Source organism: Ochotona curzoniae, unplaced genomic scaffold (genome assembly GCF_017591425.1).
Source record: "Ochotona curzoniae isolate NIBS_2020 unplaced genomic scaffold, NIBS_Ocur_1.0 contig_4064, whole genome shotgun sequence".
NCBI classification, from domain to species: Eukaryota; Metazoa; Chordata; class Mammalia; order Lagomorpha; family Ochotonidae; genus Ochotona; species Ochotona curzoniae.
Genome location: NW_024466107.1, coordinates 8316674 through 8387623, shown reverse-complemented (window position 1 = coordinate 8387623; position 70950 = coordinate 8316674). Strand labels below are relative to the sequence as shown.

Sequence of the window (70950 nt, the reverse complement as noted above, 5' to 3'; positions counted from 1 at the left end):
TCTGTAAACCTTGTCCTTGGCAGAACTTGTGGAGGAGACAACAAGAGCTGGAGGGAGGAAGAGAGGCAAGGGGGTAACCTCACTGCCACTCCCCCCACCGCCCCACACCCCGGCTCCCACTGATCCTCCAATGGGGAGCTCAGGTGGATGCCAAGGCAAAGCGCATCCAAGAAGTCTTTCATCATGATCCACTCAAGCCAGGCTGCCTGTAGCGGGGAGCTACAACAGCATCTACAGCTCCAAATAGAGATAGCAAAAAAAAGAAAAGAAAGAAAAAAGAAAAAAGAAAACAACTGCCGCTTCCATAATTTGCCCTGGTGTATTTACAACGGTCTAGGTAAACAGCCTGAGATTAGAAAGTAATGCCTAATTGATTGGCTGGCTCAGGCATCAGGTTTGTGTTGCCTGGTATCTGTGGTAACTGAACAGGCATTTTCTGCCAGCAAATAATTGGGTGAACGATTAACATCCACTGGGACATTATTTCTACTCCATTCGCTCTAGTTGGTTTAACATATTGAAAATGTCATTGAATGGGCGTTTTGTCTCCTGCCTCTCTATGCCCCGGGATAACCTCTGTGGTCACAAACAAAGAGATGGCACAAGCCCTGCAGGTGACAGCACACAGCAGCCCAGCTCAAACAGGAAAACAACAGGGCTTGGGAGCAGGTGGGTGGATCTCTTTTTCTGTACAATCTGTTTGGCTCTTTCAACCTTCCCTGCTCCTCCAGCTGGGTTGACAAGGGTCAAGGTGAAGGCTGCTCTGCAGAGGGTCAGCACCAACACAGCTCCCACCCACTACACCACTTCCCAGATGCCCACAGGAGTTGCAACTCCATGTAGTGGTCCCATGTGGGTAGCGGGAATCAAGGGCATGACCCATCACTGTTGGCTCCCAGGTACACATTAGCAGGAAGCTGGAATTGGTAGCGGAATCAGGATTCAAACCGGACATAGAGGCTATGGAGTGTCAGTTTAACCTACCACACCTGGTTGCATGAATAGATGTCTTCTGCATACATTCCACTTATTTTCAAAGGCCTTTCTGAAATGTTTAGTCAAAGTCATTTTTTTCTTAACTATCTTGTGCACAAAACAGTAGGCTATGATTGTCTTGAATATTCATTACGACTAAAGTTTTTTTTTTGCTCTAGAAGGCTAGGCAGATGTCTACCACACGCTTCTACAAGTGATGGCACTTCTTCGCTGAAGGATGCTGATGAGGGGACGGGAGGGGAGTTTGCAGGCTTTGGATCTTGCATTTGGTCTCTGCGGTGCCACTGCTGCAGCATTCAAGGGCCCTCCCAGTGCGTGCCTGTGTCCTGGTGAAACCCTGCTGGGAGCGGCAACCTGGAGCTCCTGCACTTTCCAGATGCCCAGCTTCTCCAGGCAGCTCCAGGGCAGTACAACAGAATTAAAGCAAGGGCTGCAATTTACTAATCTCTGCTCTGGATCCTAATCACTCTCCTGCAGGCAGACTTTCTGGTTCCCCATCCACCCCTCCCTCGGATCTCTGAAACCTGCCTATGATGCCAGTATTTTTCCATTCAGCAAAGCGTGAAATAAGGGGACAGAATTATGTTGGTCATCCTGATGCTCACAGGAAGTCCCTTTTCAGTATCTGGGCTGCAGTTCAAAGTGCTAGACTTATAGGACCAACCCAAATAATTTTCATTTTAGCTTCAGGTTTCTTTCCTGGAAGGTAACACAAGCTACTTCATAGGGTGTGAGGATTGACTGGGATGGTAAATACTCAGACACCCAGGAACCACTGTTGTTGCTGGGGTTAAAAGAACTTGGAAGCAGACAAGCTTCTCTGGTCCAGATGCCATTTCCAGGAGATCACAAAGCCTCCGTGCCCATGGAAGCCATGGTCACCCTTCTGCTGGATGGAGATACAGAGCCCTGACCTCATAAGCCTCTTAGATTAAAGAACTTGCTGGGCTGTGCCACTTCCTGCAACCCTGGCGTCCCGTAGGAGCACTGGTTTGAATCCCAGCTGTTCCATTTCTGATCCAGCTTACTGCTAACGTGTCCGAGAAAGCAGCGGTCCATTGGTCTGTACGCAGGCACCTGCCGTTCACGTAGGAGATGTGGTTGGAGTTCCAGGCTCTTGGCTTTGGCCTGGTCAACTCCCAATGGCTGCGGCCACTTAGGGAGTGGATCAGGCAATCAACGTCTAGCTCGCCTTTCCTCGAAGCCTGCCTTTCAAATAAAACAATAAATCTTTTTAAATTTTTCTTTTTAAATTCTTAGTTCTTGATAGATGTAATGGGATTTGTAGATATATTCCTTTTTCTTATTTTTTAGATTTATTTATTTTGATTGGAATGTCAGAATTACAGAGAGGAGAAACTAAAGACCTTCTGTCCTCCCCAAGTGGCCACAGCAACTGCAGCTGAGCCAATCCGAACCCAGGAGCCAGGAGCTTCTTCTAGGTTTCCCATACGAGTTCAGGGTTCCAAGGTTTTGGGCCATCCTTTACTGTTTTCCCAGGCCACAAGCAGGGACTGGATGGAAAACGGGGCAGATGGGACATCAGTTGGTGCCCATATGGAATCCCAGCGGATGTAAGACTGAGCCACTAGGTTATCACGCCGGACCTTATAGATATACTTCTTTTGCTTTTTTTTTTTTTAATTTACTTATTTTTATTGCAAAGTCAGATATACAGAGAGGAAAAGAGACAAAGAGGAAGATGATTCACTCCCCAAGTGGTCACAATGGCCTGGAGCTGAGCCGATCCAAAGCCAGGAGCCAGGAACTTCTTCCTCCAGATCTCCCACGCAGGTGCAGGGTCCCAAGGCTTTGGGCTGTCCGTGACTGCTTTCCCAGGCCACAAGCAGGGAGCTGGATGGGAAGTGGAGCTGCTGGGATTAGAACCGGCACCCATATGGGATCCCAGTGCGTTCAAGGAGAGGACATTAGCTGCTAGGCCACAGCGCTGGGCCCATTCTCCCTCTGTTCTTCTTCCTCACCCCCACCCCAACTTATCTGCTCCCTGCAGGTGCCAGCTGCTTCGGGCTACTTTCATTTCCTCCCTTTTAGGGGTTGATACTGCTCTATACCGAAAGGAAGAGAACAAAATCAAGAAACCACAAGCCGAACTTCCACCTTGAATTTCCCAGCACCGTAAGGGTTAACGATTTGCCTTTTCCAAGTCACTTTGCCCTGATGACAAGTGTGTACTCTAGAAAAAAAAATGACCAATTCACGTGGCAGGGAGTGGACGTGGACATCTGTCCTGATCTGGAACTGCTTTGGGATTTTCTTCTCAGGCCAGCCAACTCCCTTCTGCACTCCCAGCCCAAGTCTTGAGTGTGGAAAGGATTGAGACGCCAAGGGGTCAGATTTTACAGGGAGCTTGTATTTTATAGTCCAGCTGCCGGGCCAGAGGTCTCTATGAAGAAGAATTTGTCCTCTTTCCCTTCTGAACATCTTCACAGAAATTAAACAAAACAGTCTTAAAATAGAGATAGGCCGTAGTTACCCCCAACTCTCTTAATAGCCCCATCAAATTCTTGATTTGTTTTTTACTTTATTCAATCCACTCTGGACTCAGCCTCATTCCCATGGAGCCTGTCACTTGCCTGAGTTGGGACCGTTTGTAGGGACAGAGTACTTGGGGAAAAATCCCCACACACAGATGTTTCTTCTGTTTTTCTAGAGTTAAAACTGGAGCAAATTTGCTTCCAAGGTAGGTCGTGTTTGTAACTGAAGATCGTTTTTGCTTCTCATCGTCCCATTGGCTGAAGTACTGTTCGATTCAGTGGTTTACCAACCCATCCTTTTGCAGATGGTCCCTTAACTCGATACTCAAAAGCAAAGGGGAGATTGTCGACAACAGAACAGGCACAAGACTGCTTGGCTGCGATGGCTAAATTTGCTTCTTATTACCCTCTATCTAATGTGTTGTGACATACCCAACTGAGAGGGTTCACGGAGGGTCTGTCTCCAGCGTACTGCCAAGAGCTTTTCTGCACAATCGAAACATGGAGGGTCCTCCACACAGATGCGTCCAGGAGGTGGAAAGGTGAGAGTTCCCGGTTTGCCCAGCACTGAGGAATTTCCTAGAACATGGGATTCTCAGGGTTTCAACCGAGTAACTCCTGAGCAAAACAGGAAGAGCAGGGCTTCCGAGCATCAGTGATCCCACCCACTCCCAGCACAAGAATCTCGAACCGAAGGTGTGACTGTCTAAACAACGCTCAGTAACCCGTCGGGGTGGAAAGTGGTCAAGCCACTGCCGGCTCTCGGGGCGGGGGAGAGCAAATCACTTGAGTCAACAGTGCAGGAAACCTCTATGTGACCCTCCTGCCCACTTCTGGGAACCACTGAGGCACAGGGAAGAAGCGACTGACACGCGTGGGGTTGCTGTCTCCAGCAGGTGTAAGGGCATTTTACCACCGACACAGGAATAAGAGAACCTCAAAGCATCCTAATTGTTACCATCGTGTCGCTAGGATCTCTGGGGCGGGCACCGTGGTACACTGAGATAAGGAGGTTCCCAGATCCCATACCAGAGTGCTGCGCCAAGTCCCAGTTACTCAGCTTTGGTAATTCATCACGAGGCAGCAGACAGTGGTCCAAACACTTGAGTTTGACGTGGGTGCAGTCCCTGGCTCCTGCAGCCTGGCACAACCCTGGCTACTGAAGGAGATTGGGGAGTGAACCAGCAGTTGGAAGATCTCTCTCTCTTCTGTCACTTTGCCTTTCAAATAAATAAATCTTCAAAACGCACGCACATACTCAGGATCGCCTCCCTCCCCACCACATGGGACCTGAGATATCTTTCTGTATGGGGTGAGATTAACAGAAAAACATGAGATTTTATGAATGGAAGGCTTATACTAAGATTCCTAACATCTGCGCAGTGAGGTGAGGAAATGCATGTTCTCACCTTGTGTAGCAGGGCCACCAGCAGCCTTTTGGTCTGTCTCACAACTTCCTAATTTGGACCTGAGGAATGGAGCTAAGAGCCCTTCGGCCCTATTTGGCTCTGAATGCGGTAACCATTCTACATTCCGCATGGAATAAGGACGAGGCTGTTTTTACAGGAAAACTGTACTTGGGAGGGCTGGTTAGCTTGAGTCATTGCTGGGGAAACTCCAAAAAGTAGAAGGCTAACGGAGCTGAGATAAACAGAGATGCCTTGGACGCGGGCTGCAGGGAGACTGGCACAGCCTGGCCCACGTCCTGGGAGGGAAGGCACCACACGCCTCTTCAGGAGATGAATGACATCTCCTGACATCAACTCGGTTCCCTCGGAAGACCCCAGAGGACGCCTGGAGTCCAGGCCAGAATGGGCATTCTCTGCAGCCCCCCAAAGGACTTGAAAAAGAGCCCAGCTTTACACCATGAACAAAAATCACAGATTCCCCGGGAAGCGCAACTTAAATCTGAGCATTGAGACTTAGGAAGGAGATGGGTAAAGACAAAATGAAGGAAAGAGCATCCCAGGGAAGGACAACTAGGCCAGAGATGCCAGGATGGCCTGGGTGTCCCTCGCTGACCCAGTCGCAGCGCCAGCTTTGTCCTATGATATTGCCAAGGACAAGTTCTGAGCTCTTCAATCCAGCTCAAGAGACTATGGGGAATAACGGCCATGAAGAAGCTCGCCCTGCGAGGCAGGCAGCAGGTGACGGGCTCGGTATCTGGGTCCCTTGGGTTCATGTGGTAGGTCCAGGGCAGCTGTTTCAGTTCAGCCCATCTTTAGCTGCACAGGGTATTTTGGAGTGAACCAGTGGATGGAAGATTCTTTAGCTTGCTCTTACACTCTATCTCTATCCTTCTCTCCATAACTCTGGCTTTCAAACAAAGAGTACTTAAAAAAAAAAAAAAAGAATGAGTCTACAGTGTGGGAGATAGGACAGAACACTAGGTTAGAAGTTGAGGATTTTTGCCCATGGCTCTGGTGTTGACAAGAGATTCAGCAAACATCAAACGTCAGCACTTCATCCAGCACAGAGGCGGGTTGCAAAGCCAGCAGAGTGGGCCAGCAATAACAGAATCCCTCCAAGAAACGCCCCGGGAACACGCCACACGCACATGACATTCAGCCCCTCAAACATTGCAACACAGGCGGATGTCCCCTTCATGGTGACCCTGGGGAGCTGACTTCTGCTAAGGAACAGCAGATGAAGATGCTGACATGCCATGGGGAGCAATGCGGTGAGGAGGTGACCTGTGGGGATCAGCAGAACGCTTTGCTCATGTGGCATGCCAGACCCGAGGGGTAGAACAGAAGTCAGACAGTGCTGGCCCATGGCTTGGTGGAGAACAGGAAGACAAGCACACATCGGTGAGATCTGAGCGCCCAGGGAGCATCCCAGAAGAATCCAGAGCTTTCTGGACAGAGGCAGGGAGGCAGCCAATGGCTGGCTGCTGCTCCCCGAGTGTTTCCTGCACACCACGCACTGCCGAGCTTTCACACCCAAGGTCCCGTGGCATCTGCCAGTCACCCTGCAAACAGGAGCAGTCAGGGCCTGGCATGGCCGGTGCCTTCATATGGTGCAGGCCTCAAGCCTGGTCCAGCTCTGGCCCTCGCCCACTTAACCACAGCCACAGCACTCCTGTTGTCTTTCTGTTCTGGAACACTCCAGGCTGTTACCCCCAAAACCTTTGCAACCCTATTCGCTCTGCCTACTTCCTTTCCCTGGGGTGGGTCGGGGAGGCTGGCCCACTCTCACTGCGCACATGCAATCTCTGTGCCATCTTCGCCAAGGTCCCCTTCTGCCTCTGGCCTGTGTGTTTCGGCCATGGCATACATCCTGCTCCCCAGCGATATCGCTTCCTTGCCTGCTTCCCTGACAGGGATATCTACGCTGTGGGGCCGTGGACTGATTTGCCCACAATCCCAGGACCTAGTTCGGCCTCTGGGTGTTCCATAAATGTTTACTGCAGGAATATCCAATTCTATGGGTAATACATGACATGAATAAAATACATGAATCTGTGGATTCAAAATTTTGAAATACTCTGAGCACTGAAAGTGACACCATGATTGGAAAATTACACTTTATGTGCAAAATTACCAAAAGCATTATAAGAAACTGGAGGCAGGAGTTGGGCCTGTTGGTTCTGATATCCCTCATATGATAGAGTGCCCGGACTCAATTCCTGGCCGTAGCTCTGGAATCAAGTTTTCTGCCAGCACAGACCCTGGCAAACTGAAGATGATGCTTCAATCATTTGGGTTCCTGCCACTCGCCTGGAAGACCAAGCTTGAGCTTCTGTCTTCTGGCTTCCACCTTGGGTCCAGTCCTGGGGCGTGCAGGAATTTGAAGACTGGATGAGGGCCCAGTGGGATGGCTCAGTTGGCTAAAACCTCACCTTGCAAGTGCCAGGATCCCATATGGGCACTGGTTCCTGTCCTGGCAGCCCCACTTCCCATCCAGCTCCCTGCTTGTGGCCTGAAAAAGCAGTAGAGGATGGTCCTTGGGACCTTCCACCCATATGGGAGACCTGGAAATAGCTCCCGGCTCCGAGTTTCAGATTGGCTCACTTCCAACCATTGTGGCCATTTGGGGAGTGAACCAACAGATCTCTCTGTTTCTTCTCTCTATAACTCAGCCCTTCAAATAAAAGTTCAAAACTATCTTTAAAAATAGGTTTTTAAATGCACTGTTTCAATTCCATGAAAAATTATTTATTTCTATTTATTTAAAAAGCTGAGAGAGAGGTCCTGGCTTGGTTGCCTAGAGGATAAAGTCCTCGCCTTGCACACACTGGGATCTGATAGGGACATCATTTTGTTTCCCAGCTGCTCCATTTCCCATCAAGCTCCCGGCTTGTAGTCTGGGGAAGCAGTGGAGGACAGCCCAAAGTACTGGGTCTCTGCACCTGTGTGGGAGACCTAGAAGCTCCTGGTTCCTGGCTTAGGATCAACTCAGCTCTGGTTGTTGTGACCACTTGGGGAGTGAGTCAACAGATGGAAGATCTTTTTTTCTCTGTATATCTGACTTTGCAATAAAAAATAAACAAATCTTAAAAAAAAAAAAAAACTGAGAGACAGGTGGGGGAAGAGAGAAAAAGAAAGAATTTCCATTCACTGATTCATGCCCGAATCGCCTGCCATAGCTGGAGATGTGCCCGGCTGAAGCCAGGAGCCAGGACCTCACTTCAGGTCTCCCGTTTGGGTGGCAGAGACCCACGCATTTGAATCATCCCTGTGGCCTCCCAGGATCTGCATCAGCAGGGAGCTGGAACTGGGAGCAGGGCCAGGACTCCAACCCGGAGGCTCCCAAAAGCAGTCTGCATCGTGGCCCCGAACACCTGCCCCTGTTACAGCGCTAACTTCACCTTGTTCCGGAGCTTGGTGGGTACCTCAGTTATGTAAGCTTTGGTAAGTTCTGGTGTTTTAAAAGTTCCTTTGCTACTCTGAGTTGAATTTCTGACATTCACAACCCAAAAAGTCATCACACCCTCCCAAAGAATGTGTACTTTGCATATAAATAAAGGCATGGTTCAAAAAGTAAAATAAATCAAAATAGGAAACATGCTATTTTTGGAATTAAAAGGCGAGGAAATGTCATCACGTGGTTCCTTCTGAGGTAATTTATTTGACAAAGGAGCTCTGAAAAAAAAGAACAATGTATACAAAATGGAAAAAAGGCAGAGAGGTAGATGAGAACATTCTTACGCAAGAGAGGCAGTAGGCGGAACACAGAGCTAGAGTCGGGGCACAAGCTGAAGGCAGCCACGGGGCGAGATGGCGCTGCAGCCAAAGCACGCCACAGCTGGGCGCCAGACTCACCCTGCGGTGGGACCAGACGACAATCTGGCCCCAGGAACCGACTGTGGAAAAACTCAGTCCAGGTCTCCCATGGGGGTGGCAGGGACCCAAGTATGTGGGCCATCACCCTGCCTCCCAGGGTGCAGCCTATCAGGAAGTTGTAGCAGAACAGTTAGGACTTGAATCTATCCCTTCCCTATAAGGGATGCAGGTGCCTTAGGCAATGGCTTAATTGACTAATCCTCACATTGCAAGTGCCAGGATCCCTTATGGGCATCGGGTCATGGCCCAGCTGCTCCACTTCCCATCCAGCTCATTGCTTGTAGCCTGGAAAAGTAAAGGTGTCCAGGCTCTGGGACCCTGCATACACACAGGAGACCCAGAAGAAGCTTCTGGCTTTGGATCTACTCAGCTCCAGGCACTGCAGTCATTTGGGAAAGAAACCAGTGGATGGAAAAACTTTCTGTCTCTCTGTAGATCTGCCTTTCCAATAAAAATAAAATAAAATCTTAAAAAAAAAAAAAGCCATGTGTCTATTCCCAATACTATTTTGGTCATACTGAAAAGAGAAGGCTCTCCAGAAAGATGACACTGGGAAACAAAGATCAGTGTGGGGGCCCAGCGTCATGGCTCAGTAGCTGACTCCTCGCTTTGTATGTGCTGGGATCCCATATGGGCGCCAGTTTGTGTCCCGGCTACTCCACTTCCCATCCCACCCTCTAACACACCTTGAAAAGTAGGAGATGACCCTGTGCTGGGGCTCCTGTCACCCACACAGGAGAACCAGATGGGATTCAAGGCTCCCGGCTTTGGCCTGGCCCAACACCAACCACTTGGGCAATTTGGGGAGGGAGTGAACCAGTGGTTGAAAAGATTTTCCTCTCTACCTCTTTCTATTCTGCCTTTCAAATAAATGTTAACACACACACACACACTTGAGTTATTTCAGACAGGGAAAGGTTAGGAGGGAAGAAATGAACAGACACCCTAAAAATGCAGGCTTGCATATAAGACACTGAGTTATGCTGACAGCATTCTGTCCCTAACCACATGGCATTAAAGTGTGCTGCTAAAGAACCGATGTTTTAAATGCTAGGAATGCTAAAATACAATGTGCGGTTAGATTTTACGTTGACTTCAAAGGAAAGAATCACTATGATTTATTTCTTTTTTAAATTCCTGCCTTCCCAAGCCACAAGGAGGGAGCATGATGGGAAGCAGGGCTACCAGGATATGAACCGGCGTCCCTATGGGATCCCAGCGCCTGGGATTTTGTAATTTGGAAATGCCCTGCCTGTGAGTGGTACAGCCGCCCTCCCTGAACTAGACACTTGTCCATAGTCAAAGACAGGAAGGAGGCAAAAGCCCTGGAAGTGCCATCTTATCGGGAAACCTATTCCTCGCAGAGTCAGACCGGACAGACACCTGCTGTGGGTGATGCTCAGTTATCTGTGTGGACAGCTGCTGTCCAGAGGAGCTGTCACCTCCTCAATTCCTGCAAACAAAACGGGGTGCTCTAGCCAAGTTGCAAGTGGCATGGATTCCACAATACCCCCCGCTTTCTCTGGCTACATCTGGATTTGTGACATCTTTCTGAGGTTCTCAGCATTTTGTCTTCTGCAAAGAAAAGTGCATCGAGGAGGGCTGAAATTATGACAAAAAAAAAAAGTTAAAACTGTTGGTTCCAATGCTGGCATCCCGGCATCCCCTATGGGCGCCAGTTCAAGTCCCAGAGTCTCCACTTCCAATCAACTCCCTGCTAGTGCACCTGGGAAAGCAGTGGAGGATGATCCAAGTTCTTAGGGCCATGCCCTCCATGTAGGGAACACAGATGAAGCTCCTGGCTCCTGGCTTCAAACAAGCACAGTCCTGGCCATTGAGCCATGTAGGGGGTGAATCAACAGATGGAAGATCCCTCCTGTTCTCCCTCTCACTCTATAATTCTGGTTTTCAGCTAAATACATCTTAAAGTAAAAAAAAAAAAAAAAAAGGAAAAGAAGGACACAGCACAGTAGCCTAGTGGCTAAAGTTCTTGTCTTGCAACACACTGGGATCCCATATGGGTGCCTGATTTAATCCTGGCGGCCCCACTTACCATCCAGCTCCCTGCTTGTGGCCTGGGAAAGCAGTCAAGGACGGCCCAAAGCCTTGGGATCCTGCACCTGTGTGGGAGACCTGGAGGAAAGTTCCTGGCTTCTGGCTTCGGACTGGGGAGTGAATCATCAGACAGAAGGTCTTCCTCTCTGTCTCTCCTCCTCTCTGTGCATCTGCCTTTCCAATAAAACTAAATAAATCTTCAAAAACAAACACAAAAAACAAAGCAACAGGGGCAAGTGTTGTGGTGCAGTAGGCTGAGCCACTGCTTGAGCCAACTGCATTCCTTACCAGTGCTGGGCCCTGATTGCGCCAATGCCAGCTTCCTGCTACGGTGCCTGGGAAAGCAGTGGAAGACGACCCAAATACTCAAGCCCCTGCCACCATCTGGAAGTCCTGAGTTAAATTCTGGGCTCCTGGCTTCAAGTTGACCCAGCCCCTGGCTATTGCGGGCCTGTGGAGAGTAAACCAAGTAGATGGAGGAATCTCTAACTTTGTAACACAAATGACTGTCTTATTAAAAACGCCGTTGTCTGGGTACAAGAATACAGAAGCAACCAGGTGGCCTGTTAAATTTCAGAGGGATGCTAACAACAGCACAGAGCTCTTTGAACATGGACATCAACTTCCCTATCGCACTAGGGACCTTATGCCAGTGACGGAAGGTCAGGAGTGGGAAGAGGGTGCTCCAAGGACAGAAAAAGTGTGTAGCACAGGGTCAGCCAGCTCACCAGCCAGCACATCTGGGTTCCAGAGACCAAACCCGGCACTTTGCAGAGAAGCCTGGCCTGTTTAGCACCCAACAGGCCCTGCCCTGCGTCAAGGGCACCTACCAATCTCTAACTTGGCAGGCCCCCAACCACTAGAACAATAATGGTTTTTCTCCTGCTGTAATTACGCTGTCCACTTCATCAGCAGTCCATGTCACATATTTTTTTAAAGATGTATTTATTTTTACTGGAAAGGCAGGTATACAGAGAGGAGGAGAGACAGAGAGGAAGATCTTCCATCCACTGACTCACTTCCCAAGAGGCCACAATGGCCAGAGCTGAGCCGATCCAAAGCCAGGAGCCAGGAATTTCCTCCGGGTCTCCCACGTGGGTGCAGGGTCCCAAGGCCTTGGGCCGTCCTTGACTGCTTTCCCAGGCCACAAGCAGAGAGCTGGATGGGAAGTGTAGCTGCCAGGACAGGAACCAGTGCCCATATGGGATCCTGGCATGTCCAAGGTGAGGACATTAACCACTAGGCTACCGTTCTATGACCCCAACTCACACTTTAAATTGGATCCAAAGCACAACTGCCTTCCAAAGAAACCCTATCATGTTTTATATGTATGCATGCGTGTGTGTTTCTGTGTTTAAATATTATATATGATTAATAAAAACCAGGGAGACAAGGTTGGTGAAAGCAAAGGGAATCTCTCTTGGAATCTTAATCTTTATCTTACGTATTTTCAAAGGAAACTCTAGAGGCTGGCAGCATGGTGTTACAAGGTAAGCCTCCACTTGGGAGTTGTGGTCCTGACTGCTCCACTTCTGATTCAGTCCCCTGTCAATGTGCCTGGGAAAGAAGCAGAGATGCGTTAGGTCCTTGGGCCCTCGTGTTCACGTAAGGGATCCAGAGAAATCTCCTCGCTCCTGGCTTTGGACCAGTCCAGCTCTGGGCACTGTGGCGACTGGGGAAGCCAGAGGATGGAAAAAAATCTGTCTCTCCTCTCTGTGTTTTAATTCTGCCTTTCCAATAAAGAGAAATAAACCTAAAGCAAAAACAAAGGACTCTGTAGAATTATAAGCTTGAATTCAACGATTATATATAATCCTGTATTTAAAAAACCAAAACAAAACTCAATACAGGTTATCTGACATACGCACAGGTCAAATATTTCTCAGCTCCCAGAGTCAGTAATACAGCTGTGTCTTGTAGCAAAGCCTCATGCATTGCCTTTCACTCACCTAATATCTATCTAATGGCCGTAATGGCTGATTGGACCAGGAGCTTTATCCATGTCTCCCACAGAGGGGCAGGAGCCCCAGGACTTGGACTGTCTTCTGCCGCTTTCCCAGTAGCATTAGCAAGGGAGCTGGATGGAAAGTAGAGCAGCTGGGATTGGGATAAGCCATCCTATGGGATAACTGCCTCATGGCCAGTGGGTTAAACAGCTGTGCCTTAACACTGGCCTCATCTAGTATATATTTATTGAGCATTTACTGTAAGTTCCAAGCACTGAGGCTACAGTAGTTAGCAAGCCCAACTGGTGCAGATGAGGCCAAAAAACCAACCCATGCAAATATGACCATATCAGACTGTATAAAGTCCTTAAAGGGAATACAGGGTGGGTATCTGCTGACGAATGGCCCGGGGAAGGTAAGAACCACGGAGCCTGGCAGCTGGGAGCTGGCTGGTAAGAGGAGGCAGGTGTCGGATGGCAAAGGTGTATAGGTCGGCCAAGGAAGGGTCCTGGGCTACAAGTAAGATTGACAAATCTAAGGGAGAGACAAATGCCAGTGTCACTAAGAACAGTCAGATCTACTACAGCAAAGACTAGATAAGATGACACACGCTGGCTGGGCCCGGCAGCTCAAGTTGCCACTTGCGATGCCAGCATCCTGTACTGGATTCCGGGCCAGCTGCTTGGAAGGGGGCTGGTCCGTGTGCCACCCAACTGGCTTCAGGCTTGGGCCCCACCCAGCCCTGGTCAATGTGACCATTTGAGAAGTCAATCAATGCATGGAAGGTATCTGTCCACTCTTTTCTCTCACTCTGCTGCCCTTTCAATGAAACAAACAAGCTTAAGGGGAAAAATACATCCTATATGTTAAAGCCTGATAAACTGTAAAGCCGTGTCATGGAAAGGTGTTATTTGGCAGTGCTAGAATATTCACATTACCATATGAAGAGCATCATTCTGTATTTACAAAAGCCAAGAGTTTACATTGTGTAGTTCAACCTCCATCTGTATGCAGATGCTCAAGTGCCCTAGGTAACATCAAGTATATTTACAGGTAACCAACACCCTCTAACTCATCGCTAGATTCCCCTACACTATTTAATACCGCCTAAGGTCTATATAAATAGTTATGCTGGGTTGTTTCCAGAGGACTGATGAGAGCTCAAGTCTGGATGCTGTTCAGCACCAATGCGATTGTTTTAGATCCATTTCCATCTGCACTGGGTTGACCCGGTGAGTACAGACCCCAGTGAATACAACTTCTGCAGGGAACACGTCATCACACCTACCTGGAATCCTATTGAGCGTCACCCAGAAATGCTCATCGGGACTGAAGGTGTCTTTGGACCAGGCGAGCAGGTCCACAGCCCGCGGGTCATGCAGGACAAAGTGTGCAAACTCTCGGGAGAGAGCCACGTAAGCAGAGCCGAAGTAGATGGTGAGATTGTGCGGGGGAGGGGGCTTCAAAGCGGAGGTTCTCACCACGTAGGAGACCTCCTTGCCCAGGTGCTCCCGGTGGACGAATTTAGTCCGGCCGACGGCATGAGCTGGGGGCAGCACCCCCGGGGTGATATTCTTCCCTTTAAAGCCCTTCAGGTACTGAATGATTTCCCGGTTGGTCTTGAGGGGGAAATCTTGCCCGCACGTGTTGATGAGGTATTTCCAGGGCACCGTGGAGGCCACGAGGTCCTTGATGCAGTTCAGGTCGGCTTGCAGCCTAGAAATTCCCCCGTAGACCACCGGCTCCGTCTTGGAGGCCAGAAAGGCGTTGGGAAAGCAGCGCAGCAGCTGCTCCACGGCCCCCTTAAAGGCGGCGGACGCCTTCTCGTCCACGTGCACGCAGTAGACGTTCTGGGGCATGTAGATGGCTCGGAAGAGCCTGGTAAAGGTGTTGAAGTTGTGATGGATGACCATGGTGTACGCCAAAGGAAACTCGGCTTCTTCCTGCGATAAAGGCGCCGTGATGTAGTGGCTTTGCGTCAGGTAATCCTTGCAGGAAGCCTTTTCGTGGATGGCGAGTTTGTTCCTCCACAGGAAAGGTGTCTTCCCGTGGATGAAGGACGTGCAAACTTGAGCCAGCAACAAAGCCTCGGAGGCGTTGAGCCTCGGGGAGCTCTGCTCGTCCCCGAAGCTGAACGCATAGAACACGATGAAAATGACCACCGTGGAGACGGAGACCACGAAGAGATAACGCGTGGAGGGAGGCATGCCTCGAGACAGGGGCGGACGTCCGATGCCAGATCTCCAAGCCCTCTGCCACACTTACTTTTTCCTCCAGGTGCTTATTTCGGCACATACTCCGGTCCTTCCTATCCCGAGGAATGTAGCCGATTTCACACGGTGAATCCAGCGGCGGGCTCTGCCTCCCTCCTCATGCCCGTGTTAGAATCCGATCTGCCTCCCTCAACCTTCCTTTGTCTGAATCCTAGTAGCAGGTTGCTCAGCCGGTGCCTCCTCCCTCTGCAAGCTCGTCCGTGCGCTCTCGCACTGAGAACTCTGCTAATTCTTTCTCCTCCGGTTTCAGCTCTAGTTTTTCAGAGCTCTCTCCTTTCATTTCCCATGTTCCTCCCCGCCCTCCTCTCCTTATTACCGCCCGGGGAACCGACGGCGCGGTGGAAGCCGAGGTTGGAAATGATGAGCTGGGGCTTTGTCCCCTCTGTGGCTCATGGCCCTGTGTGCGGGCCAGCCCACGCCCTTGTCACAGCCTCTGTTCTGCTGTCTCATTGAAACAGGACTCAAGTGACAAACTCTAAAATAAAGGGAAGCCTCCCCCGTGGCAGCTCCGTTGTAAGGCTTTCTGGCGCGCCCCACCCTCTTCCAAGCCCGGAGCTGGCAGGGGGAGGAGTTCCAGGCCCACTCCCCACCTCCAATCTGAAATTGCCGGGAGTCCTAGACTTTGTGAGCAAGGGGGGTGGTGCTTGGATGTTGCAGTCTGATGAACCAGCCCGAGCTACAAGCCCTGATTTGCATGAGACCTTAAAGTTACACAGGAAGACCCTAAACTCCCTCACAAATGATTTTCATATTGGGGATTAAGAGCCAGGCGCTTTTTTTTTTTTTAAACCACCCAGAGAATACAATGGAATCCTCAGAGAATGGCATCTGGGAAACGCGTGTTGTTTTTCCCTTGCTGGCGCATATACCAGTGTCTTGGCAAAGGACCCAACCATTTATTTTTCAACTCGCTATTGTTGAATCCGACGCATTCTTTCTGAGATCCTCTTAAAATGGATGACTTCTAAAGCATCCGCTTGACGACCCATTGCTTCCCACTTCCCCTCACTATTTAGCTGAATGTACCAACTCCAAGCCTCTACCCAACCCCCAGGGTCCAAGTCCCGTCCTCCCGTCCTCCCTGTGGCTTTTTGAAAAGTCTCTACCCAGGCCCTAAGGGAAGGGACGGAGCGCCAGCTGAGCCCGCGCTCCCACTCCAGTGCCAGAACACGAGTCCCCCGACCCCGAGCCCCAGGAAGCACCACTTCCTGGGCACATTGGAGTTCTCCTTCTTTTAGCTTTCCTGGTTTGCATTTCCTACCCTTCCCAGAGTACCTCTTTCTCCCTCCTCCCGCCATAGCTCTGCTCTTCCCACTCCACCCTTGGATTCTGCCGTCAATGCGAAGGGGACCCGGAGCCGTTCCCTAGCTGCGGCACAGGAGCCTGATCCGCAGTGTTTTCCATGGAACCTAGCAGTCAGAGCCGTCCCAAGCGCCCAGGACGGAGGCATCCCAAACTCCTCCTTTTCCAAATAAATACTTTTAAATACAATTGCATCTCTAAAAATATTTGTAAAATTTATAAAAGGAAATACGTGTAAGGGACAGACATGCTGTCCTATCTATTTCTGACTAGCACAGTCATTTCAGTACCTAGTTTGGCAAAGCCTGCTGGTGGAAGGACGAACATGAAGATATTTAGCACTTGAGAAACCGACGGGGCAGACTCAGGGCTTCGAGGCAAGGGGACGCGTTCAAGTGTGAGCTCCATAGCAGTGGGTTCAAATGTTCACAGGCTCAGGGGGCAGACACCAGGAAGGCTGTGCTCTCAAAAGATGAAGGCATAGCCAAATCAGGAATTGTCATCGTATTTCTGAACTCTGCTGAGAAACAGAGCCGTTTCCTCGCAGCTCTGTTGGCTGACCTTGGTTGATGCTCTCCACTCTCAGCCTCTAAGCGTTCAATCTCTCCAGGAAAACTTCTTGTTCAAGAAAAAAATCGCTGCGTCTGTAAAGAGGCTATCTGTCAGCTGTGACCTTTCCCTGTGACAGGCCTCGCATGTGACCCGCCCCCCGGAGGGGACACTGTGGGCTGTTCAGCCTTCCTTACAAAGCCAGGACACACTCAGCCATCCTGCTGCCAGGGCTTGTCCCTCGCTTCGGAAACAAGTATTCCCAAACTAGGTAATTCATCCAGCTAGGCATACTCACCCTTCCCTGGGCCTAGCTGAAAGCCCTTCTCTTCATTCCATTCATATTTATTTCTGTGTACAAATGACTTCAAAAACATTGTGATGGGGCTACTTTGGTGACACAGTGCTTCTCGGGCATGCAAGGTGAGAACTTTGGCCACTAGGCTACTGCGCTAGGCCCATAAACAAATTTTTTTTCAAAAGATGTATTTATTTTGGGACCGTGCAAAGGTTTAACGACTAAATCCTCACCTTGTAGGCGCCAGGATCCCATATGGACATCAGTTTGTGTCCTGGCTGCTCCACTTCTGATCTAGCTCCCTGCCTGTAGCTTGGGAAAGCAGATCAGGATGGCCCAAAGCCTTGGGACCCTCCATCCATGTGGGAGGCCTGGGGGAAACTCCTGGCTCCTGGCTCCAGATGGGCTTGGCTCTGGCCACCACACCCATGTGGAGAGCAAGCCAGGGGACGGAATACCCTTCTTTCTGTCTCTTTCTCTATGTAAATCTGCCTTGCAAATAAAAATAAAAAAAAGAGAAAGATTTTACATTCACCGGTTCACCTCCCAAAGATGCACAATGAAGCCAGGAACCTCAAAACTAAAGAACTTAAAACTGAAAAGGCAGCTTTTATTTGAAATGATGAGGGATTTAGGATCTTAATAAATAAGAGAAATAAACAGAGGCTGGTGCTGTGGCATAGCAAGTGTAGCTGCTGCCCACAGCGCCGGCATCCCAGGTGGGTGCTGGCTGAAGTCTTGGGTGCTCCATTTCTCGTCCAGCTCCCTAGTGATGTGTGTGGGAAAGCAACGAAGGATGGCCCTAGAACTCGGGCCCCTGTACCAACCCGGAGATCTGCAAGCTTCTGGATTCCTGGCTGCCATCTAGCACAGCCCTGCCACTGCAGCCATTTGGGGAGTGAACTAGCAGATGTGAGATCTCTGCCTCTCTCCCAGGCCTCCGCTCTATAACTCTGTTCTTCAAATTCAAATCATAATGATAATAACACATTTTTTCTAAAGGAAGATACTCAAGGGACAAGGGGCTAGGAGAATGACCTTCCCTGTGTATTCAGGCCCTTTGTAAGAGAAGGGTCCACCAGCCCTGGCCCGACTCGGCCGCGAGCTAGCGTAAGGTGAGTGACAGGTGCACTGGGCCTGAAGGAGTGATGGTGAAACATCCCACCCGGCTGTGTGGGTGACAACATTCTTGAGCTTGTCGTTTTCCTTCCTGAAGTTTCTTTGGGAAAGAACAACCCTCCATTATGCAGGCTCCAAGACAGGCTTTGTCACCAGAGACTAGCAGCTGGAGCTGTAATGAACTGGAATAAGAACACATGTTGGAGCTACGCTTCCCTGCCGCCAGCCCTTCCCGCCCCACCCTCCTCCTAGCAACAGAACCAGAATGAGCCACTCTGGTCAGAGTTGCGCGTATCATGCCTTTCCTTCACTGATGTATTATGTTTTTATCTCAAAAGCACGAAGGCACTGCAAGCAGTTCGTGCATGCTGTGATGCTGTGGGGGAAAAAAAGCCTGTATGGATTTCAAATAAGTTTGGGCACTAAAATAAACTTGGGTTTTAGTTGTGTTTTCCATGAACAGTGTGAAGTCCCTGGTAACATCACCATACCTGGGTCATTTCTTTGGACTTCCCTGTCTTGTGAGAAACCCCATACACACGTGAAATTAACAAAACGCACTAAGATCTGTGTTTGGGGCACAGCACGTGAAGCCACTGTCTGCAACGCCGGCATCTCATGTGAGCACCAGTTCAAGTCCCAGCTGCTCCACTTCTGATCCAGCCCCTTTCCCAGGAAAGCACTGGAGATGCTTGGCCTCCTGTCACCCATGTGGGAGACCTGGATGGAGCTCCAGGCTCCTGATTTTGCCCTGATCCAGCCCTGGTCACTATAGTTATTTCTCACACTGAATGGGGTATTTCTCTGTATAACTCCGTCTTGCAAATATATAAGCCCCCCCCCCTTTTTTTTTTAAAGAAATAAAATCATGCGGTCTGGCACAGTAGCCTAGTGGCTAAAGTCCTCGCCTTGCATTTGCCGGGATCCCATATGGGCACTGGTTCTAATCCCGGCAGCCCCACTCCCCATCCAGCTCCCTGCTTGTGGCCTGGGAAAGCAGTCGAGGACGGCCCAAAGTCTTGGAACTCTGAATATGTGTGGGAGACCTGGAAGAGGCTTCGGGCAACTGGCTTTGGATCAGCGTAGTTCTGGCTGTTGTGGGCACTTGGGGAATGAATCAGCAGTTGGAAAAACTTCCTCTCTGTCTATCTGACTCTGTAACAAAAATATAAATCTTAAGGAAAAGAAAAGAAAAGAAAAGAAAAGAAAAGAAAAGAAGAGAAAAGAAGGAAAGAGAAAGAAAGGAAGGAAGGAAGGAAAGAAGGAAGGAAGGAAGGAAGGAAGGAAGGAAGGAAGGAAGGAAGGAAGGAAAGAAAGAAAGAAACTCATGGTGATCAGCTTTGGAATTAATTAACTTCCGGGCTTCAGTGAGACTCACATAAGGTTGAAGGTAGGTGGAGGGCATCTCTCTGTCTTCTGTGAATTTTCTGCTTGCCAGGCTAAGTCAACAAATGAAGAGGCAGGAAAGACATTGTGTGTGTTGTACTAAAACAAAACGAATTGTGGCCTTCACCTTGTTGGCAGAGAGGCCCCAGAAGCTTCGGCTGGAGGAGCGCTTCCAGGCACAGCCTGGCACGTGGCGGAAATGTGCATGCTTCTCGGAGCACCTTCCCTCTGCTCATGGCATGTGCCCGGGCAAACTTCCTTATGCTTTCATAATTGTGCTGGGACTTGTCTTTCCATTCCCGATTGAGTTGAGAGAGAACCTGATGAGATGGGGGACTGATCAGAGACACTGAGTTGGTGAAGTGAATAGCAGAAAAGGCACGTAGACCCCTGGCTGGTGTAAACTTTGCTGAAGTGTCATGGAGAGCCCAAGGCAGCTTGGGAGAAAGGGCTAGGTCAATGAGGTCAGATGGTGTCCGTCCCTGCGCTTTTCCGGGCGAGGGTCTCTCTATGTGCTTCGCTTCGCAGGCTGAGCAACTCAGGGATTTATTCTTATAAGGATCTGGGCGGAGCCTGGGCACAATGGCTCAATTGGCTAATCCCACCCCCCTTGCAAGTGCCAGGATTCAAATGGGCATGGGTTCATGTCTCAGCTGCTCCGCTTTCCATCCAACAGCCTGCTTGTGGCCTGGGAAAAGCAGCAGAGGACAGCCTAAGACCTTGGGACCCTGAATCCATGTGGGAAACTGGGAGGCGAGTCCTTCTCAACTTGGGCCTTTGCAACCATTTGGGAAGTGAACTAGTAAATGGAAGATCTTTTGAAAACAAAACAAAATAAAGCAAAAGATCTGATCCTTCTCTTGAACTAAGAATTCAGGAGAGAGTACAGACTATTGGCAGTTAGGTTTACTTTGAACAGCCCATTTAATAATTCTGTTCCGGGTGGCCAGATGGCTTATAACTGGTGACCTTTCTGTTTTATTTTGTTTTTAATGGAGCTGATGAGGATGCTAAAGAAGAAAGAAGACATTTCCAAAGCAAACCTCTAATTAAAACAACAATCCTCCCATACCTAACAGGTCCTCCGGTGGGGTTCACTGGGGACACTCTTCCTTCTCCTGGGGCCCAATCATCTTGCTTTCCACACCTCTCAGCTAATTAGGCAGGGACACTGTTGTCTCCATCACAGCGCCCGTGGCGTTACCGCTGCCTCTGGGAGACGAGTCCAGGGGTGGCTGTGCCAGACCACGCTGTGCCAGTGGGATCTGCACTTGGTTTTGACACAGCTACGGTATCAGGGAAGCGGTTCCTGGATGCTACATGACACTGCAAATATTTACAAAAGATCCTACACAGACTATTCAATGGGAAACCACTGTAGTTAGGCGGCAGCCTTCTAGTAGCAAACGTTCAACAATTACAAATAGGAAGAGCCTGTCAAGACAGGGGTATTGTGAACAGGAAGCTACCACCAGGCATTTCTGGACAGTTGATGCTTTAAGATGCAACTTATCAATGAATTTATATTTGGAACTAACTGATTTTGGAAGGGTATCACCAAAGCATAAGTATTCAGCGGAACTGGGTGTGGCTAATTTTTGGGGAAAAGTGTAGCCCCAGGAGTGATTTCCAGTCTTCAATTTAAGCCCATCGCCTGGTGTATGCTGTTAAAACGCAGGTTGCAGGGGCCCCAACCTTGCTTCCTGGGGAGTTTGGTAATTTGCATTTCAGTCACAGATCAAAGCGATCAGGCCTGGCAGCCTAGTGGCTAATGTCCTCACCTTGCAGGTGCCCGGGATCCCATATGGCCGCTGGTTCCAATCCCAGCAGCCCCACTTCCCATCCAGCTCGCTGTTTGTGGCCTGGGAGAGCAGTCGAGAATGGCCCAATGCCTTGGGACCCTGCACCCTTGTGGGAGTCCCAGAGGAAGCTCCTGACTCCTGGCTTCAAATCAGCCTAGCTCTAGCTATTGCAGCCACCTGGGGAATGAATCAGCGGACGGAAGATCTTCCTCTCTGTCTCTCCTCCTTTCTGTATATCTGACTTTGCAATTAAAAAATTAACCAGACACCAAAATTCCTTTTCTTTTTTCCCCCCAACAACCTCACTTACTTGCCTAAGCCTAAACAATTTAACAAAAACACTGGGGACAAACCTCAATGTACAAATTAGAAACACGCCATAAGCAGGAACTCAGACGATGGATAATTGGCACTTAGCAAAACTTTCTATGGAAAATGCTTCGTGGTGATGTGGGTGGGGCAGCAAGGGCCAGGGAAATGAAGGTCTGTCAGCACCCAAGCCACGTGCAAGGCCCAAATCCCATTGCCTTCCCTATAAACTCTGCCCGGTTGAAGGATTGGCCCTCTCACCCAGCAGCTAAGCCTCATTTCCCATCATGCATCAAGATGCCATGACAGCTTTCTGGAGAAATCCATGTGGGCTGTAAACTCTGCCGCCTGAGACTCACTGAGCCATGCCCTCCCTTTGCAAAGAGGATCCCAGCCTGGGTGGGGTGGGGCAATTCCTGCTGGGCTTCCCCGCACGCCTGTCTGAACACACAATCTCTCTGCCCTTCAATAAATCCTGCTTTTCTGCTCTCCTCTGTCCGTGCCTTCTGGTTGAGGGGAGAGAACACAGATTTGAATCCCCACCACGTAAGTGGGGGTGTTGGTCTCTACAGCAGCGCTACTAGGAACAGTGCCAGCAAGTGGATGCACCCACATGCCCACCGTGGGGATCTTTGCCTAGCCAGAGGTTGTCTCGCCCCAGATGCCTTCTCTGATTACCACACACAGGGCCCACACCTGTGCCTAATCCGCTTTCCACAAAGTGTGAGGCAGCATAAATGGACAACAAACACGGCTGTACCGATTAGACGGAGCTGTCAGGGAAGGATTAGAGACACCAAGAAAGGGCGGGGCGGTATAGGCCCAAGATCCCAGGATAGGGAAAGATGCCACACATCTTGTGGGAAGCGTGAATTGGAAAACTGACAATGTTCACTAATATCAGGCAGATTCAGATTTCCTTGCCCAGCAGACCTGTTCCCAGGCACTTAATCAACAGAAATCCAAAGATGTGAGGGTAATTATTGGGTGCAGTAAGAGGTTTGGCTCACTCCTACCCCATACCAGAATGCCTGGATTTAAATCTGGTGACAGTATACAGAGCTTCCTGCTAATATGTCTGCATCCCGCAATGCAACAGGGGGTAGCTAAGGCAGTCAGGTACCTGCTGCCCACGTGGGAGACCTGGGTTGCATGTCTGGCTCCTGGCTTTGGCTCAGTCTAGCCCGAGCTATGGTTGACACCTGGGGAGTAAAGTTGTAGATGGAAGATCTCTCCCTGTTTGTGTCTCTCATTCTATTATTCTATGTTGCAAATAAATATAACTTTAAAAAAAAAACCACATAAATCAAAATCTGTTTTGAGCATCAACACAGAACTGGATTGTTTAAGGCACGTGTATAACCTAAGCCCTTTAAAAGAGGGGACCTTGGCTGCACCGAGCAGCAGGAGGCAAAGCAGGAGAGGGAACCAGGAAGCCGGGGTGATGAGGCTGCCTGCTGGCACCTGGGGCTGTGATGATCCAGGAGAGGGCCCTAACCTAATCAGGCACGCACCTGGCAGAGAACAAGTGACCACGCCCACCCACAACACCCAAACTCCCCCTTCCTCTGATACTGCTGACATGCAGGGACCTCGTGTTGCCCTTGCCTTCACCACGCTCAGCACACTCCTGCTCACTGTGTAGGTACCATCCCTCCCTTAGGAAAGCAGGCCTGGGACTTTCCAGGGGACTAATCTATTGACAGCAAGAATGCCATTAAAATCACCCACTTCACACAAAAGCTCAATTATCCCACTGAGTGGCTCCTAGATGGTTCCTGGGATCCCCTCTCACGTTTGTGTACCCTGCAAGAAGGTTTATTTATTTACTTGAAAGACAGAGTTGCAGAGAGAGAGAGGAAGAGAGAATCTTCTCCACTAGCTGTAACCACCAGGGCTGAAGCAGCTCAGAGCCAGGAACCAGGAGCTTATTCCAGGTCTCGGCAGAGGTGCAGGGGCCACAATGGGCCATGGTCCACTGTTCCCACGTGCATTCACAGACATCAGAAGCGGAGCAGCTGAGACTCAAACCAGTGCGCGCGTGAGGGATGCTGGCATCACAGATGGTGGATCCACCAGCTACCCAACAAAGCCAGCCTGGAAACATTCTCTCTCTCTCTATATATATATATATACATATTTCTTCTCTATGCTCCATATTTCTGTCCTTGTTTGGTAATTTCTTACAATAAGATGTATGTATACTTTTAAAATTTATATTTGCATACTTTTCTACATATAATTTTATTAATGTTTATTATATTTACGATTCTTAAGGATACATTGCAAATGAATGATGAATATTGAGCAAAAATGTATATTTAATATGATGAAAAAGGGCAGAGGATCCGGCATAAAGGAACTCCTGCTTCCTCCTACCCCCCCCCCCCCCCGTGGGAACAGCAAGCAGCAAATCTGGTAAAAATGGTGAAGTTTGTAATTCATTGACTGGAATAGCAATCCAAGTCCCTAAGGACACACGTTAACAAATGCATGGGGAAACAGCATGGTCTGTGTTATAGTTGACAGAAAACTCTCCAATACAGAAGTAGGGGAGAGAGTGTCAAAGAAAATCACAATTTGATAACCATCACACTAACATCCACGGACATCAACGGATGTCCCACTAGCAGGTGGACATTTGACATAAACAGGACAGCTACATAGTCTCAAAGTGTCGTCTCAGAAAATGCTACTTACTCCATAATAAAGTCAAAATACTTATTAATTATCTTTGTAGGAGAGCAACTTGGTAGAAGCGATCTCAGCCAAGCGGGATCAAAACATCAACTCATGCCTTTGGGTTCAACTCCATACCGCATGCACCCATCACCTTATTTCTGTGGTATCTTGGTGCAAAAGGCCTAACTCCACTCTGCTCACGGGAAGCCATCACATATGCATTCCTTAACAGTGGTAAGATCCTAAAAGATAGGGAGATGCAGAAACTGCTCCAGATCAGAAGGGGATAAAAGGACATTCTGGCCTAATGAAGCTCAAGATTCTTCATCAACAACCTGTGTTGCGGAAACGGAGTCTGTGGATGAAACTGAAAAGTCACTGCCTCTTTGGTGGCAGTGTGGCTGCTAGGGGTCTCTGCTGAATTCCCACACTCTGAAATAGGAGGAGCGCATCAGCCAGAGGTCCAGAAAAAAAATGAGAGGCGGATGCAGGGGAGACTGGGAGATGTGACAGTGTTTGGGGACCGTGTGTAGAGCATAAAGGAGAGTGAATGGTACCACTCTTGGCAGTACAATACATTTGGAGCAGCTTTAAAGAAAAGATCAAGGGCAGGCATGTGGCGCTGGAGTTGACACGCTGCTTGGACAGCCTGGGTTTTCAATGTGATTTCTTGGGGTCAAGGCTGCCTCCGCTCCAGTTCATGTGCCTTGAGAAACACCAGAGGATGGATCAAAAGCTTGGATCCCACACAGCAGAGACAGACTGCTTCCGGTCCCCGGCTTGCTCACAGCCCAGACCTGGCTCTTAAGGACACCTGGGGACTGAACCACCTGATAGAAGATCTCCTTGTATCTATCTCTCTCTTTCAAATAAAATGAGAAGAAACAAGAAAATAAGAAGTGGAAACTTCAAATCTTTAACTACTTGAAAAAAAAAAACATCATTTATTGGAAAGGATAATTTATTTAAACCTTGAGTAAATCATTTTCCCTGTGCAGCCTCAGTTTGTTTATCTGTCAGCTGGAGCTAACAGCACCTCCCTCAGAGGATTTCTGAGGTTCAAACTCTTTAATTAAGTGAGCAACTATGTTAATCTTGGTACTCTCTCAAGAAATCATGTGTGTCACATAACTTCTTCATTAGAGAAACATGCAGGTGACTTCCTCAATACACGGATGGAGGTCTGGTGGTTTCTGGCCTGAACCGGTTTCCCCATTCTACAGAATTCACATACAATCTTCACTACCACGTGATTCTAGCTAAAAAGAAAAAAAAAAAAATCAAAGCTCTCTTACCGGACCCGGCTCTCTCCTCTCTTTTGTGATCAAATGAAGACCTTGCTTGAGATTTTTAAAATCTACTTTGTGATGTGGGGTGGGTTATGAAAATTCATTTACTAATAAAGAAATTTTTATTTAATTAGAGAAGGCAAAATGTTTTTAAAAAATTTATTTGCAAGGCAGAGTTAGAGAGAGAGAGATGAATGGAGTGAGAGTATGAGAGATTGAGAGATTCCACCTACTGACCCACTCCCCAAATGGAGACAGGGCTTGGGGCTAAGCTGAGCCAAGTGTTTGGAACTCCACAGAGATCTCCCCCGATGGGTGAAGGAGCCCAAGCACTTGGACCATCTTCTGTTGTTTCTCTAGGAGCGTTACCAGGAAAAGAGCAACCTGGACTCAAACCAGCGCGCGCACGGGACTCCAACCATGCAGGCAGCAGCTTAACTTGCAGTGCCACAACGTCCTCCTAAAATAAAAACTTCCCGCGTCAAAAATAAATTAAGTTTTTAAATTCCAGTTTTGCCAATATGTTCAATACTAATGGCAGAGAAACAGGAAGAGAGAAAAACAAAGAGAGAGATCTCCCATCTCCCCAAGGGCTGGCAAGGGCCAAAGCTGGGAGGTCAGAACTCAAGCCAGGTCCTGCGGGGGGGGGGGGGGGGATAGCGGCGACCCTGCTGCCCACGACCTCAGCCCCAGTAGGGGGGCACATCCGCAGGAAGCTGGACTCAAACCCAGGAACCGTGAAGCAGGACATGAGCACCAAACATGTGCCGGTCCATGAACTTTTTGAAGAACCTTCACAGCGAGGACAATTAACTTGCATTGCATCTGTAAACAGGAACGAACAAAGACAAAGCTGCACTCAACCAGAGATGTCCCGCCAAGGGCTCCCGCTGTTTGCAGAACGCCCGCTGCCGTGTGCTCCACCGCGCAGCCACTCTGCAGTCCAGCCCCAGCTCCGTCAGCCTGCAGAGCTGTGGGCTGGCCCTTCAGCAATCCACCAGGAAGGACAGCAAGCAGCGAGGCTGCTGCAGCAGGAGGTCCCACACACAAACACAGGAAAAAGATGGAGTGCCTTCCAGCCATCCTACGGTTAGAGTTGTGAGCGCTGCTAACTTTAGAATTCCAGGTGTTTGTCATACTCTCATCCTGCCTCTAGTGACCTGTCACAGAAGTGGTCCCATTCCTAATCCTGCCTTTTTTCCCCCATTTTCCCTCCTGTCTTCACCTCTCCCTTCCGTTTTATTATTATTATTATTGCTTCAAAAACATAAGGGAGACTTACACCCCGCCTTGCTCGCTTCGCAGGCCTGCCGTGCTGGAGCCCGGTAGAGCGGGCAGGGGGCTGTGAAGCGGCTAAATACAGCTTCACCCGGCTCCCCATTGGAGTGGAAAATTCTACAAGGGTAACTGATTTACCCTCCATAAAAAATGATTAGGATTTTCCATCAAGGCTTGAAGCAGGTTAGAGTTTGGATGATTGTGGCGATTTGAGTTTTACTTCCTGCCTGGTGAGCAGAAAACACATTTATGAATCCCTGAGGTCCAAAGTCACGGTTGTACAATCCCGTTAGCTGCTGCCCTAAACTTGTCAAGTTCAGGCATACAAGAATGCGCATTTAAGGCTGTAACTATTAATAAAGCTGCTAGACTCGGACTTCAGCCGGTTCCCTTGGCAGTCTCTAGCTGGCTAGGTGGAAGTATGCACAGACCAAAGAACACACAGACAGGGGATTCCTCTGAGCTGGAGGAGACCGGACCCACAGGAGTGGTGCCGAGGGCTGTGGCGCACACCCCTGGGCTCACAGCCACCGAGTGGACGAAAACCCACACGGGCTAGGGAGCTGGGATGCGGCCGTACCAGGAAGAAGGGAGGAGCAGTTACGGCTCGAACGGAACCACAGAAAAGGTGTCTTGTCACACATATTTTGTATTAGGAGACAGTGGGCTGCTTTATTTCCTAAGTGCATCTTAAAGAATTGCTTGATCCAAAGACACAGGAAGTAGAAACGTGACGACATTTTGTCCAAGCAGCGGGTCCTTCATTCAACATTGGACAGTTTCATCTCTCCATCGATACTTTGAACTGGCCAGTTACTGCCTTGGGCAAGTAAAACAAGCCCCTGGGCCTCGGTTTCCTCATCTGTGAAACAAGGACGGAACCCTAACTGGCTTCCAGGATGATGATGTCCAAAGGCACTTGGTTCTCTTCTAAGAAGACCTATGGTGACCAGTTAGCAACGGATACCACTTTGCAGGCACTGTTTAGAATAGCTAACATGAAAATGGCCCTAACAAGTGTTGACAAGGATGTGGAGAAGGCGGAAGCCCCAGGCACTGCCGGTGGCCATGCCAAATGGTCTGTCTTTGGGAACAAGCTTACAGATCCCCAAAATGCTGCCTGCCCCTAGAGGTCTAGCACGTGGCCTGAGCATTTCGCTCCCGGCGTGAGCCAGAGGGACAGGGAGACGTGAGTCCCCACAAAGATGTGCACAGGATGTCGGCAGCAACATCGTTCACAACAGGTACGAAGTGGGAACAACTCAAGCACACACCAAGAGACAAGAGCACCCACGCCGGCAGTCCAAACTTGTAGAGACAGCAAAGTAGGAACGCTTTGGAGAGCTGGGAAGTAGCTACGGACAGGAGCGAGGGTTCCCTGAGGTGTTAAAGTCTTCCAGGTTAGATTGGGGTCATGGATGTACAACTCAAAAGGTATTAAAACTCACTGAATTTCACATTTAAATGCTTTGTGCTATTTGAGTTTTATGGTGTATAAATAACACCTCGGTAGACGTGATATTATGTAAATTATACCTCAAACTCTGAAGGGAAAAGCAATTTGTCATATCTGGCATTGGGAAGGCTTAGGTTGCAACGGCGACCAGTCCCCAACCCTCTAGAAAGGTTCCAAAACCAGCCAGCACCATTGCTCTCGTGTAAGCTCTGTCCGAGCAGTGCACAGCCGAGTGCAGCAACCACACAGTGTTGATATTACGTCGACAGTGTCAGGTCAATTAAGTTCAGTCTAACACCCAGTGCCAGGTGCACCGCAGCTCCTAGGGCCAGCTCCGTCCCCGCCCAGTTAGCTTACATCAGTAAGAAGGGTGCTCCCCGTCAGTCACCCCACCCCTTCCCCAAGCTTCAACAACAAACTCACAAAACTCCAGCAGGAAGCTGTCAATCCAGGGAGGCAAGCAATACCTCAGGCACCCAGAGTCCCCAAGGTTTGCTCTGGTTGGGATCAGGCGTGGGTCAAAGGTGTCCTTGCCAGTAGAACTTGCCAGGGCTTCCTCAGATCAGCAGGTTTTTTTCCCAGGCAAATAAGGGCCAAGGAGGGGGAAAAAAATCAGCAATGAAAGCACAGAGCTCTCCCTGGGGATTAGCAATTCTACAGCAAGTCCAAGCAGGAGCCAAATCAACCGCTCTCCATTTCTCTGCCAAGGTTCATTTCCAGGGTCCGAGGAACTCAGGGGCTGCGATTTCACTTTCCTAGACCTCATCCAAGTACACTGTCAATGCTCAGAGTATACCAAGAGGGTAACTGGCAAAACCTCAGCCACCTCCACAGGCCACACCCACTCCCCAGAGGACTGGCCGGGAACTAGCAGAGGTGGCAAAGGAGTTCTGCCTTGGGAAAGGCGGGGAGGGAGGAGTGTGGGCTACTGCCCCAGGGACTGCTTGAAAGTCAACCGGCAAGGACTTTTGTCAAGCTGGAGGGCTTTCCTCCCCAGTAGACAACAGCTGGAGACGAGCAGAAGAGCTGCCTTCTGGTGTCCCAGGAGCCTGACCCAGGGCGTCCCGGGGGCAGCACAATCTGCAGACGCCCCAGCCTCTTATGCAAGTGTGCAGTACCTGTGCCCAAGCCACACACATCCTCATGTATGCATCATCTGTGGGTGGGTCACTTATCCCTCCTGTCACAGCACAAGTGCTGTGGAAATAGTCGTTAGCCTATGCTTAGAGTCACAGGGAAATGGGTGAGTCTCTCTCCCTCTCTCTCTCTCTCTCTCTCTCTCACACACACACACACACACACACACACACAGAATATCTTTCATCTGCTGGATCACTCCCCGAACCACCACAATGCCTGTGGCTGTGCCAGACGGGAGCCTGCAGCCTGAAACACGCCCCAGGATGCTGACAAGCGCTTGTCTTCTGTATGCCCAAGTGCCTTATCAGGGATCTGGATCAGAATCAGAGCTGCCAGGGCTTCAACCAGCATTCCTATGGGGTGTTTAGCCTGCTGTGCCACAGAGTGCCCACCAGACGCTTTGACCTTCTAAACCTCACCAAGTGAACTCCTTTCTGAGCAGACAGGATGCTAGTTCATTTGTTCAACACACCCCGATGAAGTCCAGCGTGCACTCTAGTGCATGACCACTGACATGGAGTAACTTTTTTCTCCCCTTGTTTGCAATCTATTTTTGGCTTCTTCACTATAAAATTAAAAACAAGTCACCACAGGAAGAGGTGTCATTCCGTGAAATGTTTTCTAAATTTTTATGTATTTGAAAAGCAGAGAGAGAGAGAGAAGGCAAGTGAGTGCAAATCTGGTTCGATCCCCAAATACCTGCCATGGCCAGAGAGGGGCTCTGACCTAACCTGGGAGCTAGAAGCATAGTCCAGGTCTACCAGGTGGCGGCAGGAACCCAGTGACTCAGGCTCTTCCTGCTGCTTCCCTGTGTGTGCCTAGCAGGAAGTAGGTATTGGGATTCAAATTCAGGCCCTCTGATAGGGGATGCCGAACATTTGTCACAGAAATGTTATTTTTTCGGTACTATAGGTTAGTGGGCCAGTCGTCTGCCTTCAAGCGCTGGCACTCCATGTGGGCGCCAGTTTGTGACCCACTGACTCCGTTTCCCATCCAGCCCCCTGCTTGTGGCCTAGGAAAGCAGCGGAGGACGGCCCAAAGCCTTGGGACCCTGAATCCACATGGGAGACCTGGAGGAGGTTCCTGGTTCCTCAGCTCCACCTATGTGGCCCTTTGGGGAGTGAACCAAATGATGGAAAATCTTTCTCTCTATTTCTGCCTTGCAGGTGCAAATAATTTTTTAAAAAATAAGGAAATACTATCTTGATTTTACTCCTGCTGCTAGGAGGAGTAATGCAATACTTTTTAAAAAGATTTATTTATTTTTATTGGAAAGTCAGATATTCAGAGAGGAGGAGAGACAGAGAGGAAGATTTTCCGTCCACTGATTCACTCCCCAAGTGACTACAAAGGCTGGCGTTGAACTGATCTGAAGCCAGGAGCCAGGAGTTGCTTCCAGGTCTCCCACGTGCGTGCAGGGCTTGGGCCGTCCTCGACTGCTTTCCCAGGCCACAAGCAGGGAGCTGGATGAAAAGCGAGGCTGCCAAGATTAGAACCAGCACCTATATGGGACCCTGGTGCATTTAAGGTGTGAACTTTAGCTTCTAGGCTACCATGCCAGATCCAGAGTAACAGAATATTAAAACAAATTTATGTCTATGTCTTTTGCTAAGATCCTGGAGGATGGTATAATTAACACAGTGAAAGTGTCATTGCACATCCTCATGGCAATCCATTTTGGATGATGATATTTGTGGAAACAAAATATGCATAAATAAGTTAACTATCTATTGAAGAATGTTTTAAGATTTATTTGTTTTTATTGGAAAGGCAGATATACAGAGATGAGGAGAGACAGAGAGGAAGATCTTCTGTCCAATGGTTCACTCCTCAAGTGGCTGCAACAGCCGGTGCTGCTCCGATCCGAAACCAGGAGCCTCGTCCGGGTCTCCCATGTGGGTGCAAGGTTCCAAGGCCTTGGGCCATCCTCGACTGCTTTTTCAGGCCACAAGCAGGGAGCTGGATGGGAAGTAGAGCTGCCAGGATTAGAACCAGCACCCATATGGGATCCTGGTGCATTCAAGGCAAGGACTTTAGCTACTATGCCACTATGCCGGGCCCATATTGAGAAATTTTTAAGAAGATTTACTTCATTTATTTGAAAGGCAGAATTAGAGAGAGAAAGAGAGAAAGATCTTCCATTTGCTGGTTTACTCCCCCAAAGGGTACGATAAACAGGGCTGAGATAGGTCAAAGCCAGGAGCCTTTACATTTCCTATGTGGTTAGGCAGAAGCCCAGGACTTGAACCAATGCCCCTATGGGGGATGCTGGTGTCTCAGGCAGCAGCTTAACTTGTTATGCCACAGTGCCAGGCACGGGCCAAATAAATAAATAAATAAATACGACTCACTTATTCACTTGAAAGGCGAAAGAGCTACAGACACACAGGTAGGTCAGGCCAGAACCAGCAGTCTGAAACCCCACCCACGTCTCCCGTGTGGTGCAGGGGCCCAGTCACGTGGCCTGTCCCTGACTGCTTTCCCAGGTTCATTAGCAGGGGGCTGGATAAGAAGTGGGAAGACCAGGGCTCACACCAGCACGCAGTCTTGACATTGCAGATGGCAGCTTAGAGTACTATGCCACAAGAAAGGCCCCGGTTTTTGAGTTCGGGAAATCACAACGCTTTTAACAATTCTACACAAGGTCAGGACCTCCCAGCAGCCTTCAGTTCTGCTGAGTTCTTACATAACTTCTGGCAACTGAGCCTGCTCTTGTGTTTCAGCCGCGAGATTTCCAACGGCCTGAAACTTGTCGGAGTTTAAGGTGGCATGGGCATGAACGAACCTCCTGGAAGGAGCCGGGGAAGAAGAGTGAAAGTAGCTGAAAGAAGACACTACGAACAGGGCATAGGAACAGTCATTGGAAAACCCGATGACTGGCCAGGAGACAGAGCCACCCACACTGGGGCCCTTGCAGGCCAGCCTCCCAGCCGCAGCTCCTTCCAGAATGCTCAAAACTCGTGCCACGGACAGCCTCATAACATCTGTGACAGGTCACGTCTTCCCCACAGAGTGAACCTCCTTGAAGGTAACCCACAGGTGTCCCAGCTCACAGATTTCCTTTATTAGCAGGAAAAACCAGCATCTCTAGCACACACGAGATTGTCAAGGCACACTAACGGTAAGATGTGTTCTCCAAACGTTCCTTCCCTTTAAGGCTGTCGAGGCATCCCTGATCTCAGAAGCTCCCCGAGTGTGAAGCGTTGGCACACATGAATGCCCCCGGGATGGAGAAAGCGGCCAGTCACATAGCACTGGGCCTTGAATAGAACTAAGCAGGATAGTCTTGATCCTGATCCACTTCTCCAGTGGCACCTGTCAGGATCTTGGCTTCCGGTAACGCAGCATCAACTTAAAAAAAAAAAGATTTATTCCTTTTTACTGGAAAGGGGAGAGAGGAGGAGAGACAGAGAGGAAGATTTTCTGATCTCTGATTCACTCCCCAAGTGGCCTCAACAGCCGGTGCTGAGCCAATCTGAAGCCAGGAGCCTGGAGCCTCTTCCGGGTCTCCCTGGCGGTTTCAGGGTCCCAAAGCATTGGGCTGTCCTCGACTGCTTTCCCAGGCCACAAGCAGGCAGCTGGATGGGAAGTGGGGCTACCGGGATTAGAACCGGTGCCCATATGGGATCCCGGCACTCACAAGGCAAGGACTTCATCCACTAGGCTGTTGTGCTGCCCCCACTTTTTAAAAAATGGTCATCTTCTTTGGGCCTGGCACGATGGCACAGTGGTTAAGGTCCTTGCCTTGCACACCCGGGGATCCCATATGGTCGCCGGTTCTAATCCCGGCGGCCCCGCTTCCCATCCAGCTCCTTGCCTGTGGCCAGGGAAAGCAGTGGAGGACGGCCCAAAGCTTTGGGACCCTGCACCTGTGTGGGAGACCTGGAAGAGGCTCCTGGCTTCGGATCGGCATAGCATCGGCCGTTGTGCTCACTTGGGGAGTGAATCATCGGACGGAAGATCTTCCTCTCTGTCTCTCCTCTCTGTATATCCACCTTTTCAATAAAAATAAAATAAATCTTTAAAAAAAAATGATTATCTTCTAACTTATAGGCAACTATCTTCTTCAAAAACATTGTTTAGTTCAGGGCCCAGTGTTTTGGCATAGTAGGTTAAGTTGCCATCTGTGACACTGGAGTTCCGTATGGGCACTGGTTGGAGACCTGGCTGCTCCCCTGATCCAGCTCCCTGCTAATGTGCCTGGGAAAGCAGCTGGATACGGCCCAAGTGCTTGGCCTCTGTACCCGCCTGGGAGACCCAGAAGAATCTCTGGGCTCCTGGCTTTGGGATGGCACGGCCCTGGTCATTGCCGCCATTTGAGGAAAGAAACAGCACATAGAAGATCTCTTTCTCTTTGCCTCCCATTTTGTTCTGTAACTGCCTTTCAGAGAAATAAAAATAAATCTTTAAAATGATTCTTTAGGTTTAATTTACGTGGAAGCGGGGGTGGAATGGGGGGGTGGAGAACGCCTGCAAACAGCTGGATCTGGGTCTAGTAATGACAGAAGTCAAAAACTGCATCTGGGTCTCCCATGGGGGTGGCAGGGACCCAGGAACCCGGGCCAGCAGCACCTGCTGCCTCTCGGCGGTGTGTGTGTGTGTGTGTGTGTGTGTGTGTGTGTGTGTGTGTGTGTGTGTGTGTGTGTGTGTGTGTGTAACATCCTTGGCAGCTCAAATGGAGCGTGGACTCGGTCCTGTACCCGGACACCTGTGGGCTGTGAGTGCTCCAGGCAGCACCTCTGTGGTTGTACCAGCACGGAATTATTTTTTTAGAAATATTTATTTAAGGGGCAGAATGTGAGAGAGAGAGAGAGAGACAATGAGAGGATCTTCCAGGTGCTTGTTCGCTTCAAAGCCAGGAGCCTCATTCAGTTCTCACCTATGGGTGCAGGAGCCCAAGACCCTGGGCCATCTTCCTCGGCTTTTCCCAGGCAAATTAGCAGGGAGCTGGATCGGAAGTGGACCTTCCTGGACTCGAACAGACACCTCTACGGGAAGCCAGCGCCCTAGGCTGTGGCTTTCCGTGTTACTCCACAGTGCCAGCCCCACCAGTACTGAATTTTTACACATGTTGAGACTATATAGAGTTTGAATATCCGCCCCAAAACTCAGGTGGACATTGAATTGTCATCACGAAGGTGTTAGGGGGCGGGCTAGGGAGGGCTTTTGGCCTAATGGAGTCCTGGCATCCCTGATTCATGCTTCCTACTGGCACGAACCCCGAGCGGCAGTGGGCAAGACCCGGGCAGGTGGGTTCCCACTGTCCATACGGAAGACAAGGATGGAATTCCTGGCTCTCCCTTTCCTTATAGGCGCCTGCTGAATGAACTGCTGACTAGCAGGGAGAAAGAATTAAAATCTTTAAGGGGTGGAGAGGAGATGGATGGATCTAATAATTCAGGCGTAGCTCCCTTCCCTAATTGGAACTCGTAGGCTGAGCTGACGCTTAGCTAAGACACTGCCCTCTTGTGGACTGGACAGGAAAGGGCGAGGTTGGGAAGGATTGAGCCAGGGAGCACTGGGGGGAATGATGGAGGGAGAGGAGAAAGGTGGGCCGGAAGTCCCAAGTGGAAGGCAGCCAGTGGTCCTCGCTCTGCCCACCTTTCCTTCTCCCTTTATCGTTGCCGATGAGGCCATGCAGTCTGACCTTCTGAGGGACGTCCAGAGGCACAGCCACCTCTTAGGGGACAGCCGATGAACAGGTGACTATTTGGTTTGTTAAGACCTTACGATGCTGTTACATTGGCCATAGCTGAGAGCGGTACTCCTGGTCCGGCTCTGGCGGTGCAGCTAGAGGGGTTCCAGAGAGGAGTGGCTGTGCATGGGGTAACACGGGATTGGCAGACACAAGGGGAAGAAGCAGAAAGGAGAAGCTTGGGGCAACTAAGCCACAGGCAGCCGTGCGGCGAGGCAAGAAGAGGGAAGAGACATAGAACAAGCCTGGTATGCAGAGGTAGGGAGCCAGCCGCCAGTGCGGCCCCTGTGCTGGGTGCCCACAGAGCCGGGACCATACAGTCACTTCCTCTGCTGCCTGTAGCTTTGAAACGCGAGTTTAAAGAAATTCATCTATTTATTTGAAAGGCTGACTTAGAAAAGCTTCCACCTGCTAATAGCTACAATAGTCAGGTGTGGGCCAGGCAGAAGCCAGGAGCCAGCAGCTCCACCTGGATGTCCCAGAGGAGCGACGGGGACACTGCTGGGCTAGCTTCTGCTGCTCTTGCAGTGTGTTAGCAGGGAGCTGGATTCCAGGTGGAGCAGCCAGGACCCAAGCCAGTGGCAGGCAGCTGTCTTAATCTACTGTGCCACAATGCCAAGCTGTGTGTGTGTGTGTGTGTGTGTGTGTGTGTGTGTGTGTGGCGTCCCATATTCAAGTGCCTGGGTTCTAGCTGCAGCCAGTCTACTTCCACACATCTCCCTGCTCCCTGGGACAGCAGCAGCGGACAACCCAGTACTCGGATGGCGGTTCAGGCTTCTGCCTCTGGCCTAGCCTCGTCCCCGCTGTCGCAGGCATTTGGGGAGGGAACCAGTCCATGGAAGACCGCTCTGTTTCTCCTTCTCTCTGTGGCATTCTGCCTTCCAGATAAATAAATCCCCCTTTCTCATTTTGAAGCATTTTAAGTCTGTGAGGCTTTGTACACCAACATCAAAAGCAAGTATGTGCTTTCGCAGTCCTAGCTGACCCTGGAATCATCTGGAAGCTATTCAAAAATGCCTCTGGCCAGGTCCAGCCCAGAGGGGAGACTCTGGGAAGCAGGTTTGGTCTTAGAAACTTTTTGAAAGTTCCAGGTGGTTGAGGCAGGCAACCAGGACTTAGCCACCAGTTTAAAGAAGCCATGAGTCGAATTCTCACATGGATTTCTGCTTCCCCTTGAATTATGAATCTGAATTTTTAATTTCAGCAGATCTGAGTCAGTTCACCACGTACGAGTTGAGGTTATTCAAGTCATTTGACATTTGGACCAAAGGAGGGGTGGAGCTAACTTAGGAGCCACTGGGATGTAATTGGAAACCAACTTATAAAGTCAGGCCAAGGAGACCTGGTGTGTAAGAGACAGGCTCCTAATAGGGTGACTTGAACACACATCGCACATCACACTCAAGTTTGACCATCAACGAAGCGGAACAATGAACTAGCAGCCTACAGGCGCTTCAACTTGCAGACTCCATCCTGAGAAAGCTGTTGCAAATGAGCAATTTTAAAGTTGCGTGCTTCTCACATTTTGAAACGACGGCAATGCCAACAGGGGCAAAAATATCACTAAAATGTTCGAAGCGTCGTCATTCACATTTCACGTACAATATTTATCCCTGACTCAGAGGTGGTGCCTGGAGAAGTGAAGGCCTACCACTCGCTCGTGCAGCCACCGATCGCCCTGTGTGCAGTTCACAGCACACGATTCCGACACAAAAGACAGCTGAGTCTGTCAGCACCAGCCGGTGACACACTTGGGTTTCCACATGCGCCCTGCTAGTCAGTACGCCTTGCTTGGCTCAGCTGTAGCATGAATTTTATATCTCTCCTGTGACTACAGCTGCTATAAAGGTCATTTCATTAAACTTGGAAACCATCTAGAAATTTAACTGTCAAAGATTCTTACTATTTTCTAGGCAGCCTACTGGTTTTCTAAGTTTGACGCGTTCATTTGAACAATTCTTTTTAAGGAGCTTAGCAGTAGCTGCTGTAACATTTAGTTCACCATAGAAACCAAAGTTAAGGAACATACGTACCTGGAATCCTATTGAGCGTCACCCAGAAGTGTTCATCGGGACTGTACGTGTCCTTGGACCAGGCGAGTAAGTCCCGGGCAAGCTGGCTTTGGAGGACAAAGTTGGCAAATTCTCTCGTGAGAGCCACATAGGCAGTACCGAAGTAAATGGTCACATTGTGAGGAGGAGGCGGTTTTAATTTGGTTGTTTTATGCACATAGGAGTTTCTGCTGTTTAGTAGTTCCCGGTGGACGAATTTAGTCCGGCCGACGGCATGAGCTGGGGGCAGCACCCCCGGGGTGATATTCTTCCCTTTAAAGCCTTTCAGGTACTGAATGATTTCCCGGTTGGTCTTGAGGGGGAAATCTTGCCCGCACGTGTTGATGAGGTATTTCCAGGGCACCGTGGAGGCCACGAGGTCCTTCATGCAGTTCAGATCGGCCTGGAGCCTGGAGATGCCTGCGTAGACCACGGGCTCCAGCTTGGAAGCCAGGAAGGCGTTGGGAAAGCAGCTCAGTAATTGGTGAACAGCGACTTTAAATGCACCTGTCGCCTTCTCGTCCACGTGCACGCAGTAGACGTTCTGGGGCATGTAGACGGCCCGGAAGACTCTCTCGAAAGTGCTGAAGTCCTTATGGATGGTCATGATGTAGGCCAGCGGGAAGCTGGCCTCCTCGGCAGACAGCGGTTCTGTTATATAATGACTTTGTACCACATAGTCGCGGCAGCTGGACGCCTGGAAGGTCGTTCTCAGCGCATTTTCTGATACCCCTAGGACCTTCCCGGAAAGAATCTGCTGGCAGGCGTCTGCTAACACTGACGCATTGGACAGAGCTGCCCTCAGAAAACGTCTATTCTCCCACAGCTCACTGTCGTACACAAACACGAAGACTAGCGCAGACACCAGGGATATGCTGAAAAGACAGTGCTTCCACGAGCCCATCATCCAAAGCCAGGAAGTGAGTCAGACGCGTATGGCGCTGGGATCTCACTGGCCACAGATCCAACTTACATTTTTTTCCCCCTTGGGCTCCAGGCTCAGCCTCTTGCTGCAGGCGGGCTGTGCCGGCGTCCCGGGGCTGTGCTTTGTCCTCTCAGGTGGAGGAGGCTGCCGTCCTGTTGGCTCTCCTCCCTTCCCCCTTCATCGGCTGCTGCTCGGCCGAGGCGGCGTTTTCACTTTTCTTTGACACATTTCTCAAGTAGTTCTTTTCCATCGGCTTTATAGCCGCCGCCCCCCCACCCCCCACCCGGGTCAATCTGTTAACTACGCAAGAACAGCCCGCCCCTGGGAGGTCCTGGGTCCCAGGCTTCCACCTGTGCCCACAGGGAAGTGGGCAGTGTGGGAGCTTACCCGGCGGCGGCGACGAGTCGCGGCTGCAGACTTCAACCCCAGCCTCTTCTCAGCAGCGCCAAAGGCTGCTGCTAACTGTGTCAGCTCAGGCTTCCTGTTAATCATTGCGTTCGACTGACCCGGTTTGTTTGCTTAAACGGCACTGCCAAGTTAAAAGCTTTCAGTTTGCAACATGTGAGCCGCTGCTAGGGGAGACATTCTGTCGATAACAACGTCCCGCTTAAAAATAAATCGCGTAGCCCTTCCCTCGCACCCCCGCCCTCTGCAGCCAGGCTGGGCTCGCTCTACAGCGCGGCGCACCACAGCCCGTGGGGCCAGAATCTTGGCAAAGCTTACGTTTTCCCCTGCTCCTGGAAAAAGTCCTTGAAAATGTTTGTTAATTAGCAAGCTTTTACCTCATCATCCAACTTCCTGCACGGGGAGATGGAGGGCAGGGAAGGGATATACAGGATCGGAGTCTGCGGATGCTGAAAGGCACACTTCGTGTTCATTTTTAGAAAAAATTGATTTCTTGGGAATTTTATTTGTGTATTTGAAAGGCAGAGAGAGAGAGCAACCTCTTGTCTGCGCACTGATTCACTCTCCAAATACAACAGCTGGGCTGGGGCCAGGATACAGCTGGAGACTCAGTGAAGGTTTCCTGTATGGGTGGTGCGGACCCAAGGACTTGAGTCATCGCCACCTGCTCCCCAAGGGGGTGCGGTACTAGGAAACTGGAGGGGGAGGGCAGGAAGAGGGGCCAAGATCTGAACCCAGACACTTTTGGGTTCTAAGCAGTGTTGCCCCGAACACCTGCCTTGGTTAACCTCTTAAACACACACACACACACACACACACACACACACACACACAGAGGAAAAAAAAAAAAGGAACAGATTGTAAAACTTGTGTAAGGGATACAGCTAGCGATTGAATGACAAGCACAGCATACTTCGAGGTAGGAGAGAGACGCTCTGTCAATTTCTGTTCCTGAACTGGGGAGAGGCTCTTCGATTCAGGTTTAATCCGTGCTTTCAAAGGAGTTTCGTTATGTGTAGGAAAGCAAAAAGGCTTTTTTCACCCTTGCTCCACTGGGAGAATGAAGCAGCCTATGAAGCTGACCAACCCACCCAGGAACAAATGGGTGGAGGAGGAAGTGACATTCAGCATGGGACTCCACGAAGCACACACATCCCTCACACACAAGGAGCGCCTCTCCCCACAAGACATCTCCTTCCTTTCTGATGCCTTCCTCTGTCAGCCCGTGACGATGGCATCTCCCGTCTACAATGGCAAGGCTGAGTTCTGTGATATTTAGCAGCCAGCTGCTCACATGGGTGTGGCAGGGAGTTCCAACAGGCTTTGGGCATCCATATAACTCACTTGGACTCGCTTCCGGGATTGTCTCTCCAAAGCAGACAATCAGAAATGGATTGATTGAGTGCTCAAGTTCTCGTGGTCTTGTTTTCCTGAAGGGGTTAGTGAATGGCTCCTGGCAGTAGTCTAAGTTCAGACCCATAGGCTTGTATGCTGGAACATGGTGTATAATACACGTATTTGTGCAACAGTCCTCTTAATGATAAGATGATGTATATTACAGATAGTGTACAAAAAAGAACATTTTCCCATCCTATACTTGCAATTACCTTTTGCCCACAGACGTAGACATTTTTACTGTATTAAAGCACATGTCCAATGCAAGCTTACGTCCTGGTTTTGGCATCTAGTATAGTGGGGTGCCACCGTTGCTGGCACACACTGCTTGTCAGATTAACTGACAGTGGACAAGGAAGGAAAATGGAATTTCTGCCCCCCCCATCCTTCCTACCTCCTCTCGCACCATTCAAGTTCATTGAAGGCGTGAAAAGTGCAACCTGCCCCTCCTGGCTTCCCCACCATTATAGCAGCTGACAGTGCAGAAATTACTCTGGAGGCTCCACACACCTGGGCCCTCCTGCCTCCTGTTGTGCTGTTAGGTTAGTTAACTACAGGGAAACTTTGGGCTCTGCTAACTCCCTTCCTGCCTGAAACTTGGTTTGTACTGCAGGACTCTCAGTCACGTTGGAGGATGATGAGAGCTTAAAAACCCCTGACTTTGGCAGCTCGGTGGCGCAGTGGCTCCTGGAGTGTAGCGGGAGGTGCTCTCAGCAAACTTGGGAAGTAAAGACTCCTCCTAACATCCTACACTTGGGTCTGGTGTGATCTCTCTCGCACTCGGCAACACTAATAGCACGTTATCTGTGGTCCTCAAGCTCACTCTGCAGGACCCAAGCCTGGAGCTGTTCCTGCTTTCTTCTCCCCAACCGAACAGAATGCTAAACCATTCATGAGGAACACAGGACATATTGACAAGAGGGAACCCCAGGAAAACCTTCTAGAATCGTCTGCTGTCGTCTTAGAAGTTGGAGGCTAGGCCCACGTGGATCTGCAATCCCTTCACTCATATTATCAATATTAAAATAACAGCTAAAAAATAAAGAACTGAGGAAAAAAATGAATTGGACTCTGCAGGCTAGGGCAGGCACACACAATCTTATTGTCATAAAAAGTCTTCAAAAGTTGATGGCAAATGCCAATGATGCGAAAAACCACACAAGGTTTTTAAGAATGTTGCATCAAAATAAATTTATCTTTTTTTATGTAATAAAGATATGTCTTTTTAAAAAAGATTGACTTGGTTATTTGGAAGGTGCAATGACAGAACCATCTGCTGGTTCACTTTCCAGCTGGTCTCGGTGCCTGGGGCTGGGAGTTCCATATGGGTGTCCCATGTAGCAGAGGAACAAGCACTCAAGTCATTCCCACTGCTCTCCCAGGCACGTTAGCAAGGAGCTGGATCAGAATTAGAGCAGCTGGGACTCCAGGTGATACTCTGATTTGGGATACCAGCATCTGGTAGTGGCTTGACCTACTGTCCCACAACTGCAGCCCCTTGCCATTTTTCAAGGAATGCGTATGATCCTATTTTCTTTTTCCCTACGGGTTGTTTTTGGAGAACACTGGTTCTCCTGATCCTCTGGCCTTCCTGACACCGTCTGGGATCTGTGACTTCCGCGTCTGAACCCTGGGCTCAGCCTCGATGCCCTTGTCTTTGAGTCAGATAACAGGGAGTGATGACAATGAGTGACTCAAAAGAACAGACACTATCCAACACATTGGAACATTAGATCAAAACTAGTTATGTAAATTCTAACTTGGGGGTGCAGGTCCGATGAGATAAGGGGATCTAATGGCTCTGTGAGTCAGGAGAGAGGTATGGTTTGGTCATTCAAGAGATATTTCTTCCTCTGTAATGTACACCCACAAATTCCCACTCCAGGAAAGCAAGCGGACTTCTGCTGCTCTAAGCTAAGTGCACTCAGATCAGCAAGTGAGTGCAGGAAGGGTGCAAGGAAAAGACAACTTCATTGTCCTTACCTTACTAATTTATAAGTCATGTGACGTCCAAGTACCTTTCACACATTTATTTCAATATGACATCGCTTCACCGTTCGTGGGTTGGAAAAAAAAAAGAGGCCGTCGGAAACTCTCTCATTGTTTTGCCAAAGTCTGGTGAGTTCTCAGAGAAGGGACACCTTGGAGTAAACTCATTCTTAAGTGCCCCGACACCTGCTGTTTTCTCGCTACCCCACACGTCTTCCTTTGCTTTCTTCACTCTTGTTCAGCGTTTTACCCAGCCACATTTCTTTGCAACCACAGGAAATGGCCTGAAGCAATGTGGTTGAAAATCGTCCGGAAGTGCGGGTTGAACCGGGGCCACTTCTGGACAGACTCGGAGCCTTTCAAAAAGTCACTTGACTCCCAGCTTCCGGTGGAGCCAACGTGACAAAACCACGCTCACAGATCCTGCAGGCCACAAGGGCTTTGTGAAAAATAAAAAGTTCTCATGAAAGGAGCGAGAGGGCCTTTCAGGACCGAGTCAGGGAGAAGCCATGCGGCGTGGCCTGCCTGCAGCTGCGGCCTGCACCTGCCCTTCCATCACCTCCACATTGACCATGGGAGACAGTGACGCTGCTTAAGAACCCACGAGCTACTCGGCCTTGTGTTTCGTGGACATTTCTATCCTGTTTATATACTTTTTTTTTTTCAATTGTTCACCTAGATCCTGTTCCTTTTCAACATGTAAGTTCCCATGTTTCCTGCCTTAGACGGAACACTGATTCAGTGACCTGAACCTTTGGTTCTCAAGTCGTTTAACTCCAGGACCACCCGAAGAAAAGCCCTTCCTGCACATTTGTCCTTTCTGAGTTTGCTTTCATGAACAGAGACAACACCGTTAGAGAGAGAGCCTCACAGTCCAGCTGGAGCCTCCTTCCTGGCTGGGTCGTCCACGGCTGTGGTCTTGGTTGGTCTAGACATTCTGAAGGTCATTACCTAAGGTGTCAGCTCAGTCTGGTCAGTGATGTCAGGGCTAATTACAGAACTTAAAGGGAAGCCAGAGGGGAGGAAGAGGGCATGGGGACAGGTCGCAACAGCTAAACCTAAAAGAGCTCAGAAGACAGTCGCTGGGAACTGTGAGAGAACCTTGGCCTTTTCAAGCTCCACCAGCTAACTACATCCCTGGAGGGTGTCAGGCTGAGCCTACAAGCCGAACAACAGGGCCCAGCCGTGATGGCTTGGTTGGCTAAATCTTCATCTTGTAAGTGCTGGGACCCCACACAGGTGCCCACTCATGTCTTGGCTGCTCCACTTCCCATCCACCTCCCTGCTTGTGGCCTGGGACAGCAGTCAAGGACGGCCCAAAGCCTTGGGACCCTGCAGCCACATGGGAGACCTGGAAGAGGCTCCTGTCTGTGGATGAGCTCAGTTTTAGCCATTCCAGCCACTTGGGGAGTGAATAAGTGGATGCCAGATCTTTCTGTTTCTTTTCTCTGTAAATCTGCCTTTCAAATAAAAACAAGTCAATGCTTTTACAAAGAAGCAGCAGCCGTATGATAAAGGACAGCTTGGTGTGAGTTAAGCATCTGCTTCAAAGGCACTTTTTAAAGTTTTTTTTTTAAAGTTTTTTTTTTTTAACTGTAAAGTCAGATATACATAGAGGAGCAGAGACAGAGAGGAAGATCTTCTGTTTGCTGATTCACTATCCAAGTAACCGCAATGGCCTGGAGCTGAGCCAATCTAAAGCCAGGAGCCTCCTCTGGGTCTCCCACACAGGTGCAGGGTCCCAAGGCTTTGGGCCATCCTTGGCTGCTTTCCCAGGCCACAAGCAGGGAGCTGGATGGGAAGCGGGGCTGCTGGGGTTAGATGCGGTGCCCATAGGGGATCCCAGCATGTTCAAGGAAAGGACTTTAGCCACTAGGCCACTTTGCCGGCCCCTGAATGAAATGCTTTAAATGCCAGATAGTACCAGGTGCCTTATTAAATGCTGAAAACATTACACCTTGCCCAAAGGAAATAATCGTCTACCATAAATCATTAACTTAGCACTGAACACTGGCCCTCCCATAAATCGTTCAAACTTGGACCTGACATACAACACTTATGCTTTCACAAGACAGAGAAGCCCTGACTCCCTGCGGCAGCACGTCCCCTCGTGGACCAACATGTAAAAGTGCTCCTCTTGGAAAAAGTTTCAGAAATAGACACTCAGGTGTCAGAACCAAATGGCTCCTTCACTCACCCCACAGTGCTTCGGTACTTATGCCACGTGTTGTGCTAGGTTCCAGAAACAAAAACATACATGTAACCCAAATGGGGCCCAGTGCACAGAGCCTTCACTGCGCCCAGGGCTTACACGAGGAGTCATGCAGGAAGAGGCACATCCTCGGCTTTCCTTCCTCTAGTATTTCCCCAGGAGAACAAACTGTCTCGGAGTGGTTGACAGGAGCACCGGGCCTCCTCCAGGTAAAGGCAGCTGAACCACGGGGTTTAAAATGAAAATGAACACAAGCTGAACCATGAAAGTGCCAAGGTCACTGAGCCTCCAGTCCCACCTGGGAGGCTGTTCTTAGAGCCTGGGAGACAGCATGCAAGGAGCCCGGCATCTGGATTGCTAAGGCTACAGGAAGTTCAAGTGCTCTCCGATAGCATCAGATCCTTTCTTCACAGAATCCTGGAAGCCTTTGAGTTGAACGCTTCTTACTGTAGGAATATAAGAAATCGCTGAGGGCCCAGCACTGTGGCCTAGCAGCTAAAGTCCTCACGTTGAATGAGCCGGGATTTCATATGGGCACCAATTCTGATCCTGCCAGTCCAGCTTCCCATTCAGCTCCCTGCTTGTGACCTGGGAAAGCAGTCGAGGACAGCCCAAAGCCTTGGGATCCTGTATCCTCGTGGGGGACCCAGAAGAACTCCAGGCTCCTGGCTTTGGATTGCCTAAGCTCCAGCCGTTGCAGTCACTTGGGGAGTGAATCAACGTACAGAAGATCTTCTTCTCTGTCTCTCCTCCTCTCTCTATATATTTGACTTTGCAATAAAAATTTAAAAATAAACCTTTTTTTAAATGTATTTTTATTTTGAATTTTGAATTATGTGGTAGAGTTTCGTATAGGCTGGGATTCCCCCACAAACTCCCACCCCCCCACAGATTTTTTCCATTTTACTACAATATGTAGTCCTTCATAAGGAATCATAATTCTATCAGTCTCTTATTTAAGTGTACCCCGACATTGTTGACAGAAATAATGTCAGACAGTCCAGCATCCCATTGTCTACACATGTCCAACAGTTTCATTGGGAATCCATCTTTTGTCTGGAAGCAGGGATGCATGTTCCATTATAACCCCATATCTGGATATGGTGGACCCCGGTACTCCATCAGTATACATTTCCATAATTGAGAAGCCATGAAACCAGATCAACAACTAGTATGAGTGAGAACAGCCACAACAACAACAAATTACCGCTCCATGAGAAAACATGTCACTGAGTAACCAACACATGGGTGACAAAAAGGAAACTCAAAAGTCTCTTGGGAAAAATGATGCCACCGTGTAATCCATGAGCCGGTGATGAATTCGACAAGAGAAATTATTTGGAATAAACCAGACTGAAATAAAAAGCATCAAAACACATGGGATACAGCCAAAAAAGCAAACAAACAAAAAACAGTATGGATTATATTATTGGAGTTACACTTTCCACGTTGGTTTCCTTATATAAGAGAGAATATATGGTATTTGTTCTTTTGTGATTGACCCATTTCACTGAGCATAATGGTCTCTAGTTGGGATCACCTGGTTGTAAATCGAATAATTTCATTCTTCTTAATAGCTGAATAATATTCCATGGAGTAGATGTACCACAGTTTCTTTAACCACTCTTCTTTCGACGCACATCTGGATTGTTTCCATGTCTTTGCTATTGTAGGTTGTGCTGCTGCAAATATAGGATTACAGATCCTCTTCTCACATGTAGATTTCACTTCAATTGGGTATATTCCTAGGAGCGGGATAGCTGGGTCATATGGCAGGTTTATTTGCAATTCTCTAAGCACTCTCCATAAAAATAAAGAAGTCTCTGAGAGTGGATGGACCTCGTGGCACAGTGGGTTGGGTGGCCACCTGCAGCAGTGGGATCGCGGGTTCAAGCTCTAGCTGCTCCGTTTCCAATCCAGTTCCCGGCTAACACGTCCTGGGAGCAGGCAGCAACAGAGGGCAGAGAGCCTGAACCCCTGGCTGCTGTGGATATTCAGGGAGTGAATTTGGTGGGTGGGAGACACCAAGACCCCAAACCCTATAGGGTTATATTGAGGCAGAACCCCCTGACTGCCTTCGCTCCAAGTGTCCTTTGTCAAAAGGAATTCACCGACCTGAAGTGACACAGCTGGCCCAGCAAGGTTCCAAGCATCGGACTCAAGCAATCTTGCTTCTTCAGGAGCCAGTGTTGTCCAGGGAATTCCAGATCCAGGCAGGGGGAACTGCAGGAGGTAACCCCCTTCTGCATATAACTGTACAGCCTGCCCCTGACCGACTGGAACCTGACTAACCGTGATAAATTCCCCCGGGGCACAGCAACAAAAGCCAGGTCACGAGCTCCGTTGATGAACTAGGAACTTGGACGTGAGCTGATCATGCACCTCTTAGCCCCAGTTTCAACCTACAAGAACCTTCACCCCTAACTGCTTGGGGAGCCGGGGAATTAAGCATGAGCTGCCCAGCTGGTGGCTCTGCCCGCTGCGTAAACACCTGTTTCCTTTCATCACCCTGTAAACAGCGAGCGATTGGCTTTCTGCGTGCTGGGAGGATGGATTCGAGTTGGGATTGTATAGCATCACCTCCTGTTACTTTGAGGGTTGTTCTGCAACAGTCTCTTTGTCACTCTGCCTTTTAAGTAGGCACAAATAAGTATACTTTTAAAACTTTATTATTTATCTTTTTTAGAAAAATTACTTATTTTTATTGGAAAGACAGACTTACAGAGAGGAGAGACAGAAAGATATTCCATCAGCTGGTTCATTCTGCAAATAGCAGCATGGCCGGAGCTGAGCCAATCTGAAGCCAGGAACCAAGGTCTCTCAAGCAGGTGCAGGGTCCCAAGGCTTTGGGCCGTCCTTGACTTCTTTCCCAGGCCACAAGCAAAGAGCTAGGTGGGGATAATTGCTGAGAAGAACTCTGCCCTGGCTGTCCGTGGATCTCCACTCTGCCGCTGCCTGCGTGGACTCAGGATGGGGAATCCCCGCATTGCCTGGAATCCCTCCTCCTGTTCACACCACCCAGGGGGCTTTCTTCGGAAAAGGATGCTCCGGGTGTGCCCCCCCACACCCTGTGCTGAAGATTTTGTCTTCCCATTTAATTCCAGTTAGGAATCCTCTCGCTTCAAACACATCCCTGGGAGAATAGGCGTGGAAGGTGGCAGCAGGAATGCGTGGAAGATTCTGCCCCTACCACGCCAGCTGAGGACCGGGACAGAGTTAGTTCTAATGGTTGGGTTCGTCTAAAGCAAGGCAAGTGTCTAAAATTCTAAAATTGTCAGGCATTGTTAGTGCAATCCTCTTTTCTATCCTTTTATTTAGTTATCTTTTTTTGAAAGGCAGAGAGAATCCATCCACCGGTTCACGCCCGGACTACCCAAACAGCCAAGGCTGCGTCATTGGGTTGAAGTCCGGAGCCTGGAACTCACAGGGTCTCCTATGTGGCGGTGAGGACTCAAGCATTTATCCACCATCTGCTGCCTCCCGGAACAGTGTCCACAAAAAGCTGGGTTGGAGGTGGAGTAGGTATGACGGACCCGAGCACTCTGATATGTGGTATGTGTTTCCCAAGCAGTAGTGTGACTGAAGGTGCCACACTCTTCACGAAATGAAAATGACCTACTTCTGAACGAACTAAAAAAGGTTCAACTGTTTTAGCTTTCTTTCTAGTGTGTGAATTATTAGAAATTGCTTTACCCCATATACTCTTCCAAGTTTTTGAAACTGGCCATGAAGTACGTTTCTGAGTGACAAAGTGCAGCCTGGTGACCTCCTTGCTTGTCTGCCACTGTACAGTCGTGGTCGGTCAAGGTCTACCTCCCCATGTGCACCTGACTCACAGCTTCCCCATAGCCCGGCCTGCTTGGTTTTGGAGATTTATTCATTATTTGAAAGGCAGAATGATGGAGAGAAAGGGGAACACAGAGAGAGAGGGAGGGGGAGAAGGAAAAAGAGAGAGAGGGGGAAAGAAGGAGGGAGGGCAAGAGAAAGAGAAGGGGGAGAGAGAGAGAGAGATGGATGGAGGAAAGGAAGGAGGGAGAGAAGGAATGAGAGATGCTCCATCTGCTGATTCACTCCCTAAATGCCACAACAGCCAGGCTAATTATTAATAGTACCGTTTTATTCTCTAAAGTTTTACTTATTTACCTTCATTTGAAAGTAAGGACTGGGGCTGGTGCATTGGCTCAACTGGCTAATCCTCCATTTCCAAGTGCTCGCGTTCCATATAGGCACTGGCCGGTTCATGTCCCCACTGCTCCACTTCCTGTCCAGCTAGCTCCCTGTTGGTGGCCTGGGAAAGCAGCAGGGATGGCCCAGTGCCTTGGGACCCCGCACCGTGTAGGAGACCCAGAAGAAGCTCCAGGATGCTGGCTCAGTTCTGGTTGTTGTGGCCATTTGGGGTGTGAACCAACGGGTGGAAACTCTGTCTCTCCTTTCCATAAATCTGCCTTTTAAATTAAAAAGAGAGAGAGAGAGCCATGGGTCTCCTATGTGGGTACAGGGACCCAAGGACTTGAACCATCCTCTAGTGCTGTTTCAGATGTATCATCAGGGAGCTGGATAAGAGTGAAGCAGCCAGGACTCAAAAAAAACAATGTCCATACGGGATACCAGCATTGCACGTGGAGGTTTAACAGGCTATGCTGCAATGCCGGCCCCTCTTTGCCATTCTTCTGTCTGGTCTGAGTCTCCCACGCAGGTACAGGGTCCCAAAGCTTTGGACCGTCCTTGACTGCTTTCCCAGGCCACAAGCAGGGAGCTGGGTGGGAAGCGGAGTCGCTGGGATTAGAACCAGTGCCCATATGGGACCCCAGCACATTCAAGGTGAGGACTTAAGGTGCTATGCTATCATGTCGGGCCCAGAACCATTACTTGATGATACCTTACAGACTCTGATGTTTTGTCCGACAGTAAGGAGCAGTGGTAGCGGAAGGAAAAAAGACTCTGGGATGGGGAAGAATGTTAGGGGGTGTTACTAGAGTGGTTTTGATAATTCTGAAAAACCGTCAGCTCAGAAAAGCTTTGCAAGGTCTATTGGCTGACCAAGTCCATCTCCCATTCCTGCATCTCATGTGCACTGGCAAGTGTGTTCACAGACCCGACACTTGTTGCAAAGCTTGGCCAGGATTGTTGTCCAAACGGTTCTTTGCATCCTCTAATGAGATAGTCAGTGTTCCCTGCTGGGCTGGAGGAGCTGGCTGGCATGTCCCCGTTGAGCATCAGCAGCTGAGGTGTCCCAATCCTGACACATGTTCTCCAAGACTGGCCTACATATTTTATGACTTTTCCCTGTAGCTGAGGTTTGCGTCCTGTGATCTAGTTGGGAAGTCCCCCAAGAAACCTTGCCTGGGCTGACCTCAGACTTGACTTATATGTGCACCAGCTGTTCAGGGTCACATTCGGTCTGTCACCCACACCAGCCACCAGACAGACTGGTGGACACAGCTGCTTGGTCAGTGTATCCTGCAGCCCCATACCTCACATCAACTGATGGGTCCTGCGACCTAGTTGGGGTGACTCCCAATAGCCCTCCTTGGCCTGCCTCCAAGTCTCGGTTTTTGTGTATGCCAGCATATGCTGTGACCTAGCCTGGTCTGCCCCGCATTCCATCCGGCTCTTGTGCATACCCATGGGTGCTGCAGCTTAGCTCAGCCCAACCAGCTCTAAGACCCGACCCATAAGTATACCAACAGGTGCTGGCTTGCCCCCAGCCCTGTTCCTCATGCTTATCAGTGGAAGCTGAGCCCAGCAAGGGGGTACCCAGTTTCCCTACCAGGCCTACTCCCAGCTCTGGATCTTGTGTCTGCCAGGATAATATTAACTGCATCCAGAACCAGCTGGTGCTGCAGCCGAGGTGGGCTGGCCTGCACCCATTCTGGCTCTCTCTTGTGCCAGTGGGTATGGTGACCTAGCCTAACCTGGCCTATCCCCAGACTTAGCCCAAATGCTGGCTAATGGTTACTGCAACCCTGCCCAGTCTGATCTCTCAAGCTCACCAATGGAAGCAGTGGTACAGCAGGAAGTTCCTCTATCAGGCCTGCCTCTAGACCTGGGTCCTGTGCATGCCAGTAGATGCTATAGCTCAGCATGAGATGGCCCATCTCCAGTCTCGGTACTTGTCAGCAGGTGCTTCAGCCTGGCTCAACCTGGCCCACCCCCAGTCCCAGCTCTCACTGACAGCTGCAGCAGCCTAGTTCATTGTAGTCTACTCCCAGGCCCAGGCCTCATGTGGACTGGTGGGTGTTACAGTCCAACCTGGCTTGGCCTGCACCCCATTCTGGCTCTTTCATGTGCAATGTATCTGTGGACTGGTTCAGTCCAAGCTTTTCCCAGACCCAGCCCACACATATGCTGAGTCGTACTATAGCCCAGCCTGACCTGGCCTACCCCCAACTCTCACACTTACCAGCAGGAGCTGGGACCTAGCAGAGGAGTTTCCCAAGTTCACTTCCCAAGGCTGCTCCAAGCCCCAGATCTTGGTACTGCCAGTAGGTGTTGCAACCCACCCTGACATGGCCAAGCTCCAGTTCTGGCACTTACCAACGGGTACTGTGACCTAGCTCAAGTGGCCCACACCCATTCTGGGTCTCACTAATGGGTGCTACAACTTAGCCCAGCCTGGACAGAACTCTAACAAGGGCTGCATCCTTTCCCAGCCTGGTCCACTCACAGCTCTGGCTCTCACACTTTCCCGTGGGAGCTGTAGTCTAGCAAGGGAGTCCCCAAAATTCCCCTACCAGACCTGTTCCCAGCCAAAGATCTTGCATGTGCTGCCTGCAGACTCAACTCTTACTAGAAGATGTTGCAGCCTAGCCTAGCCAGGCATGGTCCACATCCTGTCCTGGCTTTAATACATGCCAGTGGATGCCATGGCCTGGCCCAGCCCAGCCTGCCCCCAGTCCCAGCTCACACAAATGCTGACAAGTGTTGTGGACTTGCTTGGGCTGACCCTCTCCCAGTCCTGCATCTCATGAGTACTGGTGGTGTCACAGCCCTGCTTGGTATGATTTGCCCTCTGTCACAGCCTTTGCAAGTACTGGTGGGCACCACTGATTGTAATAACATTTTACAGGGTAAGAAATTGGAAGGAATGCTCAGTCATGGACGAATTAGCAAGCAAGGGCTAGCATAACAAAATGTGCAGTTATTTAAGATTTTCAATAACAGGGAAACTGTGATGTAATGAAACTAGCAGGCTATGAAATTAACCAATCAGCATAACTGAGTTGTACACAAGTGCAGAAAGGAAAATTATGCAAAGATATTAACACCCATTGCTTTTTTTAAACGAAAGTTTCACATTCTCGTTCATGTTTTCTTGTACTTTCCAAATCTTCTGTACTCAGACCAAATTTTGTAATAAGAAAGCAAACGTCTAAGTTTTCAGAATGCCAATTCATGGTTCAGGGCTTTCAAATTTACCATGAAAAGAGAGCTCTTCAAGACTTCAACGCAGAGAAGTGCTGCGTTCTCCCATCACGGCGAAGCTGCTGAGCAGTGGACAGACCACACAACCAAGGTGCATTCAAGCACTGTTTACCAAACAGCTCTGGGCGTCAGATGAAAAGAGTGTGACACTCAGCACGCGCAGACATTAAACAAGCACATGCTATGAGCAAACACGTGCTTAGTGATATGCCGGAAGTGAAATTTATTTTATATGGCTTCACTGAAACAGATATGCCAGTCTACAGGCGGTCTGTGAAGTGTGGGAACAGCTGAACATACATAATACAATCAGGGACACCCTCAGTGTGACACACACACACACACACACACACACGCACGCTGTAGACTGTATGTGGAATAGAAGTCAGGTTCCACCTACCTGGGAGTGCGCTGAGCGTCACCCAGAAGTGTTCATCAGGAGAGTGGGTATCCTTGGACCACTCCACGAGACCCACGGCCCTCTGGTTTCGAAGAAGAAAGTTAGCAAATTCTCTTGTAAGAGCCACGTAGGCAGAGCCAAAGTAAATGGTCAGCTTATGGGGGGGCAGGCGCTTTTCTCTTCCACGTCAACAACATGAAGGAAAACCAATGATAATTCTGCTCCAAGTGGATGTATCTGGTCTGCCCGATAGCATGAGCTGGGGGCAGCATCCCCAGGGTGATGTTCTTCCCTTTAAAGCCCTTCAGGTACTGAATGATTTCCCGGTTGGTCTTGAGGGGGAAATCTTGCCCGCACGTGTTGATGAGGTATTTCCAGGGCACCGTGGAGGCCACGAGGTCCTTCATGCAGTTCAGGTCGGCCTGGAGCCTGGAGATGCCTGCGTAGACCACGGGCTCCAGCTTGGAAGCCAGGAAGGCGTTGGGAAAGCAGCTCAGCAATTGGTGAACAGCGACTTTAAATGCACCTGTCGCCTTCTCGTCCACGTAGTAGACGTTCTGGGGCATGTAGACGGCCCGGAAGACTCTCTCGAAAGTGCTGAAGTCCTTATGGATGACCATGACGTAGGCCGGGGGAAGGCAGCTTCCTCTTCTGACAAGGGGCTGGTGATGAAGTGGTTCTGGACCAGGTACTCCTGGCAGGAGATGTGTGTCAGTGGTACCCTGGCATACTTGCACGAGAGATGATTTTTGTTCCGGTCATGATCATGTCACAGCCTTGGGCGAGGACAGAAGCATTTGAGATGCCCTCCAGTCGCAGGTGGTTTTGCCAGATGGCATTGTTGGTACGCAGGAAGGACACGGTCATATATTCAGCTGCAAGCCCCGTGACAGACGCCAGCAGCTTCCGCTGCAGTCTTGACAATCTTGACCTCATCATCTCTTCTGACTTGTGTCACTTCGGGGACTTCAGCAAATCGCCGAGGTCGGCCTGCAGAAATCTGCTCTGACCTCTGCTGTTCAGCAAGATGAGTAAAAGGGCCATGCGTGGAAGGGGAGTCTGCAGTTCTCGGCAGCTGGAGGGAGCCAGAGGATCTGAGAGCATGAGATGCTGAGGGCAGCTGGCACACTCCGCGGGTCTGTCCAGCTCCGGGTCAGGCTAGGCGCTGTCCCGCTGGCCTCAGCTGCCAACTCAGGGAAGTCTTCACTTCCCCCGCCCCAAGATGATCAAAGTCCGTCACTGGGGGGCCGCTGTGTTTCCTCAACTCCAGCGTTCACCTTCGTCCTGAATCAGGTCACCTTTGACATCGGCAGCTGCTCAGCATCGGTCAGTAGCCGCTTCTCCTGACCTAAAAATAAAGATCAAGAATTCACAGAGATTCTCGAAGGATCTGAGCAGACTGCCCCTGGCTTGTCCCCGATTTAGAAACGAAGAACATTGAAAATGAACTGTAAACATGTTTTTTGAAGATTTAAAAAAAAAAATTATTTGAAAGGCAGAGTTGCAGGAAGAAGGTAGCAAAGTCTTCCAGTCACCCTCCACCCGGCTGCAACAGCCGGGGTTGAGCCCGAGTGAAGTCAGATTTTTCTAGTTCTTCTGCATAGACTGAGGAAACCAAGCCCTTGGGACATCTCCTTCTGCTTCGCCAGGCACGTTAGCAGGGAGCTGGAGAGAAGGTGGAGCAGCCGGGGCTGGATCTACCCACATGGGATGCCGGCACCACAGGCGGTGGGTTTACGCACTGTCACACAGCACAGGCCCCTGGAAGTCATTTCTATCAGACTTCCGTTTGATCTGTCTGCCACGCTAGGAGGCAAGTGCTACCACGAGCAGAGTTCTCCAAAAAGTGTGCAAGATGAAATTGAAAAAATTATTTATTTATTTTTATTGCAAGGTCAGATATACAGAGAGGAGGAGAGACAGAGAGGAAGATCTTCTGTTCGTTGATTCACTCCCCAAGTGACCGCAACGGCCTGGAGCTGAGCCAATCCAAAGTCAGGAGCCAGGAGCTTCCTCCAGGTCTCCCACGTGGGTCTCCCAAGGCTTTGGGCCGTCCTTGACTGCTTTTCCAGGCCACAAGCAGGGAGCTGGATGGGAAGTGAGGCTACTGGGGTTAGAAACTGCGCCCATGGGCCCGGCGCAGTGGCGCAAGTGGTTAAAGGTCCTCGCCTTGCACACCCGGGATCCCATATGGGCGCCGGTTCTAATCCCGGCAGCCCCGCTTCCCTTCCAGCTCCCTGCCTGTGGCCCGGGAAAGCAATCGAGGACAGCCCAAAGCTTTGGGACCCTGCACCCGCGTGGGAGACCCGGAAGAGGCTCCTGGCTTCGGATCAGCATAGTATCGGCCCGTTGCGCTCACTTGGGGAGTGAATCATCGGACGGAAGATCTTCCTCTCTGTCTCTCCTCTCTGTATATCCACCTTTCCAATGAAAAAATAATAAAAATAAATCTTTAAGAAAAAAAAAAGAAACTGTGCCCATATGGGATCCCGGCAAGGAGAGAACTTAAGCTACTAGGCCACCATGCCAGGCCATGAAAAAAAAATATTTTTAAATATTTATTTTTATTTAGTTTAATTACAGAGAGAGATATCTTTACATGTGCTGGTTTGCTACTCAAATGGCCACCACGGCCCAGAAGCGGGCCAGGCTAGAGCTGAGAACTTAGGACGCAAATACTTGAACCGTTGTCTGCGGCTTTCCTAGGATGCCTGGCTGGGAGGAGCCAGGACTTGAAATCAGCACGTGAGTAAGGTCTGTGGGTGTTGCAAGCAGTGGTTTAACCCGGTGAAATCTGACTCCCTCCTGGAGTATGTGCTCTTACTAACTCTTCTGGATGAGTCCAGACTAGATACAGCCTGTGTGCTAAGCACGATGCTACCTTTAGGAACTGGCATTGTGGTGCAGTGGGCTAAGCCGCCATTTATTTATTTAGAAGTCATTGATATTGTTTGTAACTCAGAGTTGCAGGGAGGGAGAGAGGAGTTTCCATGGGCTGGTTCCCTCCCCTGACGGGCACCATGGTCAGGACTGGTCCAGGCTGAAGCCGACAGCTTCTTCCAGGTCTCCCCCATGGGTCAAACATTTGGACCCTCTCCTGCTCCTTTCCCAGGCACGTTCACAGGGAGCTGCGTGGGAGGTGGAGCGACCAGGGCGGAAACCAGTGTCGCAGGTGGTAGCTTCCCATGCTGTGCCACAAAGCTGACCCCAAGCCTCTAGTGGTGACATCAGCATTCCACACTAGTGTACCCTGGGAAGGCAGGACAGGATGGTCTGAAGCACTTGGTCCAGGCCACTCTCACTGGAGTTCCTGGCACCTGGCTTTGTCTTGGTCCAGCCATCTGGGAAGTCCACGTGTGGATGGACAATTTCTCTCTCTTTCCCTGCCTCTCTGACACTTCACCCCTCAAACGAATCAATCTTTTAAAAGAATGGCTTACATTTTGAAATAGCTCAGGAAAAATCCAAAGGAGAATATTTCATGAAATTTATATATAAAACTCAAATTTCAGGGTCCATAGAGTTGGGTTGGGAGGGACATTGTAGTAGGAGAGTTGAGCAGCTGCAAACGAAACTCCAGAGCGAAACTACTCACAGGCTGGCCCCTATCTTGCTGACCCAGCACCTTTTCTTCCCTTTTTACACACACACTCACGCACACACACTCAGATCCCTACAGTCACAAGAGCTGGAGCTGAAAGGTTGAAGTCAGCAGTGAGCTGGTCCACCCATGTGATGATCAGGGGGCCCACTGCGGGAACCAGCTCTACTGCCTCCCGGGGGAGGGGGGGCGTGAGCAGGAGGCGCTGGGACATCCGATGTGACGTGCTGTCCCCAGGCGGCGAGTGTCTTAACTGCTATGCTACACCCAATGCCCTCCCTCCTTCTTGGCGCCCCTTTGCTCTTCATGCTCTCGCTGCATTGGCATGGCTGCTGTAGGGTTGGCACCATCTTGTATATACTGTAAGTACTACATGCTGGATTTCCTTGCGATTAGCACGGGTCACTTTCAGGGTCTACCTGCAGGGCTGGTTAATTAGAAATCCATAGCGCCAGCACTTTATATACTTGGCTGTATGACCCGAGCTTTGGGCAAGGTGTGGTGCTGCCACACAGTGGCCATAGGCAGACTAGCTGACAGATCCTTTAGGCAGCTGAAAATTATTTTGAAAAAGCAGCACTCCCCTGGGGGGGGGGGGGCTGCTTCCTTCAGGGTGAATACACCGAGGGGGGAGGTCTCCGTCACTGGGCAGGTCCGGGGCCCACCCGCCACCCTCATTGGGCGGTGAATGGGATTGGGGAGGGGTGCGACCTTGGGCCTGGGAGTTTAAACTTCCAGCAGCCTCCTGACTGCTGGTAGGTCTCAGGTCAGGGAGTCTCATGCCTGGATCCCAGACGACAGCCACCGCGTGCACGTGGTGAGCTGTCCCTGGGCCGCCAGTGCACCATTTGGTGCCAAGCTTCTCCTGTTGGCTGCCCAGCCAGGGAGCTCTGGGGTTTAGTTCTTTGAATCGCTGCTTAGATAGCTCCAGGTTGAACCCACATGTGCTTCTAGGATGTGAAGCAATTGTAAAGATTCCCAATGACAGTAACTCTTCCTTTGAAAAACTGGTAATCATTGAACAATGCTGACCACCAAATACCAGTCCATACAAAAGCTATGGCTCAGGGCTTGTCCAGCAGAATCATATCCTGTTACCTGACATGATGATGGATCAGGAGAAAGGTCACATTAAGCGGGGCCATTACATTAACTAGCACTTGAGAACCATAACCGGGGGTAGATTCTGTGAGGGATGTGTGGGCCAAACCCTGTAGAAATTCTATTCCCACTGGTTCTATTCCCACCTCAAGAGTTGGGGTGGTGATGGACTAAGCTAGGTGTGGCCAAGGAGCTTGCCATCAATCACAGGTAAAGGAACCCACAACAGTCTGGACTGGTCAGGGCAGCAGCACCTGAATGTGCATCCTGCATAGGGTGTGGGGTGGGCCGGGCTGCAACATTTACCAGCTCATACACAGCCAAATGGAAGGCCAAACTTTGCTGGAACCTGGCCTAAACCCAATGGCATATATGAGAACTGGGTCTGGGAGTGGATTAAGTGGAGGAACTTGAGAAACTCCCTTGGTGAGTCATAGCTCCCGCTGGTGAACATGTGGTCCAGACCTAAGCGTCAGACAAGCTGGGAAAAGTAGCTCCAACAGCTGGGTAATGTGTCAATTGGTAATGGAACAGGGTAGATCAGGCAGGACTGAGCAAACCTTAGCCCACTAGCAAAACTAGAAACCAGCATGGAGCACAGGTCATGCTAAGCTAGGCTCTTGCACCTACTGGTCTGTGTGAGCCAGGAACACAAAGCCACAGTGTCTAAGGCAGAGGTCAGGACAGGTGAGGGGCTGAGCCAAGCTGAGTCAGAGCAACCACTGGCATGCATGTGATCTATGGCTGGGAATAGGCCCAGGTGGGGAGCTAAGGGGACATCCTAGCTGGGCTGAGGCTCCCACCAAGCGGCGCGTGGCCTGGAATGGGGGGCTGAACAGGAAATGGTTGTTGTCTCCCTTGGTACAAGTGTGGACTGGGATAGGATGCACCAAGCTGGGCCAGATTCCAACACCCTCTGGTGTCCTGGAGAACCAAGGTAGATGTGGGAAGGACTAGGCAAGGTCTCAACTCCTACTGAGCCATGTGTGAGCCATATGTGGGTATGGATGAGCCATGGCTGGGCTGAAACATCCAATAGCAAGAACCAGCTTGGGTTGAAGGCCAGTCAGGAAAAGCCACTGTTCCTGCTAGGACAGGAGGTGAACTGAGCAGGGCTGGATCATGGACCCACTGGTATGCACAAAATCTGGCATTTGGAGAGGTTCTGTTGGAGGAGCCTGGGCAACTCCTCTGGCAGGACACAGACCTGGCAGGTAAGCGCAAGAAACATTATAGGAAACAGCCCAGAACAGACCATGGAAAGTTACCTACTGGCATACAATTGGCAGGGGTCAGGGGAAGACCAGGCTGAATCTGTTCACGTCATCCACTGGCAAATCCAAGTACCAGAACAGTGTGGGTCGAGCCAGGTTCGGTCACGACAAAGACCAGTGCACAATACAGAGTGCCAAGGTGAGGTTGCCTGTACCGGAAGTGACCACAGCGCCCAACCAGCACGCGTGAGAACAAGGAAGGGAGGGGGCAGAGCCGGCAGGGGAATAAGGGAGGGTTCCTTTGCTGGACAGCTACTCCTGCAGGAGAGCGTGAGCTGGGTTGGGGGCAAACCAGACTAAGCAGGGCTACAATACCTGTACACCTCATGTGGACTGGATCAGGGCAAAGCCAGGCTGGGCTGATTATTCCTACTGGTGCAAACAAAATTAGAGTGGGTGAGGGTTGTTTGGGCTTAGCCACAGCATCAGCTGGCAGAAGCTGGCACGAGGGGCTAGTTCTGTCAAGTCAAACCACAGAACTACCTGGAGAGAGCACAATCCGGCAGTGGGAGAGGCCTGGGAGGGAAATAGTGGGCTCCTCCCTCCTGGGTTAGCCCTCCCACGGGAGGGCACGAAAACCAGGACAGGGGCTGGGGAATGGGGTGTGGGACAGACTGGACTACTGCTACACATACTGGCAAACCAGGGTAGGGGGCAGGCCTGGTGGGGGTTATTGTGGGTCACTCCAACTAGGCTGCCGCTCCCACTTGTTTATGCAAGGGCCGAGTATGTGCTGGGCAGAACCAGGCTGGACTGCAGCACCCATTGGTTCCAGAAAAAGTCGGGGCTGAAAACAGAACCAACCCAGCGATTTCAACCACCAGCTGATCAGGGCCATGGACCGTGCCGGGCCCTGTACCTGCTAGTACATTCAAGAATCTGGTTTGAGAACACCTCAGACAAAGTTTCTCTGGAGATTTCCCCAATCAAAATGCTGGACTCAGAACCCTAACCAAGAAAAGAGAGAAGACAGAACAGGTCAACCAACCATCTCAGCTATATGTTGGCAGCGAAATATGGGGCAAACAGAGACTGTATGATGGACTATGTCAATCAGTGGATTCTTCAAAGACCTCATAGTGCTTGGAGTGGCAAGATTGGCAGCGATTCATAACTGGTGAACTATCAAAACCACTTGAGCAAGAACCTCGGAGCATGCCCTACGCCCTACATCCAGGACTTGGGGAGGGTAGGAAATTGGGTGGGCCTTCTCCCTTAATACCCCCCTTTAAACATGAAGGAAACAATATGGAAATAATAGTCTTACCCACTTTCCTGTAGGCCTTGAACGTTTTTACCCCAATTAACGATGTAAAGACTGTCAAAAATATAATTAAAAAAAAGAAAGAAAGAAAGCAGCACTCCCAACTTCTTAGAGGGACACGTGGCATTCAGCCACCCAAGATTGAGCAGTCACAGGTCTGTGATGCCCTTAGATGTCCGGGGCTGCACGCGCGCTACACTGACTGGCTCAGCGTGTGCCTACCCTACGCCGGCAGGTGCGGGTAACCCGTTGAACCCCCTTCGAGATGAGGATCGGGGATTGCAATTATTCCCCATGAATGAGGAATTCCCAGTAAGTGCGGTCATAAGCTTGCGTTGATTAAGTCCCTGCCCTTTGTACACACCGCCCGTCGCTACTACCGATTGGGTGGTTTAGCGAGGCCCTCGATCGGCCCCGCCGGGGTCGGCCCACGGCCCTTGCGGAGCGCTGAGAAGATGGTGGAACTTGACTATCTAGATGAAGTGAATTCCGTAGGTGAACCTGAGGAAGGATATTTAAAAAAAAAAAAAGCAGTGCTTTGTTCCCCATCGAGTCTGTGAACGTCTTTGCTTTTTAAAAACTACACATTTAGTGCAATATTTTGATAAGTTTGCATATGTATGATGCTTCTTTGGCTGTTCTCATAACATAAGTCAGTTTTTTTTTTTTTAAAGATTTCTTTATTTAGGGTGCAGTGGCCTAGAGGCTAAAGTCCTAAAGTCCTCACCTTGAACGCTCCAGGAACCCATAGGGCGCTGGTTCTAATCCCCATGGCCCTGCTTCCCATGCAGCTCCCTGCCTGTGGCCTGCGAAAGCAGTGAGGAAGATCCAAAGCCTTGGGACCCTGCACCCACGTGGGAGACCCAGAAGGAGCTCCAGGCTCCTGGCTTCAGATCCATGCAGCTCCAGCCGTTGTGGCCACTTGGGGGAGTAAATCAACAGATGGAAGATCTTCCTCTCTGTCTCTCCTCCTCTCTGTATATCTGACTTTGCAATTATTTATTTACTTAACAGAGAGAGGAGAGACAGAAAGAGAGGGAGAGAGATTATCTGTCATCTGTTGGTTCATTCCCCAAGTAGCAGCAAAGGCCGAAGCTAAGCTCCACTGAAGCCAGGAACCAGGAGCCAGGAGCTTCATCTGGGTCTCCCATGTTGGTGTCAGAGCTCCAAGTACTTGGATCATCTTCTGCTACCTTTCCAGGTGCGTTAGCGGAGAGCTGAATTGGAAGCGCAGCAGCTGGGACTCAAACGGGAATTCATGTGGGATGCCAGTGTCACAGGCCGAGGTTTAACCCGCTGCACCACCGTGCTGAGCCCAGGAAGATGTCTTCAAAGGCAGAGAGAGAGAGAGAGAGGTGCTCAATGCTGTCTCAACTCCATCGTTCAGCCCAGGTGTCCACAGGGACACTTCAGAGGAGCCTGATCCTCTACGTGACTTGCTAGTCAAGAACGCCGTGCTTTTAAAAGAAGCTGCTGAGATGTTGCACCTTAAGCCCGGAGCAACAGCACCTTGTTCAGACGACACTGAATCCGCATGACTGTACTGAAAGCCAAAGAAGAGGCACTGGGGAAATTCTGAAAGCCATCCAGCTCTAATGGCAGTTACATGTAGGAGTGTCCTACAGGCCCTTGGTGGGCTCATCTCCCAGATTATTAGCTCCAGTCAGGAGAGTGAGCACACTAACGGACACGTTTCAGAGTCAGCAGTCTGAGAACCCACGCGTGTCCCTTCGCTCTTCTTGCGTGTTTGATATACACGTGCGTTTCTGGCTGACTGGAATGTGAGCGAGGCTTTTTATTTTCGTTTTCAATTTTAATTTATTTTAGCAGATTATAACTTTATCCTTTTAAAAGTGCTTATTTTATTTAAAAGAGGGAATAAACAAGCAGATATCCCATCTCCTGGTTTACACTCTAAATGCCTGCAAGCCGCACAGGCTGGACCACTTTAAAGCTGGAAGCCAAGAATTCAGTCCAAGTCTCCCACATGGTGGAAAGGACCCAATTGCTGGCGCTGTCAGCTGCTGCCATTCAGGTGCTCTTAGACGATAAACAGGAGTTGGAGGTGGAACCAGGACTCGAACCCACACATGCTGAAATGGGAGTTGGGTATCCCAAGTGGCGACCTACAGACTGTGCTCAACACTTGCCCTGGAGTAGCAGCTTGGAACCAGATGCACAGACATGGAGGGGGGCAGCAGCTTCTGGGGCATAGGGACTTGTGCACATGTCTGGGTCCTAGGCGGGTGCGGTGGCAGGGTAGAGCCCCAGACTGGCATGCTGGTGGGGTGTGCTGGTGGACCAAGGCTGGGGATTTGTGACCATGCTTGGGACTTGAGTAGGCAGGTGGGTAGGGCAGCAGACCAACGTGCTGGTGTGAGCCTGACGATTTATGCACATGCTTGGGTCCCAGGTGGGTGGAGGGGTAGGGTGCCAGGCCAGCATGTGTGCCAGAGAACTGGGTCTGGGTCCTCTGTGCTTGGGACTCAGGTGGGTGGGCAGGGCTGACTTGCCATCCCGCTGAAAGGCCCGGCTGGGAACCCAAGCATTTGTGGGCATGGGGGAAGGAACAGGGGGATGTGTGGGAGGGGAGACCTCTGGGTATGTTACAGGTGGGGATGACATCTCAAGGACTTCCACCGACAGGGCCACTGTACCTGCAGGTAGGTGAGGGGGCTGAGGCTGGGCAGTTTTGAGGAAGGAACCTGGAAGACTTTTTCTGGGTCAGAACAAGGCACTCACTCATGTGGGAGATGTGAGCTGTGCCAGTTGGCATCAACAACCGCTGATCTCCACCCATTGGCTCACACTAACGTTAGGGCTGGGGCCCACCTGGCAGGGCTAGCCACAGATACCTGTCAGTGAGTGTTGGAACAGGGGATGGGTCACGTTAGGCTGGGTCGTCATGCTAACCGGCACGTGAAAGAACTAGGTGTGGGGGTAGATTCTTTGGGGGATTTATGGGCTCATCCCTGTGGGACTGCAGTAGCTACTGATTTGCCCAAGAGTTGGGGGTGGTCATGGGCTAAAATAGGCATGGCCATGGAACCCAGTGACTCATGGGTACTGGGGTTTGGAACAAGACAGTCTGGCCAAGGCTGTAACACCTGCAGGCACACACAAGAATGGGTGTGGGGTGGGTTGAACCACAATATCCTCAAAGGCTGAGACTGGGGTACAGATTGTGCTAGATAAGGATCTAGCACCCTCCTGTATGCATGAAATCTGGGTCTGGGGATAGACCTGGCAGAACTTGGGTAACTCTCTGGTGGGAGTCAAAACTGGGTGTTGGTCAGTCTGGGCAAGGCTGTTCCACTTGTCAGCAAATGTGTGAGTTGCCTTGTAGTGGAGGTGGCTAAACCTTAGCACACTGGCATGAACAAGAATTAAGATTGGGTGTTGGCCATACCAGGCTCCTGGTTTGCATGAAAACTAGGACAGGGAGCAGGGCTAGGCTGCAGCACTCACTAGTGAGAATTGGGACCGGGGGTGGGCTAGATCAGGTCAGGCTGCAGCAACCAATGGCAAAGACCAAGACAGGTGACAGGCTATGCCAGGCTGGGTTGGAGGAACCACCAGCATGCACAAAATCTGTGATGGGGTGCAGGCCCGATCAGGGAGTTAAGAGAATGCCCCAGCTGGGCTGCCATTCCCACTGGTGACTGTGAGAGTCAGAATGGGGGTGGTGAACTGGGCTGGACATGGTAGCAGCATCCCTCAGCAGGGATGCAGACTGGACTGGGCTAGGCTCCAGCACTTGCTCATGCTCATGAGAGCCAGGATGGGTGTAGGACACACTAGATTAGGTCTCTGTACTTGCTGAACTGATGAGAACTGGGTCTGGGGATGGGCCATGCAAGGCTGGGCTGTAAGAGCCAGAATGGGTGGGGGCCTGCTGGGACAGGATATGGGTCAAGTCAGGCTGTCCCAAGGACCCACTGGTGTACATGAGGTCTGCTGCTGGGAGGTGACATGATAGAAGAGCTTGGGGAACTCCTCCGTCAGGACGCAGTCTCTGCAGGTGAGCACAAGAACCAAGGTTGGGAAGAGCCTAAACCAGGCAAAGTTTATAGTGCTTGCAGGTATGTGTGTGTCTCAGGTCTGGGGGCAGGCCAGGATGGGCCAGTTCATGGCACCCATAGGCCAGGATGGGTCAGTTCATAGCACCCACTAGCAGATGTGAGACCCAGGACAGAGTACAGGACAGGCTGGGAGGGCTACTATACCAGCCAGTTCACAGTAGGGCCAGGGCTGGGGCTGACTGGGCTAGGCTGTAACACCCACCAGCAGGTTCTGAAACTGGGGGCAGGCTGGGCCAAACCAGCCTTTAACACCTGCTGGAGAAGGCCAAAGTGAGGTGGGTCATGCCTAACTGGCCAGCACACATTAACAACCCACGGTGAGAAGAACCCAGTAAGAGGCCTGTGGGGACTCCTTCATTGGGCCAGTGCTACTGCTGGTGAGCTGGGACTTGGGGTGGACCAGGCTGGGCAGGGCTATAAAACTCATTTGGCTACATGTAAGTTGGGGTGGGGAGAGCCAAGCTGGGCTAAGTGACCGTATCCACTGCTGCATGCAGGAGACACAGTAGGTGCAGGCTGGTTGGGCTTTGCCACAGCATCAACTAGTAAGTGCCAGGAATGGGAAGAAGTCCTGTCAGGGTAGACCATAGAACCACCTGACAAGTGCAAGATCCAGGACTGGGAGTGGATTCAGTAGGGATACACTGGGCACCCCTCTGACATGTTACAGATCTCACCCAAGAGCATGAGAACTAAAGCTTGAAGTAGGACTGGCTGGATAGGTGGTAGCACCCGCCGGCTTAAGTGTGGGCTGGATAGTGGGTTTGGCTGTGCTGAGCTAGACTGCAGCACTCATTGATGTGTAAAAAGCCAAATGGGATGCAGGACAAACTGGACCAGTCTGCTGCACATACCAGCAATATGCAAGAACTGGGGCTGGAGTTATTGGGGCCATCCCGACTGGGTTACAGTTCCTGCTGGTGCGTGTGATGGCTGTGTGTGTGGTGGGCAGGGTTGGGCTGGACTGCAGCATCGTTGGTTTGCAGAGGAGATGGGGCTGGGATTGAACTGAGCAGGTGGCTGTGGCCACTAGTGTGTGTGTGTATAGACTGATGTGATGGCCTGAGCCTGACCCTGCACTGGTTGGCACACAGAGGAGTCAGCTCTGGGGTAGGAACACCCACTCCAACCCCAAATAGACCATTGGGCCCACAACTCCAACCATGGGGGAAGTCACAGCATCTGTGGTTTGACTCTAGAGTAGATCTGTCAGAATCAGGCCTCCTGGGTTGCTAAAGCCTGTGCAGTGGACAGCATGCACAGGTCACATGGTGGACATGTCAGATCACTGAGACCTGAAGAGGACATCTAGTACCATGGAAGAGGATGGAAGGCAGAACAAATTGGCTGCTCCCCCGGCCAAGCTTTGACAGTAAGTATCCGGGAGAGTGGAGACTGTAAGTTGGGCTGTATCAGCTAATGGACCTTGGAAGGATTTCCTCAACCTTAGAGCAACAAAATCATCAGTGTCTCAGAACTACTGAACCGCTATTGAACAAGGTCAGTACAAGGCATTGGGAGATTAGCAACCAAAGGCAAGAGCAAAAGCAGAGTGGCAGAACTCCAAAGAGTTGGGGAGGTCCACACACTCGGACCATTGGACCTGAAAGATGAGGCTGGCAGCATCACCTTTATATCCTTGTCTCACTCTCCTCTTTAACTCAGGAACCTGTTGATGAGCTGATGAACAACTGAGGGTTAGACGAGCACCCTGAAGCTAGGGCTGTGCTATACTTTAGCCAGAAACCAGGAGCCAGAAGCTTCGTCTGGGTTTCTCCTGGGCCGTGCTCCACTGCTTTTCCAGGTCACAAGCAAGGAGCTGGATGGAAAATGGAGCAGCTGAGACTTCCATCGGTGCCCATATGGAGATACGAACACACCACAGCCAGTGGCTTAACTCACTGTGCCTCAGCACCAGCGCTGGTGCTTTTCTTGTTCTTGTTCATCATCATGTGCATCTTCGTGGGCATCAGCAGCAGCAGCACCTGCCACCTCCAGGGAATATGCAGTGCTGACTTCCCCCAGGGCAGGGGTGTCCTTCCCCTACCACATGCTGCTTGATGCAGATTTTTTGTCATTTTCATCCTTATCCTTTTCATACATTGTCTGTGACACAGTCAGGGCTTTTTGGATTACAAGGGAGTTACGCCTTATCAAGCCCATGAGATGTTGCACAACGCCTAAAGGGCGAATGCAGTGAACACACTTCATCTCTCCCAGCCCACCCGCCTCCGTTCTAAATTAACCTTCAGAGAGGAGCGAGTCCCACAGTGCTATTCCAGGAAGAGAACCAAGTTCAAAATTCAGAGGACAATTGCTAAGGCATGTGTAACGGACCATCATAGAACTGGAAGATTGCAAGTCTCCACGCTGCATGTCAGGGACCACTTATGTATATGCAACCCTCCTGTCCCACTGAGTGCTTTTTTCCTGTTCTGGAAGACGCACTACTTGGAAGCCAACACCCATACTGCACATCCTGGCTGAGCACCAGCCTGCACAGGCACTGTGCTGTCCTATACACAGCAGCCGGCTAAGAGACAGAAGTCGAGCATCCTGGGATGAAGGATAATAAGCCTTCGTTCAGACAGCCCATCCCACCTGGTGAGCCAGTGAGAAAATCCTGATGTGATTATGTGTGTCAGAGGGCAGGAGAGAATGGAGTTTCCTCAACCCTTGATGCTGATTTGTCAATAGAGATAATTTTTTTTTAAAGGGAAACTTCCATATTGGCAAGAAATACCGGCTAGGTCAGAAGGGGTGTTGCAGGAAATGAACTTGAGGATATAAATGAAGCCTGGCTTTATTCAGGAAACACTGACACCCACCTTGCCCGACTGGCCAGAATGCAAGCATGGGGAACACCCCTGGGAGAGCAGGTTCCAGGGAATGCCCTTTGAGACAACCCCACCCTAGTAAAAACAAATGCCAGCTGCTAAGAAAATGATAAAAGCCAGAAAATATATGTCTAATAATAGTAAGGAAGCAAAAAAAAAAAAATCAAAAAACCAAATCAATCCATACAAGCTGAGGTGAGAAATTATGCTACATTAAAGGGCAATCTGAACCAACAGATAAACACAACCTATTGGCAATGCTAGAAGATTCCAGAGAGAACGCAAGATAAACAGTGATGGGGGAAATGTCTGAAGAATTAACAGCCTTAGGGAAAATGTGAAGGAAAATTACAGTGTGCCCACTCACCCACCCACCCCCGCAACCACCTCCCTCGGTCAAAGCTGGCCTTGGCAGGCTACGGATGTGCCATGCTCAAAGGAAGAAAAAGAGCATCATGGGAGAAAAGCTGACACCCCTTTGGAAGAGCACCCATTAAGCATGACGATGTGGAAGCCACTGCCGTGGGCGCTGGTCCAAGCCCTGGCTGCTCTGCTTGTGGTTCAGCTCCCTCCCGATGTGCCTGGGAGAGCAGCAGAGGACGGCTCGAGTTCTTGGGCCCCTGCACCCGAACAGGAGACCCACGTGGAGTTTCAGGCTCTCATCCTTGACCTGGTCTAGCCTTGCCTGGTGAGGCCATGTGCGGAATGAATAGAGAATGGAGGACCCCTTTCTCTCCCTCTCTGTCTCTCTGCTCCCTCTCTGTAACTCTGTCTTTCAAATAAACTATACAGAAAATAAAATATTAAATAAAGAACTTTTTAAAGAAGTTTTAGGATTTTTTTAAGGTATGAAAATGAAATGAAAAGGTAAGTTTGGATCTAAATCTGCACCCAGAAACCATCAAACTATAAGAAGAAAGCATAGGAAGGATTCTAAAAGATGCAGGCGTTGATCAAGACTCCTAAAGTTCACCAAAAACACAGGCAGTCAAAGGTAAAATCAACAGATGGGACTACATCAAACTAAGAAGCTTCTGTACAGCAAAGGCAGGGATCAACAAAGCAAAGAGGCAACCAGGAAATAAAAAAAAAATATTTCACACTACACAACCAATAGGGGATTAATATTCAGGACTTACAAAGAACTTCAGAAACTCAATGTCAGTAAAATAAACAACCCTGTTAAGAAATGAGTGGAGGAAATGAGCAGATATTTTTCAAAGAACAAATTCAAATGGCTAACAGACATAAAAAAAAAAGTTCAGGCTCCTTATCTGTTGGGGAAATACAAATGAAAACAACACTGAGATTCCACCTAACTCCAGTAAGATTGGCCGACATTCAGAAATCTACTAACAATGCCTGCTGGTGTGGATATGGAAAGGACCTGGTACACTGACTTAGTTGGCTATTCCTCCACTTGCAAGCACTGGATCCTATATGGATCATGTTATGGCTGCTCCACTTCCCATCCAGCTTCCTGCTTATGGCCTGGGAAAGCAATCAAGGATGGCTCAAAACCCTGTGCCCATGTGCGAGATCCAGAATAGGCTCCTGGTTCCTGGTTTTGGATTGGCTCAGCTATGTCCACTGTGGCCACTTTGAGAGTGAACCAGTAGATGGAAGATCTTTCTGTCTGCCTTTCCAACAAAAAGAAATATATATTTTTAAAATGTGATACTAGAAGCGACTGGATGAGTGGGTTGCCTGGGTCCCTGTGTCTTTCCACAGTGGCTGCACATCAGACTTGACAATGTGCAGACTTTGAGCAATGCTGGTACTGAGGCCCCACTCCCACGAAGCCTGAATGAATTGATCTGGGTCTAACTTGGGTACTGGGACTTTGATATGTTCCAAGACAGAGTGGATGTGTACAGGGCAGCTAAGTGACCACTCAGCATGCTTGCATCCCTTATGGGAGTACCTGGTCTAAGTCCTGGCTACTCCACCTTCTTGCATGCTCTGGGAGACAATGGGTAATGACCCTAGCAGCTGGATCCTTTGCCACCCACATCTAATTTTCAGTTTGGTTCTCTGTGGCTATTATGGGAACTTGGGGAGTGACTGAGAGATCTCTCTGTCTCTCTGCTTCTAAATAAAATGAATATATATATATGTATATATATAGATATGTATATATGTATATATATATATTAAGCTCCCTAAGTGGTTGTGACACAACATGTTAAGCTGCCACTTGCAGCACCAACACATACTAGTTTGAGTCCCCAATCCTCTGCTTTCAACCCGACTTAATGTGCCTGGGGAGGTAGAAGATGGTCCAAGTTCTCAGGTCCCTGCCACCCATGTGGGAGGCCGGGGTGCAATTCTTGGCTCATGATTTGGCCTGGGCCAGATTTGGCTGTTATGCTCATTAGAGAAGGGGATCTTTCTCTCTCTCTCTCCTTTCATCCCTTCTTCCCTCTCTGTCTTTTACTCTCTGTCACTCTGCCTTCTCTCTCTCTCTCTCTCTAAAAATCAGATGATGCAAAAGAACCAAGGCATAAGTAGGCTGGAAATGCAGCAGTTCCCTTCCCCCTTGCTAAATCCAGGTCACAGCCAAAGCACTCTCATAATGAAAGTCAAGCAAGACTCTAATGGACCCAGGAAGTGAAAAGAAAATTAATGGAAGGGCAAAGTCATTTTAAACAAACAGGGGTGGTGCTAGTTTCTGTAAGGCTCAGCCCAAGAATCTGCCAGAGTAAGGCAGTGACATCAACATGGAACAGACAGCAGGGGAACATCCTGCAGACAGTCAGACTGGGGCCTCCAACGTGCAAATCCAATAAGGCATCTCGCTCTGTGTCTGCTTGCATCGAACCGCCTTCTGATCACATTCCGTTCTCCGTCGGGCCTCCTTGCAGGGAGCAGTGTGCCAGCCAGGAGCCATCTGCTGCTCTCATTATGTATGCAAACAGGGTGCTGATCTCATACTTCTATCCTGGTGGTTTCATAAATGCCCATTTCCTGAGAGACAGGCTTGGGCTTGATTCCCTAACAAATTGGATTCCGTGACAAAATCCTGGGTCATGGGAGAAGACCAACCTGCTGAACCCCGGAGGAAATAACTTCTCGGCAGTCATGAGCAATGCCTTGTCATTTCCATTGGTGGTTTCAGCAGAGGTCCTGGGAGAAACGGGGAAACCCTGCCTGGCAGGACTCTCTGTAGATCTATTCATTTCTGTCATGTTTTGGTCCAAAGCTAAATTGCAAGGGAGCCAAAGAGGGAGGGTGGTGACGCTTACGCAACATTTGTACTTAATGTCACAGAATCCTGCAATCAAAAATGACTAAAATGGTACATCTCAGGCAATGTGTATCTTTTCCATGGTAGGAAAAATAAATAAATAAACCCCTGGGTGGGGGGAGGGATGAGCAGAGCTTCTCTCTTGGTCACAGAGGGGCAAGGTGGCTGAATCCTAAACCTTCTCATTGTCATCCATGATGGATGAGATGGATGAGATGAGATGGATGAGATGGATGAGAAGAGATACGGAAGTCACAAAGGCAGATACAGGTGTCAGAAGGGAGAGAATGAGCAGTGAAGAACCGTGAGCATCCTGCCCTGGAAACTGTAGATTCGATCACGAATAAATACTTACGAAGCACTTGGAAGGTCAGCAGAGGCCGGGGGCATTGGGCCTAGTTGTTAAAGATGCCCACGTCTCATACCAGAAGGCCACAGCAGTGGCAGCAGTGCCCCTGACCATTGCGCTTCCCTAACATTTACAGAGCGTGACTTTCCTGACCTCCTTGGGACCTGTCTAGTTTTAAGTCTGGATCTTCATATTTCCATATTTCTGGGAGCTTCCCAATGAATCCTTTCTCTATTTGCATCAGTGAGCCTTATTTTCTGTTGTTCACTTCCCAGAAATCCAACTGATTCAGCCAGAGGAAAGATGCCACACTAGACGCTGGAGCTGCACACCTGGTTCTTGTCTGGCCACACATCTGCTACTGCACAGCACAGCTGCGACAACACAAGGTCACAGACTTCTGGGCCCCCTGGGGTAGATGTGATCCACTGATACTGGAGGTGTAATTTTCATGGTGTGTGACTGTATGCTTTCTTAGTTCTGCTGGAACAAATGACCACTACTTTATTATTTTACACTATGGAGGGTCAGTGCCTCGAATGGGTCTTACTGGCTAGAATCAAAGAGTCTGACTTCCGGAAGCCCCAGAGGAGACTTGGTTTCCTTCTCTTGTGCAGCTTCTGGGGGGCTATCTGAGCTCTCTCCCTGATCTTCACAAAGCATCACTCCACCCTCCCAGCCAGTCTCACATCTCGAAGGCTGGGGGCTCCTGCCTTCCTCCTGTGGGGTCTTGTGATCACACTGGGTTGACTCAGATGATTCGGTAATTTTCTCAGCTCTGGATCTTTAACGTAATCACAGCTACACAAACTCCTTTTCATTGTAGGATGTTCTTGTCACAGCTTCTGAGAAGTAGGACATGGACATGTCTTGTGGTGCTATGGCTTGCATGTTTTCCCTCCAAAGTCCAGCTTTTTATCAAATTGGTAGGTTAAACATTCATTCTCATAAGAGTTGAATGAGCCATGAGAGCTTCTTCCTCATTTCTAAAATAAAACATTTACTTATTTACTTAGATAGTTGGAGACGGAGCAGTGG

At 50.0% G+C, this 70950-nt stretch overlaps 2 protein-coding genes, 1 long non-coding RNA gene and 1 pseudogene across 3 annotated transcripts; all 4 read right to left on the bottom strand.

The window, feature by feature from the left end:
• Nucleotides 1-13479: 13479 nt before the first annotated feature.
• On the bottom strand, nt 13480-15980 carry LOC121159086 (N-acetyllactosaminide beta-1,6-N-acetylglucosaminyl-transferase-like). Its single transcript, XM_040984134.1, has one exon. The coding sequence runs from the start codon at nt 14982-14984 to the stop codon at nt 13956-13958; it is 1029 nt and encodes a 342-aa protein (XP_040840068.1). The 5' UTR covers nt 14985-15980; the 3' UTR covers nt 13480-13955.
• A 6188-nt stretch (nt 15981-22168) lies between these two features.
• LOC121159088 lies at nt 22169-46597 on the bottom strand. The gene is made up of 3 exons (XR_005884305.1): nt 46587-46597; nt 40526-40530; nt 22169-25166 (listed from the first exon to the last, which is right to left on the bottom strand). It is a non-coding gene; the product is annotated as an uncharacterized LOC121159088 (long non-coding RNA).
• LOC121159087 (N-acetyllactosaminide beta-1,6-N-acetylglucosaminyl-transferase-like) lies at nt 36141-38987 on the bottom strand. The gene has a single exon (XM_040984135.1). The coding sequence runs from the start codon at nt 38311-38313 to the stop codon at nt 37372-37374; it is 942 nt and encodes a 313-aa protein (XP_040840069.1). The 5' UTR covers nt 38314-38987; the 3' UTR covers nt 36141-37371.
• A 5420-nt stretch (nt 46598-52017) lies between the features above and the next one.
• On the bottom strand, nt 52018-52920 carry LOC121158982 (annotated as a pseudogene).
• Nucleotides 52921-70950: the final 18030 nt, after the last annotated feature.

Coding starts and splice junctions, on each gene's coding strand:
- LOC121159086 (XM_040984134.1), bottom strand. CDS start 14,984: ATGCCTCCCTCCACGCGTTATCTCTTCGTGGTCTCCGTCTCCACGGTG.
- LOC121159087 (XM_040984135.1), bottom strand. CDS start 38,313: ATGATGGGCTCGTGGAAGCACTGTCTTTTCAGCATATCCCTGGTGTCT.